This window comes from Phaseolus vulgaris, chromosome 2 (assembly GCF_000499845.2).
Source record: "Phaseolus vulgaris cultivar G19833 chromosome 2, P. vulgaris v2.0, whole genome shotgun sequence".
NCBI classification, from domain to species: domain Eukaryota; kingdom Viridiplantae; phylum Streptophyta; class Magnoliopsida; order Fabales; family Fabaceae; genus Phaseolus; species Phaseolus vulgaris.
Genome location: NC_023758.2, coordinates 37,568,208 through 37,625,388, shown reverse-complemented (window position 1 = coordinate 37,625,388; position 57,181 = coordinate 37,568,208). Strand labels below are relative to the sequence as shown.

The 57,181-nt window shown below is 32.1% G+C and overlaps 6 protein-coding genes and 2 long non-coding RNA genes across 14 annotated transcripts; 5 read left to right on the top strand and 3 right to left on the bottom strand.

Annotated features, from left to right (window-relative positions):
• The first annotated feature begins 2,325 nt into the window (after positions 1-2,325).
• LOC137811856 (uncharacterized) lies at positions 2,326-6,033 on the top strand. Of its 4 annotated transcripts, none has more exons than XR_011081181.1 (4): positions 2,326-2,771; positions 3,009-3,121; positions 3,264-3,690; positions 3,798-6,033. It is a non-coding gene; the product is annotated as an uncharacterized lncRNA (long non-coding RNA). The 4 variants fall into 4 exon arrangements; XR_011081179.1 differs by having other exon boundaries at positions 3,009-3,690; positions 3,798-3,997; positions 4,108-6,033; XR_011081180.1 differs by having other exon boundaries at positions 3,009-3,690; positions 3,798-3,997; positions 4,087-6,033.
• A 358-nt stretch (positions 6,034-6,391) lies between these two features.
• LOC137811855 (tobamovirus multiplication protein 1-like) lies at positions 6,392-11,744 on the top strand. 3 transcript variants are annotated; one of them, XM_068613710.1, is made up of 12 exons: positions 6,710-6,977; positions 7,118-7,148; positions 7,322-7,412; positions 7,502-7,554; positions 8,221-8,313; positions 8,402-8,473; positions 8,583-8,655; positions 10,706-10,751; positions 10,835-10,898; positions 11,039-11,092; positions 11,177-11,254; positions 11,503-11,744. In XM_068613710.1, exons 3-12 carry the CDS (start codon positions 7,343-7,345, stop codon positions 11,593-11,595), a joined length of 696 nt encoding a protein of 231 aa, XP_068469811.1. In that variant the 5' UTR covers positions 6,710-6,977; positions 7,118-7,148; positions 7,322-7,342; the 3' UTR covers positions 11,596-11,744. The 3 variants fall into 3 exon arrangements, with proteins under 3 accessions (XP_068469809.1, XP_068469811.1, XP_068469810.1); XM_068613709.1 differs by lacking the exon at positions 7,118-7,148 and adding an exon at positions 7,198-7,249 and having other exon boundaries at positions 6,808-6,977; XM_068613708.1 differs by lacking the exon at positions 7,118-7,148 and having other exon boundaries at positions 6,392-6,977.
• Positions 11,745-15,798: 4,054 nt separating this feature from the next.
• LOC137811853 (pathogenesis-related protein 2) lies at positions 15,799-16,853 on the bottom strand. The gene is made up of 2 exons (XM_068613707.1): positions 16,395-16,853; positions 15,799-16,289 (listed from the first exon to the last, which is right to left on the bottom strand). Exons 1-2 carry the CDS (start codon positions 16,573-16,575, stop codon positions 16,003-16,005), a joined length of 468 nt encoding a protein of 155 aa, XP_068469808.1. The 5' UTR covers positions 16,576-16,853; the 3' UTR covers positions 15,799-16,002.
• Positions 16,854-18,279: 1,426 nt separating this feature from the next.
• Positions 18,280-19,238, top strand: LOC137811852 (pathogenesis-related protein 2). The gene is made up of 2 exons (XM_068613706.1): positions 18,280-18,660; positions 18,766-19,238. Exons 1-2 carry the CDS (start codon positions 18,480-18,482, stop codon positions 19,050-19,052), a joined length of 468 nt encoding a protein of 155 aa, XP_068469807.1. The 5' UTR covers positions 18,280-18,479; the 3' UTR covers positions 19,053-19,238.
• A 10,371-nt stretch (positions 19,239-29,609) lies between these two features.
• On the bottom strand, positions 29,610-40,355 carry LOC137811857 (calmodulin-binding transcription activator 2-like). Of its 2 annotated transcripts, none has more exons than XM_068613712.1 (13): positions 40,091-40,355; positions 38,328-38,447; positions 37,726-37,841; positions 37,462-37,550; positions 37,101-37,143; positions 36,274-36,451; positions 36,009-36,125; positions 35,352-35,662; positions 34,033-34,566; positions 32,959-33,650; positions 31,967-32,546; positions 30,121-30,447; positions 29,610-30,035 (listed from the first exon to the last, which is right to left on the bottom strand). In XM_068613712.1, exons 1-13 carry the CDS (start codon positions 40,128-40,130, stop codon positions 29,922-29,924), a joined length of 3,261 nt encoding a protein of 1,086 aa, XP_068469813.1. In that variant the 5' UTR covers positions 40,131-40,355; the 3' UTR covers positions 29,610-29,921. The 2 variants fall into 2 exon arrangements, with proteins under 2 accessions (XP_068469813.1, XP_068469812.1); XM_068613711.1 differs by having other exon boundaries at positions 29,610-30,038; positions 40,091-40,309.
• Positions 40,356-46,379: 6,024 nt separating this feature from the next.
• On the top strand, positions 46,380-48,266 carry LOC137811851 (alternative oxidase 3, mitochondrial). The gene is made up of 5 exons (XM_068613705.1): positions 46,380-46,597; positions 46,692-47,037; positions 47,228-47,356; positions 47,494-47,982; positions 48,068-48,266. Exons 2-5 carry the CDS (start codon positions 46,717-46,719, stop codon positions 48,125-48,127), a joined length of 999 nt encoding a protein of 332 aa, XP_068469806.1. The 5' UTR covers positions 46,380-46,597; positions 46,692-46,716; the 3' UTR covers positions 48,128-48,266.
• A 1,278-nt stretch (positions 48,267-49,544) lies between these two features.
• Positions 49,545-52,904, top strand: LOC137811849 (ubiquinol oxidase 2, mitochondrial). The gene is made up of 4 exons (XM_068613703.1): positions 49,545-50,240; positions 50,775-50,903; positions 51,323-51,811; positions 52,555-52,904. The coding sequence occupies exons 1-4, from the start codon at positions 49,929-49,931 to the stop codon at positions 52,612-52,614; spliced, it is 990 nt and encodes a 329-aa protein (XP_068469804.1). The 5' UTR covers positions 49,545-49,928; the 3' UTR covers positions 52,615-52,904.
• Positions 52,905-54,696: 1,792 nt separating this feature from the next.
• On the bottom strand, positions 54,697-56,477 carry LOC137811850 (uncharacterized). Its single transcript, XR_011081176.1, has 2 exons — positions 56,397-56,477; positions 54,697-55,100 (listed from the first exon to the last, which is right to left on the bottom strand). It is a non-coding gene; the product is annotated as an uncharacterized lncRNA (long non-coding RNA).
• Positions 56,478-57,181: the final 704 nt, after the last annotated feature.

Here is a 57,181-nt window from a genome sequence, read left to right as displayed (position 1 = left end):
ACCTTGAAGGTGGAGGTGGCCCAACCTAGAGGAATATGCGGGAACCTTGGACCCCGAGGCTCATGTTAAGGCCTACATGACACAAGCCCATTTGTTCTCAGAGAATATGGTTGTGCACTACAGGTTGTTCCCTACCACTCTAGCGGGAGTAGCCCTAAAATGGTACTACTCTCTATCTCGAAACTCGATCAACTCTTTCGACACATTATGTGGCCGATTCCTGGCCAGGTTTGCCGACTACAAGCCTATAGTCGCGACCTCCGCATCTTTGCACAACGTAAAACAAAGGGAAAGGGAAAAGATATGACCCATCTTTACAAGAAGTTGACCACGAGCCCAAAGGACTATTCAAGGTTAGCTCAAACATCTCAGGCGGAGACATAGGGCCCCACCATCCATCACAAGATCCTCAGGAGAAGAACAATCAGGCATAAGGCAGAGTATCAATTATTTTTCCTTTTAGTCTTTTTAAGACAAGTTTAATTTGTAATCAATTGGGCCCACATTGACCCAATTAGAAGAAGAATAAGCTAGCTTAGACTTCTAAAAACCCTAGTTTCTAGAAGATCACCACTGTGCCACCGATGTGCTCACTTTTGATCTAGATTCTAGAAGATTTCCCCATGTGCTCACGTTTGACCTAGTTTCTAAAAGCTTGTAGTCATTTATGTCCCTACCCTTCCTCTCTTCCTGTCCAAGGCACTCATATCTATAAGTAGGGTGTCTCCCCTCTTGTAAATCACATTGAATTTTGACTAAAGAAATTCTATCAAAGTATTTTTTGAGTGTTTTCCAAATTATCTCAGTCTTATCTTGAGCAGAGATTGCTTCAAGTGGCGACTCCTCCCTCACTCATCTTGGACTTTCCTCCCCCAAGTGGCGTGATGGACTACCATTCTCTCCACTCCATAAGCTTATTCTCCTCTAACTTTATTCCTTCTTTCCTTTCACATTTTCGCCAATTCCCTTTCACTTTAATTGCTTAAGTTCTCTTCCTTTAATTCGGTCATTACTTTCGCATTTATCTTGTATTGTTTTCATTCCACAATCATCACCCTGATCATCTTATTATATTGTGTTTTTCCTTCTGCCTCTTTTTGAAGAGAACCTTTACAATTACTTAACCACTTGGTTAAGTTTGTGTCTAGTGGCAATCTTCATTGAGTTTCACCATATGTTGTTAATTCAAAATCATAATCTAATTTAAAACCTATAAAAATGTGCAATCCTAAAATCCCACGCTGAACATACCTGACCTGTACTTAGTAGTGTCCATGCACGCCTTACTAGTAGGTTTACATCCAGGAAAAATCCTGAACACCCAGTATGCCGAGCCACCAGAAGACATGAACCAACTACAAGCTAGAGCAACAAGCTACATAAGCATTGAAGAGAACACAAACACATGAAGAAGGGCAATAAAGACACCAACCTCGATGGCCTTCTCAAATATCAAAAGAAAAAGGTCAAGAAAGTTTGAAAACTACACCCCCCTCTAAACGCCTAAAGTACTACAAGAGGCCTACAACTTGGAGTTGGTTCACCTACCGCCGCCAACTCCTAACAATCCTCTAGATGATCAAGCTAAACATTGTAGCTATCATCATAACCAAGGTCACAATATAGAGGAGTTTTTCAAGGTAAAAGAACCCCTGAAAAAGCTTATCAGATCGGGGGCCTTGAACTGTTTCAGGCTGACAACAACCATGACAGGAGGTAAATTCGAGGTCGTGGTAGTGGAAGGAGAGGCAAACACAGTAGCAAAACAAGAGGCTCGCACCGAGTTGTCACACTAGAGAGGAGCAGGGCTAGAACTGCCCAATCAGAGATGGAAAAGTCCCATCGAGAGTTGGATAACCAAGGTAGACCCAAGGTAAGCATTGGTTGAGGGGATATCAACACTATTGTTGGAGGTGGCTCTACAAGCTTGGCAAGAAAGAGACACCTCGGAAGTGTTAACTTTGTCAGCCTCCTTCCACCGGGTCTGCTGCCCAACATCCTCTTCACGAATTAAGATCAGCCAGGGGAGCTCAGCCAACGAATTATTTTGGTCAGTGTTCAAAAAACTAAATATCTTCGAGACCCAAATACAAACCTATCTCGGTTCCCTGCTCGATTTCGTAGGGGAAAGGGTCCACATGAGGGGATATATCACTAGTGCAAAATACGTAATTGACGACTTCTTATAAAGACGGTTTGTAAAAAACAGTCGTCATAAGTGAGGCGGTGGCAATTTCGTTATTTTTTTCAAATTTTCGACACTTATCAAGACGGTTCTCTTTAAAACCGTCTTTATATGCATGGTGTGTATGTTTACAAAGACGGTCCACCTTGGAATCGTCCTTATACGTTAGGTTTAGTATCAAATTCTGGCGTCCTAGCTTGCACCCTCTCTTTCCCTCACTCACATTTCACTCTCTTATTTTCTATTTTCACTCACTCATCACCGCTGCACTTTCCCTCTCACTATTTCCCTCACCCACAACCGCGCCTCTTCACCCACAACCATCGACTTTGCGCTGCCCTCTTCACTCACCGCCGCCACAGATCTCGCCTCCATCCAACACGATGCCGTACCAGCTTCTTCTCCGTGAACTAACCCTACCGCGACGCTGCGACACTGCGTCGGGAGCCACCGCGAGCTGCGTCACGGCGTCGTGCACCATCGCGTCCAACGCCACTGCGACGACCCTCCTCGTGCGCCATCCTGCATATACGTTGGCCCTCTTCACACCGCCACCAAAGAAACCCTAGAATCTCTTTACTCTTAGGTCACACGTCTTTTCAATTCTCCATTTTTCATTCTCAATTTCACTTATCCTTTGATATTTTCCTAAAATTATACTAATTGGGAAGCCTTGTGTTGTATAATATGTTGTACCTTCTGTCTTTTGAAGCATGTTCTAGCGGTCCCTATAATTGAAAATCACAATTCTTGCTCTGAACCTATAAAACAGAAAGCACATACTTAATCTCTTTATTGTTTTATGGCTGCAACTTCTTTTCAGGAAAGAGCAATAGTGTAACTGGTATTGCGAAAGCAATCAATGCTCACTTTCGAAAATACCCTCTTGCCTTAGTTAATGTAAAAGGAAGGGCAAATGGGATCTGAATTCAGGAGGTGGTGTCCAAGCTAGAGTTGCACATGCTGAAAAAATTCCTTCATTTTTTCTCATCTCTTCCTTGTTGAATTTTTATTTCATGTCTTAGGCTAATATCATTCTCTAAATACCTGAATTTTGTTTTCTCTACTATTCTTGCAGCAAGCAACAAGTGTCGTTCTGGTTTCTCATCAACACAATACCAGGATTTATAGAGATAGAGCTTCTAAGTCAAAAAAATTTGGAAATTGTTGATTATTAATATTGAAAATTTTAAGGTGTTGGAAATATTTGATTGTATATTTGTACTGGGATGGAGAACACCACCAAACAAGAACTAAAAAAAAATAGGAAATAAACAAAAGGAAGAGCTTAATTGCCTAAACTTCTGTTTGTTTTTAAACTCATGTAATGGCTCCCTGATCAATTCAACCAGGAATAGGTAAATGTAGAAGTTCGTGATCAACCATCAAATTGAATTATGGCGATGTGGCAAGTCACGTTGGATAGTTGATGTGGGCAGAGTGTTGAATGTTAGTAATGTGGTAGGTGACTTGGCAAAGCAGGTGCTGTCTGTTTTAGATGATTGGTAAGAGTCCTTAGTAAAAATAAGGAGGCACTTTCTTTTTAAACTCTCAAAATCTTGAATAACACCTTTTTCATTCTGAAATAGATATTTCGTAATGTCTTTTTCAGGATTTAGGGTTGGACTCAGTACTCATTTCTGGAGTTAAAGTGTTGGACTCAACGATTTCTCCTTTTCAAAATTCTCCTAAAAGGTATCATTTCTATCATATGTTAGTCAAGCATTAGGAGTAGGGTTTCTTTTTGTGGTCAACAACATTATCCTCACGGCACTCGGTTTGGTTATTGGCTACCTGTTGCTTCAACTTCAGGTAAAAATAATTTCCAAATTTGAACTCCAAACACTAGTTCAAATTAAATGTCAAACCCTTTAATTTAGTTAAATAATTGTAAATGACAGGTGATGTTATTATTTATGCAGCAATCAGATTTAAGTGAGTTTATGGGCGTATTTACCTTGTTCGAAGATCCGAAGCCAAAGAGAGCTGTAAATTTTCTTCCCATCAGGGCTTGTATGATTGTGAATATGAATTAGCTAGTAAGGAATGGATAAAACCAAAATCTGTTCAATTCTTCTTAGTCTATAACAGTTTTGTTAGAACTCAAAAGCCATCTTGTAACACTTTCATATAGGAAATAATTGACATGTCAATGGGTGATTAGAGCCTTTACTTATTATGAGAGGAGTTCTTTCGAGAGGAGGTTTATTGGAAAATATTCTTCAATGTTCAAGCAAGAACATTATAGAATAAAAATGTAAATGAGTTAATGAGTTGAACATGAAACTCTGTATACTTAGGACTATCTTTTTAATTATTTATGACTAATATAACATTAATAATTGAACACATATATTTGATAAAATTTCACATATTTAAATTATGATTTTAAATGTTTAGATTTTTTAAAAATTAGATATTTTATGCAGATTTTAGGTGTATTAAAAATAACACATATAACGACGATTCCACAACCGTTTTTAAAAATCATACATAGTTATAACGATGGTTTCTTGGGAACCGTCTTTAAAAATATATTTTTTTAAAATAAATTATTTATTAGTTGCTATTTATAACGTCAGTTAAATGGACCGTCGTTATAACACATTTATAACGTCGGTTGATAGATCGTCATTAAAAATGCCTGATTTATAACGACACCTGCAATAACGACGGTTTAAAAACCGTCCTTATATGTCCATTTTAACCGTCGTTAATGTATTTTTTTGCACTAGTGTATAGATCTCCTCACACAACCTTTGGTACGAGAGTAACACACAGGTCCCTAACGGTTCGGTACATACTGGTTAACGCAGACTCATCTTACAACGTTATCAAAGGTAGGAGGACTTGAACCAATTGGTAGCGGTAATGTCAACACCCCATATGACCCTGAAGTTCCTAGATGAGCAAGGGAACATAGTCACTGTTAAGGTTGAGCCAAAAGTGGCCCGAGAATACTACGCCCAAAGCTTGAGGGTCACCTTGTACTCTGTCTCAAGATTGGGCAAAGCGGGGACAAACGAAGACCTAACCTGTTCCGAAAGGAGCTAAGGAACCTGCTAACTAAGACAAGGTTAAGGCCTCCAAGGTTTGCAACATAGAAACTTTGGAGGATCTGGGCTTCCTCGGCAAGGTGATATAGGTAGTTCTCCTTTACATGAAGATCGGTGATGTCAACCCTTGACTTAGGGGCAAAGTTTGATGAAAACTTCCCAACTTTTGACGAACCCATGGTCGAATTGCAGCTGGTGGGGTCAATACAAACCAATGCACCAAGTTTGAGCGTCTAACAAACCCTTCCTTAAGGAAGGAGGTCGAGGAGGTGCTAAAAGACAACGCAAACTTATTAGTTTGGAGGACCTCTGATATACCCGAAATAGACCTCTAATTCATTTGTCACAATTTTTCCATCCTGCCTCAAGCAAAGCCTATCTCGCAGAGAAGAGGAATCTGGGTAACGAGAGAAGGGTAGTAGCAGATCACGAGGTGAATTACTTGTTGCACGTCAAGTTCATTAGAATGGTCAATTATACTATATGGTTGGCCAATGTGGTGATGGTAAAATAGGCCAATGACAAATGACAGATGTGTGTGGACTATTCTAACATCAACAAGGCATTCCCCAAAGACATGTATCCCCTCCCATATAACACAACCAGTTATGAACTATTGGGTTTCCTAGACGCATACTCAAAATAAACTAATTACGGATGTACCCACCTGAAGAAAAGAAAACGACATTCATAACAAATAGAAGTAACAACTCTTATAGAGTTATACCTTTAGCCTAAAAAACGAGAAGACTATGTACCATTGTCTCATAGAACGAGTCTTTAAACAAAATAATTTTGACACACAATAATATATATATATATATATATATATATATATATATATAAACATACGTAATTTAAGGGCGTTGCAAAACAATTTTATCATATATATATAATTTATTATTAGATGATAGTGTATAAACAAATTCTATAATTAATAAAAAATTTAATTCGGGAAACAAAACAGTTTTTCTTAGCGGTGAAATCATGTATTAAGAGAGTCGTATAAATTTGGTCACGAAAAGTGTACAAAAATTGACCTTGTGTTGGAGAAAAGAGGCAGGAAAAAAACAATAATAAATAGTAATGATAAAATGTCGGGCACGTAAGGAATATTACTAAAGTAAAAAATGAATTGCACGAAAGGGTCAACCCAAGGCATGTATCCATGCACTGATTGATCGGAGGAATATGATAAAGTCAAGTCAAAAGATAAACCCTTTTGATGACAAACAAAAAAGTTGTTGTTACCAATCTCGCATCAAATCAATCATCATCACCATCTCTAATCTCTTTTAACAAAGAAAAGCATTAGCATGTCCTTTGCATAATCAACGAATATGCCACCACGCCACACGTGTAACACCAATCACCTACCTGTGCAATTCCGACACAGCCACGTCACATTCGATTTACTTCCCCTGTAGTACACCCAAAACAACTTCCCCTTTGCTTCCTCTTTCTCTTTCTCTTTCTTTCTTTTTCTTTCTTCTTCTTCTTCTTCTTCTTCTTCTTCCTCTTCCTCCACCTTCTTCCTTGTTATTAATTCCTTCGTCATTTCAAATCCAATTATGGCATTTGGACTCAGGACAAAGACCTTTGGGTTCACAGAAGGAGAGGCTGAGTTTGTGAGTGCACTCCTATGGTGGAACAAGATTGATGCCACGGATCAATGGCAGAGAGGCACTTACTATGCCCTTTGTGTCGCTTATTCCTTTGTCTCCTTTATTGCCCTGGTAAGTCATTTTCTTTTTATTTCATGGGGAAATCATCAACCTTCAGAAAAACGGTCAAGTTTAGTCATTTATTGTTTTTTTTTTTCATTTTGAATCACTTTTTCCTTTTTGGTTTTGGTCTCAACTTATTTACTACACAGCTGACACCGCGTCTCATCAAATCTCATTAAGGTTTAAACTTTAACCCCTGACCAGATTTTTATGATCCAACATCATGCAGAATGTGAACGCTTGTCTTTTGCAGCTTGAGATGTGAATTGTGTGGGAATTTGGTAAAATATGGGCTTGGAAGCCAGATTTTTTCAAAGGAAGCCATAATGGGTAACCTCTTTATTCATTCTCAGGTACAACTGGTGCGAATTCAAATGAGGGTACCTGAATATGGGTGGACAACGCAGAAGGTTTTCCACTTGATGAACTTTGTTGTCAATGGATGTATGTAAGAGTTGTGAATACTCTATAAACAGCTCTTTTAGCTTATTTCTTTTTATTTTATGCTTGATGAATCCATATTACACTTGCAGTGAGGGCTGTCCTTTTCGGTTTATACAAAAATGTTTTTGCAATAAAACCAAAGGTATTTTTCTGTTCTTAAATCTCTACTACTGGAATTTAAGCATTAATCCCACTTCTTCGTTTCTTGCTTTGGTTGGTAGGTTAAGGAAGTAGGATCAAAATAGAGCACATCATGTCTTTTTGCTAAGCTTGGATTTTGAATGATTAAGTTTACAATGGAAGATATGAAAATAATTTAGTTTCATCAAGATTTTTTAATTTTGTCTCTTTATAAAGATCATGACCAAGAGTTTTCAGTCAATTGTATTTTCTACCCCGTTTAAAGAAGTCCATTACACATTTTCAGCTTCTACTATAACTTATAAAACAAGTTCCAAACACCCCCCAATTAGTGCATAGTCCAAGATACAAGCTATGGTCCTGGCCATTCCCAATCTGTATCCTGCTTTTATTTACTCTTTATTGTAAATTGAAAACTTAGTTACTAGTTACATGGAGGTAGTTCATGACCTTAAACACATGATGATCCATGACATAGGATAATCTAATAATTTTTTCCTCCCAAATAGAATAAACAACGAACCAGTTACAGGAAAATTAGCTGAATTACAAATTGACTGCCCTTATGCTTGGCCTTCATCTTTCTTTCTCCCTTTGTCCATTCAGCTTATATCCTCCTTAATTGTTTCTGTTCATGTTCTGACCTATTATCACATTATGTTTGCAGGCACTAGAGCTGGTGTTGATGGAGCTTCCTGGTCTTCTGTTTTTTTCTACTTATACCTTGCTTGTCTTGTTCTGGGCTGAGATATATCACCAGGTATGTTTACTTTCTTTGGGAGAATTACATTAACAGTCATTATTTTATGGTAAATTATATTACATTCTTCTTCCTCAAATGTATTCAGGCAAGAAGTGAACCGGCACACAAACTTAGGCCTGCTTATTTTATCATCAATGGTTTTATTTACATGATACAGGCAAGTGCACAATCTTGTTTTCCTTGTCCACCATTATAGCCCTTAAAATTAGAATTCTTACTAGTTAATGTAATCATTTTATTTTAATCTTCGCGCCTGATTATAATAGATCTGCCTTTGGATTTACATGAGTGCAAGTAAAAATGCGACAGGCTTGGAAGCTGCAGAACTCTTCCTTTCAGGTTATTTCTATCAACATGATTTAGTTGATGACTTTTGTGTCAATATTTAATTTCCATCTTGCCCTCAATTAATGTTGCTGGAATTAACATTTCTCATAATAATCCACATCTCTTTATGTATCTTTGCATAAAGAGTTAAGAATCACATCTCTTTGTGTATCTTTGCATAAAGAGTTTTTTCTTGAATAAATACTTTGGATTCAAGTTATGGGATCAAACAAGAAATTGTTCGAAGCAAATATATGGTATGTTTGAGGATCAAACAATTCAAGATATCTGAGAAGCCAAATTTTAAGGTGGTTTGTTATAAAATCCTACTGATTATGGGAGAGAATTTTAATATGGAATAATAGACAGAAAAACCTAACCAAACAGAGCAACTTAATCAGATGCTAGAAACTTGAAGAAACAAATGAAACTCTTGATTAGATAAATGAAGATCAAGAGGTAGATAACCTTCAAATAGGACAAGATCCAAGCTTTTGATTAGATAAACAACCATAAAAGAGATATTTCTCAAAAGAATATGCCAACCTTAATCATGAAGGGGAACTTCACAGCTTTGAAGAAGCCAAGATCAATGACAAATGGTTGCATCCCACATGAATGAAGAAATTCAATCCTTGAAGGAGAGCCAGACCCATGCTTTGGGGGATTTCCAAAAGAAAGAACGACATTTATATTGCAAAACAAGTGGGTTGGATTGCCAAAAGAAAGCAGACATTGACATTAAAATTGTTGTGAATATAGAGCACAAATTGTCGTGAAGAGTTACGAAGACATATTTTGAAGAGATTTTTTTTACCAATAGTGAGGATGACATCTATCGGTGCTAAACTAAACTTGGAGATTGAAGGACTTATGTTAAAACTAATTTCCTACAAGGAAACTTAGAAGATTGGAAGAAGAAATATATAGCTAGCAAGTTAACCATCTATTAGTGCTGAACTAAACTTGGAAGTTAAAACTAATTTCCTACATGAAAATTTGGAAGAAGAAATATATATTGGGAGAAACAAGACAAAAATAGTTCATCTCAAGAAGGATTTGAACAGGTCTTTTGCCATGAAAGATAGGTACAAAGGCATATATTGCATATGTTCTATGAGAATAGATTCTTATCAAATCCTGGAAGCTTAGAAATGGATACTAAGGTAGTAAGGTATCTAAGAGGAACTACCAGGAGTTTGTTTTGGCAATGGATATTCCATGCACATTGGATATTAAGATTTAGATATGGCCAAAGATGTTGATTCCAAAAAATCTATATTACGTTATTTGATTACTTTTGAAGCGAAATACATTTCTATAATTGAAGAATTTCCTAAGTGAGTTTGGACTAATCAATATGATTATGTGTTGAATTGTGATAACTAAAGTACCATCTATCTAGCCCAGAACCCCTATTCCATTCGCGCTCAAAACATATCATACCATTGGATATGATAAGCTATGAAGATAGAAAAAATCCATACAAAAGTTAATTCATTTGAGACAATGATTAAGACTGTGCCAATCAAGAAGGATTTGATATTGGATATGGGAAGCTATGGATGCGAAGAAATTACACTGACACACTGGTACTTTTTAATTAACATTTTTGGAAGGGGAATTTGTTGGAATTTTTCCCTATTTCTTCTCATGAAAAATTTCTTCTCTTCACAGTCATATTTTTGCATGAAAAATCACAATTCTTCTCGTGAGAATTCTTGAGAGAAAGAGAGAAGAGAAAAAGTGAGAGAACTCCAGGAATCTGTTTTTCAAGAAAGGTAGTTCCTTTTTCATATCTGGTGAGAATTGAGAGTTGCTCATCCAAGAGGGGAGATTCTTCAAGAGATTCTTTGAGAAAGAGAAAATATTTGTATTCTTACTCATAATTTTTGCTTCTGCATGTTGCTTATTTTGCATTTACAAACAGGAATTTGTTCTGTTAATCCCAACAAACATTCTTAAAATAAAACTAGAGAATATATAATCGATTATTGCTACTAAGAAACTTCATATATAGTTGTTTGGTATTTTTGACCTTTGTTTTAATGTTGTTTTGCAGTTATATCATTCTTCGCATCTCTTGGATTTTTGTTGTACGGTGGAAGGTAAGCTCACTACACTGTTGTCTTTCAGATGCCACAATCCTTGTTTTTGGCCATTGAACACTAACCTTCTGAGAATGATGTAGGTTGTTTTTCTTGTTGAGGCGCTTCCCCATTGAATCTAGAGGCCGTCAAAAGAAACTTTACGAGGTTTGTTTCTAAAGTATGTGTTGCTTCATGCTTTATATATCCTTAAATTCAGACCATGCTCCATGTGTGAGGTAAAAATTGCAGCTTCAAAACTCTGGCACATGCTGTTGTGTGATGTGACTAACTTTTCACCTTGGCAGGTTGGGTCTGTTACAAGTATTTGTTGCACTTGTTTCCTGATAAGATGTGCCATGGTGAGTTCCTTCCCATTTAAAGCTACTGTATGCATTTGAAGTTATTGTTTTCTGACATGATATTTGTTTTCACCTTTAATGTAGCTTGCAGTTTCTGCATTTGATAAGAATACAGATCTTGATGTCTTGGACCGTCCCATTCTTAACCTGGTTTACTATTTGGTAAGTCAATTTCTTAAAAATCCTATTTAATTGTTGCAATAAATTGCTTTACTAAACGGATAAATAGTATTTTTTTTATTTTATTGAAATAACTGATGTGCTTATTTATAATGATGATCTCCACCAACCAACAAAAGTGGTAATTCCTAACCAGTGGGCAGCAGCTAAGGAGTAAAAATTAGAAACTTTTGATAAAATTCCCTTCTATTCTGATTCTGTTCCTGAATGTTGATTGTTGTGAGGTGCAGATGGTAGAGATTGCTCCGTCAGCATTGGTGCTCTTCATACTGCGAAAGCTGCCCCCAAGACGAGTTTCTGATCAGTACCACCCAATTAGATGAGTTGTGCATTTAAATCCTCTCACCACAACCCAATATCTGTTCCTCTACTGTTTCCTTTTCCACTTATCTTCACTCTGAGTTGGGCCATAAATGTTCTGTATATTCGTAATTTCATTTTATTCAATTAATGCACTTTATTCTCTAAACTACATCACTTTTCTTCAACAAATATCATTTCTGTTTTTCTAAAGTGAAAACTACCATTAAAAAAAAAACATGCCCACTTTAGCTTATGTTTTACTATTACCATTAATTTGAAAACTATAAAAATTTTCAGTATAAGTAAAAATAAAGTTTATGTTAATAATAAATAGGGGTGGTAATGGGGTATGCATAGTACTATAATACATGTCTCAATTTAAAAAAAAATACCCATACCTATACTTGTGCTTGTAATTTATTTATTAAGTCACTAAATTATTAGATAAACATAAATTTTAAAGTACTACACAATTTACTCTTACAAAATTTATTCTTTGGATGGAGGTATAATATACCTGTATATTTACTGGTTTGTCTTTCTTCCCTAAGATTAAATGCACAAATATTTTTTTTTATTTAATATGTTTATATTTATATTGACATTTTTTAATTATGGTGAAATTAATTTTAATGTTGAGATACAATTTAAATTAAATATAATTTCTTATATGTTAATTTATTTATAATAGTGTCTTTGTAAAGAACAAATAAAAATATTAAAAAAAGTATAAATAATCAAATGTGAATTTTAAAAATTTATTTCATTCAATGAAACCGATGTGTTTATTAAAATGTGGTACACCATTTTAAACAAAATTACGCAAATGTGTAATAAAGGTTTTGATAAAAGCGAAAGTATTTTGGAGATTTAAGTGGAATAATTGAAAGAGAATGAAAAACTGTGAAAACAAAGAAAGAAAGAGAGGTTTTTCCAAATGAAACGAAATTAAGGAGCAAAGATAGTGATTAAGTTTTAACTCTGAGTATTTTAGTAATGAAATATTAGTAATTTAGGATATTAGTAATTTAAGACGAAATGGGATATGAGGATAGAGATATGTATAAATTATGAATATTTTAGTAATTGAAGACGAAATGGAATATTAGTAATTTAGGATAGGTATAAACTATAAGTATTTTAGTAATTTAAGACACGAAATGAAATATTAGTAATTTAAAATATTAGTAATTTAAGACGAAATGAGATATGAGGACAGAGATAGGTATAAGGACAAATATCCATCTATATCTTATACTTAATTAAAAAAATTAAATATTATACATACTTATACTTGTAACAAGTAACTACTGAATATGCAATTTTTTTGTCAAAATCCAGCTGAGTTTGGACAATATACATAGTGATATGTGTATTTTTCTTCATAGGATTACACAATGACTTGGTTTTAAAAAAAATTATATTAATAATTGTTGTTTAACAGATAAATTAAACTTAGTGAAAACATAGATAAGATTAGTTCACTTAATTTTTCAATAATTTCAATACAAACGGTTTAAGTTGACACCTTATTTAAATAAGAAAATCTGAGAATTTTGCGTCTCAGATTTTCTTATCAATTTTATCGCATACTTTATTTTTTTTATTCTTCACAAAATTTGCTTCTAATTTTATTTTTAAGATATTATAAAATTTATTCCATAATTATTTAACTTATATTAAATTATTTATTACATGTAATAATCACACCATCTATTCTAACTAAAATAAAAAATTAAGATAAATAACAACTAAAGTCAAAATAAATAATTAGATAAATTTTTATAAAATAATAAATTTATTCATGACTATAATCTAATTATTTATAATTAAAAATTTAAAATGTAAAAAAAAAAATATGTTCGTCATATATGTTTGTTTGGTGAGGGTAAGACTATTTGATGTGGTTAGTGGATATAAGTGAAAACGTGAGATAGAGGAGTAGATGGTTAACTCATTAGAAGATTGACTTACGAAAAGTACTCTTTAAAAGTCCAAATCCTTTTCATCTAGCATGTGACATTTTTCTATTTTGAGTAGTTGAAAAACTATGATTCACATGAATGAAAACTAACCTTACTTAGTAAGAGATCTCACATCTAGTATATAAGTGTGCAAATTTCATTCCATAAATGGCCATAAAATTTATCTAGTTCAATTAGACTTAAAGTTAATATTATTTGACATAAATAAAAAAAATTAAAAAAAAATTATTGTTGTTAAAAAAATATTATTTGACATTTATTTGAAAATAACTTTGAACTGTATCAATAATAAATTAATCTTGATGATGTCAGCAAAAAGGTAAATACGATCAATTTTATTAGTATGAAGGGAAAATTTCATGATATTTAAAAAATAATAATGTTGATATCATGCACTCGAAACCTGTGTCAAAAATTAACATATCGATTTTAGTCAAATTAACCATATTTAGACCAAAATAAAGTTTAATAAAGAATATAATGAAAAAACATAAATTTAAGGAAGAGAATTTTTTTTCCAAATATTACCTTTTCGATGAAATTTAAAATTTGAAATTTTAATATGTATTTACTTTTATAAAATTTTAGTCTAAAATTCCTCAAATAATATATATTTTTGGTAAATACTTCAAATCTTAAATAAGACTTAATTAAGTTTTAAATTTTCATAAATTTATGTATTTTTAATTGAGTTTTTATTAAATATATATATATATATATATATATATATATATATATTTATTTTTTATTTTTTTTTATCAGCAATAAAAAATCAATAAATGGGAACCACTTCAGGGGTGGTCCAACCCTTTTACAAACCCACATACAATTTAACTCCTAACTCGACACCCAAAACCGTCGGTCAAAAGACCAACCAAACCAAGCGCTAACTAGCTTTACCGAATCAGCCGTATACAGGCCAAAGGATCCAGAACCCAACAGGGATAGGAAAAATAAACTTCGCGGGACTTTGTAGCAATCCAAGACTACACCTTTACTTGTGTTGAGGCAAAAACTTCTAACACATCTGTCACTCCTCCATTAAAGACGACTGAGTTCCTATGTTTTCCAAATTTCACTCACAATTCCAACCCAAATTGCCCTCCAAACATCATTAACCGAGACAGAAGCCTGGCTCAACCTGAATTGAATAAAATTTTGCATTAGTGAGTACTTAAAAATTTTATATTTTTTAATTAAATTTTTATTGTCTATTTTTTTTTTGTTTTTTGATAAGTAAGATAATAATCACATCAACCGATTAATAAAAAATTAAACAGAACTTAATTGAAAAATAATATTACTTACTTAATAGAACAATTTTTTTTAATAAAAACTCAGTAAAAAAAATAAAAAACTTAAAACTTAATTGAGCTTTAAATAATATCTCTTAAACTTCTCTATCCAAATTTTTTATAAATCAACACATGAAATGCATTAATTTTTTTAAGAAGTTTTTCTGACACTATCTTTTTTTTTTATATATACATTCACTTTAACAATTGTTTTTCATAAAAAATATGCTGTTATAATAATAATAATAATAATAATAATAAATATAAATATAATATTATAATAAAATAATAATTTATGAAATTGTAAGTTGAATGTAAATGAAGGATGAGAATGTCATGGTATCATTAGTCAATTATTTTAAGCCATATGTTGAAAGCTAGATTTTGAATGGTAAAATGGTGGTATTTACGTTTTTTCTAGTTTTGAAAAATCTCATAAAGATGAATAGTTGTTTCTCCTAAAAAGCTCTGCAAAAGAGGTTGCATCAGACATGTGGTTCCAACAAGTGCTGTTTATAACGGATTGCAAAGTTGTTTAGTTTGCCTGAAGTGAAGGAAAAGAAAAGAAGGAGAACTTGCTGTTCAAATTAGAGAAGATTAGAGTATTTCATTATGAATGTACATGAATGAATGCAAATCTCAATATCATGAGTCCACCGATTTTATGGGTTCAATTAGGCTTAAATCCACCTCTTAAAATCTTCTCTCGTTTAAACATTCTGCTGTCTCATGTCAAACTAACTTTTACTTTACAAAAATGCACTTTCTCATTTACTAAGAAATGAAATGCACTAACTGTCTTCTCTCATTTATGCTGATATAAGGCCTTTAAACAGTTCCATCCAATTCATTCTTAAAACAAACAAAAAATCCAAATTTATACTCAATACATTACATGCCTACCCTCAACACCTTGCCACATCCCAAAGAAATCTGGGTAAAATTTTATTCAAATTTTCATTCCTTTATTATAATTTATGGATGAAGTGAGATACAAAGATACCAGCTCTCACAATTCTGAGGCCAAAGGAAACAAGGAAACACTCTTACATGATAATCAAACTTAACTTAACTGAGGTATACACTCCACACAAGAAGACTCTGTATATAATATCAGAAAGTGGTTGCTATAATAATTTAGTTGAATTCAAGGATTGGCCAAAAGGTAAGCCTCAATGACCTTGAAAAGAGCATCACTCTTGGCTTTACCAGCTTTGAGCTCATCTTCATTGGGTGGAGCATCTCCTTTGCTGTGATATTTTATGCTCAACTTCACAACTGAACCTCCATTGGGACCATCACTGAGTTTGGAGTCGATGCTGATCTTCTCTGCAGTGTCTGGCAAGGCAGCACCTCCAACGATGCTGTAGCTGTATCCCAAGTTAGCTTCATCGATTTCTTCTATTTTGTGCAACACAAACTTTGTCTCCCCATCTGTTCATTCGTTCACAATTCAGTGAGTTAATCTTTTATATATGCTATACTGTTACTACTTCATATACAGAAAATATATAGAAAATGAAGGAAGATATATAGTACCCTCAACGAAAGAGATCTTCTTGATGGTTCCGGGGCCACCGTTGCCCTCAACGATTTCAACACTCTTGAAGGAATCAACAGCCTTTGGGACGATGGTGTCGGCGTCTTTGACAAGAGCTTTGTAAAGGGTAGCAGGAGCCACTGGAGAAGTGGTTTGGTCCTCGAATGTGAAAACAGCCATGATCAAAGGATTTCAAATGAGATGAAATGGAAGAATGTGAAATAGAAGATGTTTGTGTTGTGTGTTCATAGGCAGAGGAATGGCATGTATTTATAAGCACAAGCTTTGGTGTCACTATGTTTATTTCTATGAATAACTCATAACACAGCAAAGTGTGAATCTGATTCCTGATACAAGGTTGGTGGGCAATTCATTGGGTCTTTGTTTACCAACAATATTTTTTCTCTGTAAATAAACAATGTTCTTAAGAGAGAGTATGTGATCATGCATCATTCTTTCTTATTTTCCTATCATCAATTTTATCTTTATGTGTTCGTCAAAAACTGCGATTGGGAAGCTTTCAAATTCAAAGATACACGTCAATTTCCACGATCAACGATAGCGACTAGTTGCTGTATTTGCGGGAATGAATAATTTCAGAGGAAACTATGTTAATACTCTCTCATTTTTTTAAAAAAATTATAGAAATTTCGATCTTTCTTAAAAAAAATAATTTTAAAAATTACATTATTATCTAATTTTATATATATTTACACACAAAAAAAAAGTTATACTTTTAATAAACCTCGATAAGATAAAAGATGCTAACAAAATAGAGGTGGGAAGTGTAAGTACAATTAAAAAAAATCTATAGGATATATTTGTAACTTACTCTTAATTTTATATTATATTACATTATTATAATTCTTATTTTATTTTATTAGACGCCTTCTAGATGCTTTTTCTTTTGAAAAAAAAAGTGTCTTGTAGATGTTGGAGAAATTGGACTTGGAGTTTTTAATAACGACCCATTACAGAAAAGTAGTGTTAAATATATTTATATTAAATATTTTAATAGTTTGAAAACACATATTTTTTTTTATAATTTTATACAGTATATATTTTTAATAAATATTTTTATTTTAACTTAATATTGTAAATGATTAATATTTTTAAAATGTATTCCTCATATTTATTTATAAAATAGTTTTTACCATCAATTTCTCTGTCACGTTTTTAATTTAATTTTTATTATGCATTTCAAAATGATGTAATGATTTTTTTTAATTACAGTCAAATATGATCTTTTATGGTTTGATAGAATTTTGATTATTTAAAAATGACTCTATAGTTAATATTTATATATTTTTTTCATTTAATGACCACTTGTATTTCATTAAATATATAAAAAATTAATAAGTGGATCAAATTATAATAAAGATTAAGATTATTATATTAAAAAAATTAGAGAAAAAAATCAATTTAGTTTTTTTTTTATAAAAACAGAAACCAAGATCAATACCAATCGGAAATGAAGTTTATGATTTAAAATAACTTATTAAACATTTCTTTATTTTGAAGAGCAAATTAAAATAAGATTTATTTAATATTAAATTATCATTCCTGCAAATACAATAGTACACATGCAGTCGCCAGGGTTGAACGTGATGTGTCTGCGGATTAATTTTGTTTTTGGAGGAAACTTCTTGTTTGAATTTGAATGATTCAAAATCACAGTATTTGCCAAACAAATAAAACTAATAGTATTTAATATTAAATAATGAAAAATTGATTGAAATATTACACAGGTTATACAAGTGAAAAAAAATGTTAAAAAATTTAAAATTACTGAAATAGGGGAAAGAAAGACAGCATGAAAAATGAAAAAAAAGGTCATAACTTTTCTTACTGCTAGCAGGAGTATATGCAAACATATAGATTTAGGATGTTTAAAAGAAATATCATCTCATGACTTACTATTGAACTACTTCGTATCAAAGTTGTTTAAAAGAAAATTTTCATTGAAGAGTGTAAAGTCAAGCTTGTGCTTATAAATACATGCCATTCCTCTGCCTATGAACACACAACACAAACATCTTCTATTTCACATTCTTCCATTTCATCTCATTTGAAATCCTTTGATCATGGCTGTTTTCACATTCGAGGACCAAACCACTTCTCCAGTGGCTCCTGCTACCCTTTACAAAGCTCTTGTCAAAGACGCCGACACCATCGTCCCAAAGGCTGTTGATTCCTTCAAGAGTGTTGAAATCGTTGAGGGCAACGGTGGCCCCGGAACCATCAAGAAGATCTCTTTCGTTGAGGGTACTATATATCTTCCTTCATTTTCTATATATTTTCTGTATATGAAGTAGTAACAGTATAGCATATATAAAAGATTAACTCACTGAATTGTGAACGAATGAACAGATGGGGAGACAAAGTTTGTGTTGCACAAAATAGAAGAAATCGATGAAGCTAACTTGGGATACAGCTACAGCATCGTTGGAGGTGCTGCCTTGCCAGACACTGCAGAGAAGATCAGCATCGACTCCAAACTCAGTGATGGTCCCAATGGAGGTTCAGTTGTGAAGTTGAGCATAAAATATCACAGCAAAGGAGATGCTCCACCCAATGAAGATGAGCTCAAAGCTGGTAAAGCCAAGAGTGATGCTCTTTTCAAGGTCATTGAAGCTTACCTTTTGGCCAATCCTTGAATTATTATCAACGTCTTCAATACCAGAGTTTTCCTTGTGTGTTTATCTTAAAAGTTGGCTTTCAGTGTTTCCTTTCTTATTTTTCTTTTGTCCTATTTGGAAAGACTTCCAATATACTTGTATCCTAGTTCATAATAAATGATAATAAATCAAAGCAAAATTTAAACCTTTTTTTTTTATGTGAAACCATGAGTAAATTCAATAACATTGTTCAGTACCTCAGTTCATAATAAATGATAATAAATCAAAGCAAACTTTAAAACTTTTTTTTTTATGTGAAACCATGAGTAAATTCAATAATATTGTTCAGTACCTCAAATCCTGACAGTGTAGCAACAATTTGATTTCTAATAACATGTATATGAGTGGTGATATGTTAACACCACAAATAATAAAAAAATATTTTTTCACAAACTAATAAAATAATAAGTTAATTATATATAATTTATTTGTGTCAAGTATATATTTTTAGGTATTAAAGAAAGCTTTTCTAAAAGTTATATTAGACGAACAATAATCATAAATTATCTTAGTTTCTAACCCAAAATTATAGCAAAAATATTATATGGAAATTGTACAAATTAAATTCTCTTATCCAAATTTAGACTAGCTAAATTCATGATTAATTAAATTTTAGGCAGGATTGTATTTTATTTACATCGTTTTATAAAGAAAAATTATACTTTCATACATATAAAATAAAATACATTCATTTTACAACTTATGTTAATAATATAATAATATACATTAATAATTTTTATTAAAATATAAAAGAAATATAATTAAAATATTAGTATATTGAGTTGTGAAATTGTATTTTTCTAAGTGGTGTCAGCTTATCATCTTCATTTATAAAATTTATTTGAGTTGTAAGAAGTGGTTGATGGAGTTTTAAAAAGCTTATACGACAACTCTCTGCTCCCTCCACCTCTTTGCCGTGTTCCCAATCATCTCACTTTGTGTTTCTCATCTTCTTCACTCTCTAATCCCAATCCAAAAACAAACATCACATTTTCCCTTTTAGCTATGTTCATAGTCATTCAATGAGTTTAATTTTCATTTTTTTCATCAAGCAAATTATTTTTTTACATAGACTTTGATAAGAGAAACTTCAATAAAAATTGTGAAAGAGTCAATTCATATATTAAAAATAATAAAAATCACATTTCTACTTTTAAATCATGTTGTATAGATCTATCTAGTCCTACAAGAATTATTTATGTCAATGATAAAAAAATATGGTCATGTTACTAAGGATGACCATTAGATAAACATGGTTCTTCATTGACAAGGTAGATATTTTAAGGCCTTTTATAAATTATGTAAAATGATTCAAAATGAAAAGGACTTGTTTATCATTCATAAAATAATCATAAGAAAAAATTTATAAAGTAATGATTTCAATAATTCTTTGAAAATAAAAATAGTGGTATTTATTACAATTTTTCACCCTACGAACACCTCAATAAAATGATGTCGTGAAAAGATAATTTTTTGTCATTGCAAGAAATGACTAAAACTATGTTTGTAATTCAACTACAAAACACTTTTGGATAAAAAGAGTAAACACAACCTACTGTTTAAGAAAAATTAAATAAAATTTATCCTAAATAATTTTATGAACTTTGGAGAGGTAGGAGATCCAACATATTATATTTTCAACATTTTGAATATCAATGTTTCATCTTAAATAAAAAGAAAAATCTTGAACCAATATTTACTCTAAAAAGTGATAAAACAACCATGTTTGATTATACTAAAAAAAGTCTACGAAGTTTATAATTCTAAGAAAATGATAGTTGAAGAAGTAATCCATGTGATGATTAATGACTATAAGTGTAGTAATAAATTATTAGAGTTAGATGATTCCTTTTAAAACTTGTAAATGATGTCAAATGAAGAAGGAAGATGTGTCTAGTCGACAATCAAACATAGTTAAAGATGTTTACTAGGTGATCAAATAACGTTGAAGGTGTGTTTAATTCTTCATCAGACGACCAAGCTAAAATTTGTGAGTTAATTAACATGAATGCTCATACAAAAAATATCACATCCCTAAAACTATTCTTAATTAGTGATTCAAGTGAGAGAGTTGAACAAGATCAATCTTTCAAGAAAAGTTATGAAGCATTAAATAATTAAGACTAGATCCGAGCAATGAAAGAATAGTTTGATCAATTACAAAAGAATGATGTTTGGAAGCTTGTAGAGTTGCCAAAGAACGAGAAAATTGTTGGAGTTAACTAAGTCTTTTGCAACAAACTAGATAAACAAGATAATATTGTGAGAAATAAGGTTAGAATATTATCATAAATGTACTAGATTATTATAATAAATGTACTCATAAAAAGAAGACGTAAACTGCATAAAAATTTAAGCACCTATCAAAAGACTCGAGGTTATATATGCATCTTATTGTCATTTATTGCTCACAATAATATGAATTTCTATCAAATGGATGTTTAGATGCATTCCTCAAATGGTGACACTAAGGAAGAACTCTATGTGGAACATCCCACTAGATTGAGATTACAAATTATCTTAAACGTATTTTCAAATTAAACAAAGTTTTATACGATCTAAAACAAGTTTATAGAGCATGATACGAAAAAAAACTTGGTTCCTTCTTACTAGAAATGGGTTTTCAAGAGGAAAAGTTGATACCCCTTTATTATGCAAAAAAAATCGAGTTTAACTTCTTAATTTTACAAAATTTATGTTTATGATACAATTTTCAATGCTAGTAACAACCTCTTTATGAGAATTTTGCTAAAATGCAAAAAAAATAATCAAAATGAGCATAATGGATTAACTTAAGTGTTTTCAGGACTGCAGATCAAACAAATACAAAGTTGTATATGCATCCATTAAAACAAAGTATAGGAAGGAACTTCTAAGGAACTTCAAGTTGGATGATGCCAAAAAAATAAAAAATAAAAAACATATCCATACAACCACTTCACTAGGACTAGATGAGGAATCAAGAAAAGTGGACAACACCATATATAGACAAATATTTGGTTCATTTCTTTACTTCAATGTATCAACTTAAGAGATCTTTATATAGAAATTTCAATGATACTTTTAAAAGATGTTTTAACCTATATTTATTTTATACATGTATCATAAAAAAGATTGTCTTTGAATGATATTACTGAAAAACCCCTTACTAATATGTTGATACAATTTTTATATTAACCACAACCTTGCATAACCAAACTTTTTGCATAGGTTTATCTTTCTTAATAATCATGAGACATGAGAATTTTCGAGATAACAACTCAATCATGTTGATCTTGTATAAATTATCTTATCTATTAGCAATAAATAGTTAAGTCTCATAACATTTTTTTATTACACAGTGATTTTTTGAACACAACATGACAACCACTATCACACAATGCTAAGTAAATTATGTTTAAGATCATTTACTAAAAGAACTTTCTCATAGAAGATAAAGGTTTTATACCCATCTGACCAACTTTAAATTATTTTTCCTTACTAGTTACCGCTAAATATAAATTATCCTCCATTCTTGCTTTTTGATGTCTTGGAACATAAATTTTCCTCCCGATATATGTCATGAACAACCATTTCCTAGATACCATGATTGAGGTTGTCTTGTTGTCATTGAGCACACCTGCAAAAGGAATTATATTTTTTTCAGGTACCCATATATCATTAAATCTTTTACCATCAATATATCTTTATAGTTCTTCTTAAGAATACCGCTAAATAATACAATATAAGATGACGATGGTGATGCATTGATGAGCATATATTTATTCACACTCACTAGCCTTATTCATAGATTATTGGACTATAATAATAAATAAATTCATTTTTTAATTAATATTCTTATAATTGGGTTTATTTGGGCCTTAATTATTATTATTGTTAATTTTGTGTTTTTAAAGTAAATTATCCAAAGGAAACATCTACCTTTGTGAATAGGCCAAATATGCAAAAGTCCAAGTTGCTTCTTGAACCAAAACAGAAAACAAATTCAGAGGAGAAGAAAGAGAAAATAAAATCTACAATATCTCAGAAACAGAATTGGAAGCAAATCTTCTGCAAAATACAAGAATTCTGGAAAGATAGAAACTTGGAAACAGTTAACAAAATATAAACTACAATATTCTCTCAAGATCCTTGGAGCAGAAAAGCCTATAAAAGGACACAAGCATCAAGGAGAAAAGAGAGAGTTTCATAGGGTTTTCTTAGTTTCTTTTCTTCTTTATAATTCTTTTGTTTTGCCTCTGCATGGAAGGCTAAACCTCTGCATGAGGTTTTGTTCTATAAAAGTTTCGATTTTTAAGTCTCTATAGCAGTTGTTTTTATTGTCTAATCTCCTGGAAAACTAGTTTTTGTGAGAGGTTGTACTTGAACGCATGATTGAGAGTCTTTTTTGTCTTAAACTTTGGTTTCTTAGTTAGTTCGCATCGTTCTAATTAATTTATTGGGCGCATGATTCAAGAGAGAGGAGGTAAGCATTCCCATGGAGTATACGCATGGAACAAAGTGGGTATTGATTAAACTAGTAGACGCATGCTTTACTGGTGAGTTTCAGTTGAATCAGATCGGCGCATGTTCAATCTGGTTTAGCTCTGTTGGAGGATTGAGAAAAGATTAATCTTTAGAGAACCTGTGAAGAATTCAATGGTGGAAGAACTTGGGATCAACCGCTTTTTATTTGCTATTTTAATCTCTTTTATATTTTTTGCACAACTATCTCAAACCCCTTTTTTATCTTTATTGTTATTGCTAACTTTTATTGCTTACAGATAGATTTTAAACCCTGATCAACTGATCTTACTATTGGATTCGTTGGGAGACGACTTGGGGTCATCTGACCACAGTTATACTATCATCTCTCTAGTGTTAGACAAGTCTACGCTAGAATCATATTAATTTGACAGTAAAACGACAGCTATCATGCATGCTTTGTGTTATGAATGTTTTTGTTTATATTCAATCTCGATTTTAGTATGAGGTCATTTTGGTTTTCTTATAAGAAGATTAAAAGACTTCTCACCTATAAAAGATTGGGATTGGACTTTCCTTAAGGAAGTAGTTTAGTTTGTAGATCATTTACTATCATACTAACATCTTCTATTTTAGAACCTTTTCCAAAACTTTTAGATTCCATAATCACTTCCTTCTTTAGTTCTTTAAAATTTGGGTTTTTAGTCTCAAGTCTTTGCTTCAAATGTGTCCTTTTCACATAGTTTCTCATTTTTGTACTTGGGCTTAATGTTTTATTTGATAATAACATCTCCTTCTCATACTTAGTTTTAAAAGTCTGAAAGTATTTAAAATAACTTTGTAATATGGTACAATGTATATCAATAGAGTCTACCTCAGGTTGATCATACTTTTTGTTCACAATGAGAGCAACATGAGATTCTTCCTCTTTATTATCATTCAATTCAAAGAGATTAAGATTTTTTTTTTCATGTTGACATGAATTATTTTTCTTGTAATAGGAATTTTAACCTATAATGACCAAGCTTCTCAATCACACTAAATGCCCTTTTTCCTTTCATTCTTTAGATTTCTTTTTTGGATTGAATATTTCCTCTTTTATGAACCCTACGTGTTTTCTAAACACCTTTTCAAACTTGTGTGTTCGGAAAGAGAAGTCATCTCAATTGTCTAGCTCAACAATGTCTGATAAGTCCTCAACAATGTCTTATAGGCATTGAGAAAAAAAAATCTTATGAGCATCACATCACATCACACTAGAGCACTTCTTCATGAACTTCTAAGATACCAATAAGCTTTTCTAGGATAAGTTTCTTAGTATCCTCATGTTGAGAACTCCTTTGAGTAGATATCGTTCTTAAGATTTTGTCAATCAAATCACAACTTTTAAAAACTCTTCCAAATGATTGATTTTTATTGCCAATTATCTTAAATCTGCAAATATACTCTCATTTTCTTCAACATTGAAAAATTTGTATTAATGAGTTAGAAAACTGAGTTTGTTCTTCTGAACTTTCTTTGATCTTTCATATGTGATAGTAAGTGTGTTTTATATTTGTTTGACACAATTTGAATGATTGTACCTTAGCATACTTATTTTACAATATAGTCCACATAACAATACTGTGAGCTTTGGAATTCACTTGATATCAATATTTTTGTTCTTCATTCTAAAGATACCATAGTATCTAGTAGTGATTTCCATCTAGTGGAATGTGGTGATCTTTTTCCACCATATCTAACATGTTAATGTGACATGACTCAAAGAAAACAAGCATCATTTGTTTATAGTAGTCATACTTTATTCCTTTGAACATAAATGGTTGACCACATGGCCTTCTAACTTTACAAGTCTTGATTATAAGATTCTGCCTCTCGTTCTATAAAAAACTAACCATGCTAACTAACGTAGTAGACAGACTCTAAAAGGAAGTTGAGTAAAAGCACAAAGCTTTTTTCATAATATTGTTAGATCATCTAATATATAAATGTTTATAAGAGAAGGAGAGTATATGAATTTATTTATAAGAAAGTAAATTTGACCTATATGGTCACATGTTCCCACTAGGTTACGCAAGTTATGGAATGTTACCTAAGGGGAAGAAAACATTCACATGGAACTTGCAACGACCAATGTTCCTATGTAACATCCAACGATGAGAGATGGAGGACAAAGATCCCTCAAATGTGGGAACCACAATAAACTCAACGTCAATATTAGAAAATGACCTAAACCTCCTTGTTACATTCACAAAGGCAAAAATCAGCACCAAATTAATTTGAAACGTGCATAGAAAGCCCAAATGAAAACCACAACTTCATGTGCATGAGGTCCACAACCCTTACCACCCACTTTAAAGGTATATGGAGAGTGTTGGTATATAAAATCTTGGAAAGAAAGGAAACAAAGTTATTGTTGAAGATGGTTGCTGCCCCTTCAAGATTGTGTTTGATGAAGACTTGTATGCTGTGTTTGATGAAGACATTTATGTTCTTTCCATGTATTTGTGCTTTGCTTTAAGTGTGTCTTAGTTAGTGCTTAGAGGTTGTCTAAGAGTGGCTTTTTGCTGAGTAACTCACCTCATAACCACTGGCCATGTGTTAAGAACAAGCATAAGTTTTCTAAAACTGTTTTTCACATGTTTCACACAAAAACACGTTTTACTGCATAAAAATAAATCTGTTCTTTTCTAAATAAACAGATTCATTTTCTTCACTGATGCCTTGGCTAAAGTCTTGTAAAAATTGGATTTTGTGCATCAGGTATTTTGACTAAGTCTTCTTCTTTTCAAAACGACTGAGTTTCAAATAGGTAAACTTCCTCTGTTTTCGTTTTGAAAAATAAATCTGTTCATCTGTAAATGAATAGATTCTTTTTGCCTCTGGTGCCATGTCATGCTTAAACGGTTTTCTGTTTTATCTCAGCACCAGAATGGTTGACTAAGTCTCCTCACTTAACAGATTCTCTAACTGCTTTTGAAAATAAATCAGTTTATTTTATTTTCAATCTGTTCATTTTATAACAGCTTTAACTGTTTTTCAAAATTCTGTTATAAGCTGGCTTTCTATAAAATGCAAACTTGTTTCTGAGTTTAACAACGATTCAAAGAGTTTATACTTTTGCAAAAAACAAGTTTTAACAGCAGAGAATTAAGTGTTTTCAAGGATTAGCATTTGTTCTTCAAAGATTTCAAAAATCAAAAAGTGCTTGTTCTTGGTTTGGTTCCAAAAGCTTGGTGTGAGGTGCAGCTACTGTTCTAGCAATCTTGCCTACTGGTTTAAGGCTGATCTTTGTTACCTCAATCAGGTGTAGTCGTTTCACTTCTTATTACTTGTAAAAGTTTGGTTGAATCCTCTTCTTGATAGGTGTTCTTGAAGAGTGGATGGGTGTGTATGAGTGCTGAAATAGGTTTTTTCAGCAAGAGTACCTAAGTTCTTGTAGGTTTCAAGAACAGTGGGAAGTGTACTTGATTGTACTGTGTGTTAGTGAATTGCACCTGTTGTTGGTGAAGACTGGATGTAGCTCAGGTTGAGTGAACCAGTATAATTGTTTGTGTTCATTCTCTCCCTCACTCTGCAATTTCGTTTCTGCATAATTGATAAAACAACAAAGAAATAAATCTGTTCAATTGTAAATAAATTTGTTCTTTCTGGGCACTGTGCATACTGTTCTTGATTTCTGAAAAAGCTGTTGTAATCTGATAAGAACATACACAATCTGCTAAAACCATTGGAACAGATTGACTGTGATAGGCTGATCAAGAAACTGTCAATATCATTAATTGAACCTTAATCACTTGCTTGAAATTGAAGCTTGCAGTTTCTGTGTTTCACTGTTTTTCAAATCTGATATTTGAGTGTGTGCTGTTGGAAATTCTCACTGCATAATCTTGTGATTAATCTTGCTGAATTAAAAGCTTTTCAAACAAAAACAGTGCTGAAATAAATCTGTTCATTCTTACATAAATCGATTTATTTTCTGTAAAACTGGGTTAAACACTGTTTCTGCGAAGAAGTTTTAAAAGGTCAATTCACCCCCCTCTTGAACTTTGGCACTATTAAACCCAACAGTTATGTGGGACTTAATTCCTTTTGGAATAATAAAAACATAATAAACTCCCACGTATTGGAAAAAGATGATAGAAGAAAAGAAAGAAAAAAATATTAAATCTCATTCAAAGCTCGTAGCAAGCTATATGAATCAATCTTAGATTGAGAAACTTAACACACAATGTAGTTCTTGTAGCAAACTATATAAACAAAAAAACACTAGTGTGTGCTAATGGTTAATCAATCACAATAAACTCATAATTCATGTTGTTATCGTTATGTTGTGCTTATTAAGTCATGTGTGTGTCTGGTATTCATGAATGTTCTAAAGACCTTGTCATGATCACATACAAGTGGTCACACTTGACATTCATATGGGTAATTTCATCATGTGTATATTGCAATTCATACACCACACTTTAAGGGATATGGATATCATTAAATAATTTGTCAAAATTTAAAATCCCTCGTACCACATACAATTTAACTACAAAGTTTATCCTCTCAATGATCCAATATCTAGTACTTTACACACCACCGGAAGGGGCAAAATTGATTCTAATCAATTTTAGTGTTAGCATAATTGACAAGTGACTTATTTTACCCATATGAACCTTGTTCATTAGATCTCCAATCACAAAGGTTTGGTAGGTTTCCAACACTTGTTTGTTTTCAATTGGCTTGAGTCTCATTTCCATTGATGTTTCTTAAATCATTTTTCTCCTTGAGGATTTTGTTAGAGGATCTACTAGATTTCCTGTTGACTTATTCTCCTTGAGGATTTTGTTAGAGGATCTACTAGATTTCCTGTTGACTTAACATAATCAATAAAAATTGTTTCACTCTCTAGCAGCTGCTTTATTAAATTATGTCTCAATTATATGTGTTTTTCTCCTTCATAATTATTTTTAGTTATAGTTATTGTCAACTTGCAATCACAATACATTGACACTAATAAGATTGGTTTCATTTCTAGTGGAATGATTGTTAAGTTTTTCAACCACACATCTTCACTTTCTAACATTTCAAGAGTAGTAAACTCTTATTCAATTGTTGATCTTATAATAATTATTTGTTTAGTTGATATTCATGTAACCACATCATCTCTAAATTTAAACAAATAATCACTTATGGATTTTTCTTATCAAATCAGTAATTCAATTAGCATCATTGTACCTTTTAGTATAATAAAAAATCTACTATATATAGTATCTCTTAAATATTTCACTAGTCTTGCAAGAGCATCCTTATGATCTTGATTCAAACATCGAGTATACCTACTCAATTTAGCTACTGCTTAATCAATACCTGGTCTAAAACTATTAAATGCTATAAACTTCTAATAATTTAGACATACTTAGGTTTGAAAAATTGGTTCTCCTTTGTTTTTCTTTAATTTAATATTAACATCATGATAGGTGTTTGCTGACTTAAAGTTATAATAATTAAATTTTCTACAAATTTCTTAATATATTATTCTTGAGATAATAATATGACTCATTTCCTTACTATTCTGACCCATAATTAAACTTGTTTTACCAACATCTTTTATTTCAAACTTAGTTTGTTTATAAAACTATCAATAGTATTACAATAAAAATAATCTAAATGTTTTCTAAGACTATTTTAATCTCTAATGTATATTTATAATTTTCTATTTAGAATTGTAGCATTACAATAAAATTCTAAAATTCTTCTAAAGAAAAATAGTTATTTTTCACTAATAATCATTTTTATCAGTATTTCAAACAAAACATCATTTTATCATGATAATCAGTATATAATCAAGTATTATAATAAATTATATGAATTAAAACAAAATTTAAATGACAAGTAAACCAAAAACAACTAACATGTTGGTTTGAAGTAGTATTAGACTCGAACGTTCTAAATAAGATCTCGGATTCGAAACTTGATGAAAAAAATTGTTAGGAAACAATGATTGATACTCTAAACCAATAACATGGTTATCCAAAATTGCAAATGACTAAACTACTAAATTATTAAAATATAATGATACAATTTTAAGAATTAAAAACATTTCAATATAAATAAAATCATCATGTCATATACAAATCACCATATATAAAATTAAATCATGTCTATTATGTTATTTGAAGTGTCAAACCTTAACGCGTTCAAGGTTTCATAATCTATTTATAATCCAACCTTGGATACTAGTGTTTTGCTATAAAACAGGAAGACCTATGATCCAATATATATTATATCTACAGCAGCACGCGATGTTAGGAAGTTTCCAATGGCAAACAAAACCAACTGAGCATCATGTATTTACCGGGTGGGAGGGTGAGTGGGTAGAGCCACAGCAGAGAATCAATCGAAAGCTATAGGTAAGAAATTTTCATCATCTAAAAGCATGTCAATATCAATCAAATCCTCCACACCGTCAACTGCCTCTTCAGAATTCATCGAATTCATATTATCTCCCTGCTACATATAAAAACCACGTATAATTAAACCAAATATTCGTCATGAGTTTATAAGTAGGACAAGACAAGCTGATAGAAAATACCTTGGTTTGACGGAAGTCCTCAACTACATTTAGCACCCGCCGGTATTGAGCCCGTGCCTCTGGATACTGAACCATGGACTTCACCCGTGAAAGGGCCTTTTTGAACCTTGCTTCACTCTGTTTCCTTCCTTCCTTGAGAAAATCATAATCATCCTCTTTCAGAGATTCGCTTGGTTGGTCAGGGACGACCTTGTTCACGGTATCTGATCGAAATCCACGTAAACCACTACCCTTGCGCCTCCAGCGTAATATGACCTTTTCCAGGATTCCCACGGACCATATGATTGGTTTATACTGCTTTCTGACCTGGTGACCTCTTACATGAGCCTTCAACACCATGGAATTCAAGTCAGTTGAAGAATATATCAAATGTACAAGGGCACATAACAAAAAACAGACAAAAAAAGAGAGTTCTATGGGTGCTCAATCTCCAGGCTTCTTCAGCAACCAGATTGTAAATACTTTAGGAAAACGAGATAGAAGACAACAACAACAAATGAAGGGAAGGATAACATTATTTCTTAAACCTGGTTTCCTTACAACGAGAGTGGAAACCATTACCAACATTGACACCCAACGTGATATCTATGAGCATGCAAGTTATATAAATACCAAAAAGAGGTTGGGAAGTATTGTAGACTAAAAAGCATTTTAGCACTCCCTCCTAACCCAGGGGGACTAAATACTTAAATACCCCACCAAACATTTCATACCACTTAATGAGATCAAGGCACCAAATACTCAAGTCCCCATCATAACACCTTTCCTAAGAGCTGACTTCTTGACAGCTCACATTCTACAACACCTCACTTCTTCGATAGCTAGAAGCCTTTGTGGCTAGCTTTTTCCAAGATACCAAGAACCACCTCTAAAACCAATTGATAAAATAAAACGCCCAAACACTTGGGGAATCAACCCATAAAAGTTAGTTGTTAATGGAGATAATCAAATACTTAAATACTTCACCAAACATGTGAGTATTAGGCACCCCATAATACTCAAGTCCCTATGTGTAGATTCCAGTTTGAACATTTAAACCAACTTTCAGTTTCCATTGAACATTGTGTCAACATGTTTGACATTTTTTTCTAAATCCAGTTAGAAACAAAATTCACTTCAAACTCTAGTTGACTTTAAAATAATGAGTTTATTTCTTCACTTAATTTACAAACTAAAATCTAAACACAATACTGTCAACTTTCACCTAAATTGTAGAATAGTTGATGATAGGATGTTCAATGTGGTAAATCCAACAGCCATAATATTAAAAAAGCAAATTAAAAAATTAGTTTCTACACTTCACATAATTTTCATTTTAGTCCCTATATTCATAAATTCTACATTTTTGTTCCTATTTGAAAAAAATAACATTAAGGATTTGATCCTTCCATTGGACAACGTCACAACCATATTAGATTTAGTCCCTTTCTAGTTAACACAACAACACCGTTTTTCCACTTTAGAAGTAAAAAATTTATATTTGATTTTAGTCCCAACATTTACATTTTGGTTCCTACAACCGACACACTAGTCCCTCTCTACTTAACAGAGTTTTCCATTTTAGTCATAAGTGGAAATTTTATACTTCATTTTGGTCTCAATTGTTACATTTTGGTTTCTACACCTAGTCACGTGCCTTTTAGTTTTGGTCCCATATGGGAAAAATAATCTAAGACCGTTAGAACTAAATTAAACGATAGGGACTAAGTTTTAATCAACTTTTCACGCAGGGGCAAAAATGTAGAGTTTTTTCATTTAGAAACTAAAATAAAAATAAAGCCACTAAATGTATAGTTTAACTTACGAAAAATAGGAAGACAGGAAAATAAAGAGTAGAACAACGAACCTGGATTTTAACAATTCTTTGACGAATGATCAAGAATTCTTTTCTCTTCTTCCAACCCCGAAACTTTTTCTGTATTTGTATTGCAGCAGCACTGGCTAAACCCTCTCCTTGTCCAGATTTGTTCGTCCTAGAAGCTAAAAGGGAAAGAGCTTGTTGATCTGACAATCCAAATTCATCATCATCATGCTGAGCTAACTGTTTCCTCTGAAATGACTGCATTCTGTATACTTGATGTATTCGATCAGCAGCTTGTGTAGCATTCCGGACAGCATTGAGGGAATCCTTAAGGCAGATAGCATCTGGTACTTCACCATAAAGCACAGGTAAAGCAGTTCGCTCTGAAACTGTTTGTACTGCTTTCATTCCTGAAGTTTCTTTCCTACCATCTTTATTTTCCTCCATCGTGAGTAATTCAAGCTGGCTAGTTAATAATGACTCAGCAAGAAAACCGGAAAGTCCTTTGTGCCCATTGCTAGAAGCAAGATCCGCAGGTGATCTACCTTCACGAGCTTCTGAACATGGATCTGTCACTGCTTTAGTGTCTGCACCCATGGACACAAGGACTGCAACTGTTCGCTCCCTGAGCAAATGGACAGATAATAACTAAGGAACAAGTTCATATTAAGTGAAGATAATACATCTGAGGACACTTTTGAAAAGGAATACTCTAATCTGGAAGTATGACAGAATATATCTTTTAAAGTTTCCTTTAACTGACCAAAGCAATTGTTCTAAAATAATTTGCAACTAGTTTACATGTATAAACAGTCCACCAACATTGGGATTATAACAGAATAAATTTTAGAAATGTTAAAAAACACAGATTTAGGTAAGGAGCTAAAATATTCATATTACCTAATGGTTTCATGTTCAATCAAATCCAAAATTCAGGAAAGTTGGAAATGATCAGGGTAACAAAAGAGGTTTAACACACATAAAGTAGTTGTAACATGCACAAAATCAAATCAAAACAATTAAAAAAAAGTCTTTACCGGCCACAGTATGCAGCCCAATGTAAAGCTGTCCATCCACTCGCATCACGGAAGTTGATATTGACTCCAGCAGTTATGATTGGTTTTATGGCCCAATCGTAACCAAGAGCAGCAACTAAATGTAACACGCCCTGCCCTTCTTCACTTAATACACGAGGCCCTTTACCAGTTTCAGTTACTTTGCGAAGAAGCCATGAGTACAAGGTCTCTTTAACCTGCTTGTGAAACATATGCTCCTTCAACTTGTGTTTTGTTGTATCCATCTCCACAGTTGTCTCTTCTCTACATGAATATTCTTCTTCCTCTTTCAATGAAATAAGCTTGAAAATTAAGTTTCTTTTCTCCATATCATCCTCAAACACTTGATTTGAAGTGTGCGCTGAATTTAAAGAAAGTAACCCCACCAGTCGCAAATGAAGGACCATTTCAGTTGCACTGTTAAAAAAATCTGCAAAATCGACATTTCTGTCGACACCTTCTCTGTACTCAAATTCCCGAACTTCACTACAAGCAAACCTATTGGCACGTGTTACATAGAAGGGAACCCGTCCAATCTTATGAGGTGGAGCTTGACAGCATAGAATTCCGTTTGCTAAAACCTCAGCAGGAACCTCCACTTCCCCAAACATACAGGACCAATTACATGCTGTCACCATAGGTTGACTCTTCAAAAATGTTCCAACAATCAACACCTGTATGGTTTTGAATAGTATATGAGTCAAATTAAAGCCAGTCTTGTCATTTCATTTGTGGTAGAACTCAAAGAAAAATTATTAAACCATTAGTGGTGCATAAAACTCCAAAGCAGATAAAGAATATTAACAGGATACATCAAGAAATACAAGAAATTTCTGTAAGAAAGAAATAGACACAAGTTGGGAAATATCCATATAAATAAGGAACAAAACTATAAGCATCTGACCTGAAAAAGAGCAGTCAACATCCAAGAGGCAAAATATGAAAAAATATTAATCTAAAGTAAATTCCAAGTGCCAAACATATTTAATTACTTATCCCACCACACACAAGAAAAACATAGCAAAATTATAATTGTGTGAATCTAGATTAAAGTACCTCAATTTCTGATTCAGCATAAGCCCATTTAGGTGAAAAATCATTTATGCTAAACAGCTGATCTTGAGAAAGGGACAGGTTTAATGATGTATCATCTATCACATCTCCACAATCATCTGTGCTCCATGAAATGCCAGGGGAGGACTGCATATGCAGATCATCCACACCTGCAAATTCTTTAGTAATCCACCTAGAGAAACTATCAACCTTCTTTAAGCTCTCCTCTCCATCCAATAATCCACGCTTCATGGTCAAGGCATAATTAATACTGGCTTCACCAGGCACTTCATACTCAGAATTGGATTTCGTTGCAGGTTGAGATTGTGTATTTGTATACTGCTTTGAGATGTTTTGGTGCACAGACTTCTCTTTTAACTCACCATTAAAAGTGAACATCTCAGCAACAATTTCTGGGCCTACAGTATCAGTTACATCCCCCAGTAAACTAGTGCCATAATCAGATCCAAATTCCAAGCCCAATGATTGGGTAAGGCTCCACTTAGGTAATTCTATTGTATCGTCTTCAAAAGGAATCTGAATAAACATTAAAATAAAAAAACCAAAAATAGTTATATATCATTGCTAAATCTCAGAAACTGGTGCAGATTTTAAGATTTTGATAAGAGATATACAAATACATTTAAAAAAAATTAAAAGGGATACAGTAGGACAAACATTAAGTAAAAAAAAAGTTTGTAGAAAACTGTGATAAAACACTTTTTCTAGCATTTCTACAAGTTCAGAAGCAATTCAAAACATTCAATGCTACACAAGTACATCAGTAACATGACGTAATGAATACATCCCCTCCCAATTCCTCGTTCCAGGCATTGTAACTTTCTAAAACACATGTGACTAATTCCATAGAAAGAAAGTAACTGTATTTTCCCCGGTTACTTTTTCCACAAATGAATCTTCTAGAATCTCTTAATATTCTTTTGATAAATAGCAACTTCCACCAATCCTTACCCTCCCAAGCTTCCCTGTCCTATTCTTCCTTTTTCAAAGATAAAACAATAGGTGAACATATAGCCCATCAAACAATCAAGTCCATTAGAAACCACATAGAATAATAGAACTTTAATCATCAGAGTAATGTTTCGAGCATAGTAGTCAACAACGCTGCTCCACCATGATTGCAATAACTTTGATTTCTGGAACCAGACAGAAAATTGAAGACATCATCCTTTACAATAAGATAGCACAACTTCTCCGAATGGAACCTCAAATAAAACTCATTTGTGCTGAGAAATCAGAAGCCTGCATATGCAAGCAAGAGTACACTACTAGAAGATGTAGCCAGAAAAAACAGTATGTACCTGCCAATTTGAGTGGATAGGCTGTGAGGCCCTTTCCTCTTCAGTGAGGGCATTTTTACGCCCTAAAAGGTTGCCTGGAACAGTATTGTTTTCTTCAAGGATGTTTCCCGATGCACTTGTTGGAATAGATGTAGATGATACAAGAGAAGTAGCAGTATGCTTTCCTGAAGACTGCTCCATGGCATTGTTCCATGATGCAATGTCATGTGCTCTATGACCCTCGGTGTAAGCAGTATCACTAGCTCTAGACTTATGACCCTGAACAAATGGGATATATTCAGCTCCAGGAACTGGAAACTGTGCAGGATCACCTGAAAACATCTCAAAACAAACCACAAAAATTCAAATGTCGAATCCCAGAAAAAGCTGATAAATTTAGACTTTATTTAAGACATTAAATATGTTAGAATATACCAAAAAAATGTTCAATATCTTGATTGTATCTTAATTTAAGACTAGTGTCCACATTTCCTTATTTTCTTGAAATTTGTTTCCTTGTGGAGATTAGTATTATATCAAATAGAGTAAATAATATCAGTATCAGTGTATTCGGTCTCCTTAATTTCTTTTCCTCTCTCTATTCATAAAACCCTTTGAACAAAATAGAAGTTACAAAATGATCATCAAAAGCAAATAAGAAAAGGAAGATAAGATAACCTGAAAATGGATGTGTAAGATATGAACTACTTGAACAAGCATCAATCTTATCCATCGGCCCCAAACTTTTTGATTCATGATAGGATTGTAATCCTGAACTTGCTTGATGAATATCCTCTAGGAAGAAGTTTGATTAAACCATTTAGACCAAATGAACCGAACACTTATGTAAATATATGGTGTAACAGTAAACCAACTTAAAGCCTGGGCATGTTAATTAAAGGAATTAAGTGTGACAACCATAACATAAACATGACAGATTTACCTGAATCAGCATCTTCACATAAAGACGTCAAAGTGCTGGTTGGGCTCATGGAATCTGTACTTCCTGAAGGCACACTACCATAATTTCTGGGAAAGCCAGATGACAAAGAACTTCCATTCTGGGAATCTGATGTAGCCTCACCAGAATATGTTTTTCCACCAACATTGGTTTTGTTAACCTGAAATACAAACCCACAAAACACCTATTAATAAATCATTAATGATAAAAAAAAGTGAGTCAATATTAGATTCAAAAGTTTTCTGCCAGATTTCAAGAATATTATAGAAAGAGTTTGGGATCTTTTCAAAAGGATTATGCAACTTCCTCTATGTCATCAATTGGGATTTATAATGGTTAAAAATCAATGTCTTCTCATGTAAGAAAAAGAAAAATATAAATTTTAGCAGCGGAAGAGTAAATACTGAATGTTAGTATGCTACCATTTTGTAGACCTCATAAAGCTTAAATATAGCTACCCAGGCTAACAATTACTGAAGAAGCATATTCTCTAATGCATGATGGCAAGAATTTAAGAAGGAAATCAAATGGAAGATAGATTTTTGTTGACATTATAATCAATGTTTAAGGGAAAGTAAATAGTACTTGTACAGTAGTACACTAGTACTGTTTTCCCCCGTCAAGTCTAGAGGAAAGTCCTCGTGATAAGAAAAAAACAGAACAGACTACGCTTGAGCTACTAGATATCATACATACTCAGGTCAAAATTGCACCAACAACAAAATCATGCAATGATACATTCTTGCTCTAGTAAGGAAGCAAAATACCTGAATAAAAAAAGTGTGAAATAAAGAAAACAAGTCAAATACCTTAACATCCAAGTAGTGGACAAATACTATATGCATCATATCCCTGCATAAAAACAAAATCATTTTCTAATTAATTGTATTAAACGTAAATAATTTTAGTAGAATATTGGAAACTTAAAAATTTGCTGAGAAATGCAAAAAGAATTCAGTCTAGTAACGTGCGTTTATTATAAATACTATTAACTGACTCCAAAAATACAAATATAAGTACACTAATGCTAGTAAGTAATAATGTAGTACTTAAAGTAATAATGTAGTACTTAGGAAGAAATTCAGACAGCAACTTCCGTGAAAAATATAGTACTTCAAGTTTAAAGACAGCGGCAAGCTAATAAAATGTAAACTAGTTCATCACACTCACGGTTCAAGCATCCAATAGCTTCGCCTCTGAAAACTTTCATTTTCTTCTCCATGGGCATAGTAGCAGTGCAACACATCAACACTTCCCACCTAATTTTGCACAAAGGAGGTATTTTTTAGTGTATAAAGACTAGTTTTCAATTAGAGAAAAATAAGCTGAAATAATTTGTATTATCTTATATATATATATATATATATATATGCATGCTTGTCTTTCAAAGATTCTATCAACCACAAACTGAAAAAGGAAACTTTCATGGCTTGCCTTCAACTTTTCATGAGCTTCCTTCACAGTCTTTCCATCCTTTTTCTTTCTCCAAATATGTCCATCTTTTCTGAAGTACCTTAAAACCTTCCGATCAAATAGAAAAAGGGAGCCACCTGCAATCACCAAATACATGACATGAGGCAATGGTTTTATGAACATGAAGCTATAATCAGAGATAAAAGATGAAATAAACTTAGAAATGCAGTCAAGTTTTAGCATGAACAACAAAACTATTAATAGCATCCTAGAAACTACATACATGATCATGCGAGAATAAAATATCAGGTTCCCTTTTATTAAATCAGATATCTTTTGGAATCTAAAAGGTTGGCATGTATAAGGTTGTAAAACAGCTTAAGAAAGACAATTTGTGACGTTTAATAAGCAAGCCTTTTGCTGCAAAAGAAAGACAGATATGCCCAACCTCCATAATTGGCATTGATAAGGTTGTCGAACAACCTCAGGAATACCTAGATGCAACAAACCATTCATGATGGATTAGTAATTTTAAGCATTTAAGCAATTCAATCCACCCATATGCACAAGACTGACATAGGAGGCAGTAATAAATTGATCAGTAACATATACAGAAACCATACTTGGTGGCCTGTTAGGTGGTTCTGGTGTGATTTGAAACATCCGATAATTGCAAAGAATTTCACATATTTCTGCAGGGCGCAACCACCTATTCTGGGCTTCAAGTTGTAATTGCTGAAGATCTGCAGAGTAATAAAAAATAGAACATGGCATTCACTTAAACATTTGATTGCTAAATTATCACATTCACAATTTAGCAAACTTTAAAAATCAAACTGCAGCCACACTAATCACATCAACAATATTAATAATTTTAATTATTACAACCCCACATGCATAAGAAAATTGATTTATTACTTGTAACTAGGATTATTAGCTTTAAGAGATGCCACATAGATTACTGCTGCTGCCGCTGGTTTAAATATTTGATGATTTATGTATTGACCTATTCATTTCCCATGATGCAATGACAAATAGAGGATCTAGCAACCATAGTATCAGCATGCTAAAACAACAACTACCAAAATATTTTGCTATTAAGAAATTTGCAGCTACAAAGCAAATTCTTGGGATGAAAACTGTTTAGAAGAAAGTGGCAAGTAGTTCGAGTTTGAACCTTTTACAAGCTGGGTTATATTGAAAAGGTGCTGAGAAAATTAACAATGTAAGATTCAAAGCATGTTAGCGCTTCTGTGGCAAGACACTTCAGGATAGGGACAGTACCCAAGATTTAAGAACAGTATGATTTCATGTCTCAAGTTTCAATGCTTCAGCTTGGTAGTCTAAAGCATGCAATTGATTTTACTTGAGCTACTATAGTACAGGAGTTTTAAGCAGGATCACAGCTAATGAGGGAAGCAACATCAAGAGACTTTTGGTAATTGAGAGGTACCAACTAACATGATGTAGTCATTTTGTTTTAAAAGGGGCACTGGACAATATTATATAGAAACATATTCTGATAACAGAGGAGGCACTGTTGGCTATGCGGATACCTTGGATGCAAAGGCTTTGCTTGAACATATCAACTACAAGTATTGCTGGCTCTTCCGAGCAGAAGAGGATGTTGCTCTCAGTAAATCCAAAGCAAACAGAGTTGACAAAATGGGTAAAAAAAATTAAGTAGCTTATTCTTCTCTTAAATAGTTGAAGGGCAATTATTATGTAAAGTCAACTTGTCTCTTGCTCGACATATCTCTTCTCACATAATGAAAATCCAGCTAGCACATGGCCTAGGAGAATTTCTTTGAACCACATAAATTTGTTACCACAGAGAAAGCAGAGAAATGTACAGTGTTCTTTTACCCTTTGAAATACACAAGCAAACTGCTACAACAATAGAACCCATTTAGCAGCAGACAATAGCTCTTCGGCGCCAATTAGCAGAGAGCACCATATTTTTTTACAGCAACAACAGCATTATAATTTTTCCTCAGAGTAACATGCATTATATCTATTTAATGAAGAACCAATACCAATCCCTAGGCCAAGCATTCACACCAGACACAGTCACAATTAAGTAAACGCCATAAAAAACACTCTATTCTTTTCACACAAAATCTCAAATTGAACAAAAAGAGGACATTTCCAAAAAAAATATACACAGAATTTCAGACATACAAAAGGAGAGATTTGAAACCCCCTAACAATTAACTCATTTCCAGAATCCTAAAACAAACAATCGAAATTTGAGGAAGTCAGGCTACTCGAAATCATTCCGAGACAAATGAAACAACATGATCGGGCATTGATTATCCAAGTCTCAATTGAACATTAACTTAATCGAAGCATAAGTAATAGAAAATGAATTAAAATAAATGATGACCTAATCGAGGTCCCAAACCGTAAGAAGCAGGCTCCGCCATGGCGAAGACCGAGGAATCAGAGATAGATCGACGCGGAAACGTTGAAGCAGTGTGTGAGTATCTCTATCAATCAAATACACTTTTTAGCTTTCGTTCCTTCTTTCTTTCTTCGCTTTTCGCTCTTTCCAGTCAGCTTCTTCTCACACAGTAACGTGACCAAGTGAATAACCAGAACAGGCGGGACATGGGGACAGCTACAACCTTTATTTTTTTTTTCTTCTTCTTCCGTTTTTTCATTTACTTTTTTATTTTTATTTTTCTAATTTTTTCTATTTCTTCAGTTTTTTTAATATTTTTATAGTATATATAGTCTGAAAATAAATATACCATCAGGAAACTGATGTTGACTACAATGATAGAAGTAAGTTGCTTTTAATTCATTATTTGGATTTAGTAATTTTCTGTTGAGACACTTTTAAATGATGATAAGTTTTTATTTACCCATAGAAATTTAATACAAGTAAAAAAAATATTACAATAATTCCATACATCATGTAACTAATTTTAGTTAAATTTCTTGACAAGGTATTTGCATTTTTATTCAATATTAATTATTTGAATTCTAATGTGATTTTGATATTTGATACGTGTTGGAAATATTTATGTGAATGATGTATATCATATATTAGAAGGTAGTTTCGTACACCCAAAAATATTAAACTCAAATTTAAAAAATTAAATGAGGTCGTAGAAAAGAATAATGTTAAAATCATCCAATAATTAAAATATCTTTTTATTTTCATTTAAATATTCTTCAGATTAATTTATGTTGTTTTGTGTACCTATTATTTCTATCTTTTTGTTTTCGGTTCATTTTTTTTTTTTCTTTAATTTTTTCCAACTCATGGATCAAGCTCATTTTATTTTCAAATAAAAGTTGACTGATAAAATTAAAAATATTAAAAAAATATGGAAGTTAATTAACAGATTAAAGATAAAAAAGACGAAAATAATAATTATTTAATTTCATTCATAATAAAATCAAACAATTCATTATTTAAAAATCTAATAAAACACATTTTTTTAATAAAAAATAATTATATTTATAAAATAGTTAAAATTTAATTAAGTCTAATCAGTAATGAGGATGTTTATAATAAGTTTACTGAATTTTTCATGTGTTGCGTCAAACAAACTACTCCTTAAATTTGGGCATAGTTTGACATGTACAACCAATATTTTAGTAGTGGTAGTTGATATTTTTGGCTAAAATTGGTCTTGATTTGAGATTCAATGGTCAAATTTCTTCTAATTTTTGTTTTGTCTTTTTCTTTAAACCCTTCATGGGTGATCTAACTTGAACATGTGTTATCATGTACTAGTTCTTAAATTTTATTTTATTTTGTTTTGGAATTGTTGTCTCCTTCCTTTCAAAAACAAAAACCATCCATTACACAAAATAATATTTTGATATATAAATTATATGTTATTATTAAAAATTATGATAATTAAATGTATTAAAATACATAAATTATGTTTTCAATTCACACTGAATAATTTTAATTATGATAAGGATACAAAATTTATTAAGAAAAATATCAACTAATTAATTTAAAAGCACAGAAAAAGTTATTAACAAAGTAATAAATAGAGATGAAATGAGTTATTTATGATGATTGACAACTGTGAAAGCAGTGTCTTCGTTAACAATCTTAAGAAATTGTATCTCCTTTGTTGTTTTCAGTTATAAGTAAAAATAATTAATTTTATACTATTTATGAAATTCAATTAATATTATTTGATTTTACTAACCTTAATAATAAACCAGTCATTAAAAAAGTAAATGTTTTAGGAATTAATATATCGTTAAATGATGTTTTGTCTATAATTAAATCTATTGTACATGACAAAAGTAATTTGTTTATTAAAAAAATATAAAATCGAGTTTACTTATTAAAATAAATAAAACTTACTGGAATCTATAATCTCTAAAAATATTTAATAATTAAACATTAATTAAATTATATCAGAGTGTAGTTTTAATATATTTTTTTGTTTCTGATATTCTAGTGGGGTCGAAAGAAAGGGTTAAAAAATTACTCCTTTGATTATTATTTATGTATGATAACGTATAACGAGTTTTTATTTTGTATACATAACTTTTTTTTTTAAATTATCTTTAAATATAACTTTTTTTTAATATAAACTGTGCAACTGTTTCATTCAAATTTTAGTTTTTAACATTATCAAACAAACATTATAAAATATATTTTAACATTTTATAATATTTTAATTACAATATTTAATAATATGTTATTTTTTAAATTTAAAAATTGAAAACACGCTGTCTTTTAGATAAAACATAAGAAAATTGGAATTATTTTATTTGATTATATATTCTCCAAAATATTTTAACTTTTTTGATGAAAAAATGATTTTTTTTGTTATACTAGTTTTAAAAAATATTAGAAGATTAAAGAAATGTAATGCAGCAAGACAATATTTTTTTTTTAATTTGAAGTTAGCTAAGTAATAATGAATTATGTGGATTTTAATTTATTGTGTTGAAAATTGAAATACTGTGATTTGTTCTGAAAATGTTTTTGAAAGCCCTTCATTCTTAGACACGTGCGAGAGCGGGTAGGTGATTAAACTTTGATGAAATGCACGCACGTGTGTCTCTGCGCCCTTTCTTTTAAATAAAAAATAGTAAAAATAATTAAAAGATGCCCAATTTGCACCCTACCGTCCTAATCTCCATACCGCACCCATTCCGCTGTCTCCCCAGTTTTCTACTCCCTCCCTTCCGTCCATCATAAGGGCATCCACAATGGATTCTATTTTACAAATAATTTTATTTTTTTTAATAAAAAAATTTCATATTAGGTATTACTATGATATTTAACATCTCAACTATACTAACAATTTAAACTAACAACAATCATTTTTCATTACATGAATCAAATAATTTATTTTTATTCTTCTTGATTTTGTTGATATGAAAATTACTAATAAGGTGTTGCTTCCTTTTTCAAAGAAGCTAACTTTCTTAAAGATAATGAGTGTTATTTATCTCATTACTCTCTCAACAATTTTATATTCTGAATTTTTCTTCTAAATCATTTAAAATTTGAATTGTGTATTGAAACACTTTTATATCCTTAATTTCAATATCTCTAAATTAATTTTTATGATTTTAATATATTTATAATTTAATCATCATATTAGATACTCTTACTTGTATCATGTGATGGCTTGAAACAAAATTAAAAAGTGTTAGGTCAGCCCGCCAATATACCCTATGACAGATGGGTTACCAATTTCAACCTGTATAACCTTAACGAACCAATGGTGAGTCGGGTCAAAACAGGTCAAACTGATCCATTTTGTCACTCGTAATTATCGTCACTCTTGCAATAGCTTGGATAACATATGTGAGGTTCCTCTCACGTGGAATTAGACCATTTATGTCATACATTCCTTCAAGCCAAGAGTTTGTCTCTTTATGGAATTTAACAATATATGTCACTCAAATTTGAGCTTATCTACACAAAGAACCATGATAATTTAATAAGAAGTAAACTTAATGGGAATACAATTCCATTAAGTTTCTCCTATTGATACTTCATTATAGTAGGGATACGATTCATTTTTTTTTCAAAAACAAATTAGAGATTAGTGTGAGATCATATTCAAATTGAAGATGTAAAATTAGTATTAATTTTTTTACCATCTCATGTAGTATAATCATAGAGATATATAGTCTAATAATCCAAGAGTACTACTTATTATATTCAGTTTGATGGACACTCTTTATGGACACAAATTATGATTAAGACATCTAGATTGTGTTAGGTGAACTTCCTAAGTTGTCAATGTTCAAATGTACTTTAATAACATGGATTTATATGGTTAGTCAATTGCAAGATAACATTAACAGAGATAAAAAAAAAAGTTTACAAGCTTGGATATTGCAAAAAATTCCCTTCTATTTCATTTACTAAGGCAAATTAAATAGATTTCTTAATTACCATACTAATGTATGATATGAGGGAATAAATAATCAACTATTCAAAATAAGAAATTGTCCTTAATTGTATAATTCAGAGTAGACGGTTGGTTGTTGTTACGTAAGTTTATGATAGTCAAAAGTTTATATTCGACACTTTAATTTTTTTTGCAAGATATGATAAGGTGTATAGTAGGTTGAGACTAAGTCATAGAAAGTGATATTGACAAGCAATGGACAAGAATATTATTCTTATTGTGGTTATACTCAATGGTAGAGTCACATCCCAAGTGTTTATGCAACCAATTTTGTTGATCATGAGTTTGAAGGGTACGATTAGTTAACCTCCTCAAAATTTTATTCATTTGTTATAATGACAAACTAACAAGACAAGATGGAATCTTACCAATAGACTTAGTTATAACATATAATTCTTGAGTATAAGTAATCTTATTATGCATATGAGATTTCATCTTTTTATAAAAATAAGCAATCGAGTGGTATTCTTATTCTAAATAACATTGACTCTCATACCTAATGTATCAGTATCTAATAAGATTGAAGATTGACTGAAGTTATGAAGGGTAAAAAGTGCATCTTGCATGATAGTTGTATGTAAACTCTCAAATATTGCAATGGTATGATGTTGCTAGTGAAAATTGTTTTTCTTTAGCACATTTGTTAAAGGGGTTGCTATGGAATCAAAATCCTTAATAATTTTTTTTAATGGTCTTTCGGGTCCAAGAATCAATTGTTTCAAGTTATAAGAGGTATAATGACAAAAATGTTTAGACTTTTGTCTTTATATAAAACTACACATATATCCAAAATAATATGTCGTAAGTAGTCCATTCATAATTGAGAATAACTTTTCCAAATTAGTAAATATAGATTCTTATAACATTAGTACAAATTTTCATAAAATACTCATAAAGATATCATGAGATTATGAAAAGTAGAAGGGGCATGACATTATTATCCTTTCATGATGTTGTCATACGAAAAAGAATCTTATGTTACTCCTCTTCTTTTATCAATATCAAGTTACTCCCCTTCTTTGATCGATATCAAGATAATTTGATTTGAGATGCAACTAGTAAACATTCACCTTTTTTCTTGAAAGATGTGCAAGACAAAATTATATACATTATGTTATTATATCCCAATATTGATGATAAAAAAACACATTAATATGGTGATTGCTACATTTAAGTTAACTCATCAATAATGTGATACAAAATCTTTTAATGTGATAAGCTAAACTTTAATCTTAAAAGTGGATTTTTTTACCACAGAGGGGCTCTTTTTTTCTTTTTTTCTTTTTTTTTTACCAAAATGGGGTCGTTTTTAAAAAAAATACAAATTTGGACAAGTCATGCCAAGTTGGCACGACTTTACCACGTCAACCTGAAGTCATGTCAAGTTGGCACAACTTTGTCCACATCATATTTTTTTTAAAAATAATTTCTTGTTTTTAAATATATATATATATATATATATTATAATTATTTAATTATAATTAAAATTATAAGTTATGTAATATTTGAAATTAATTTGATAAATAATTTTTTTATGAAGGAATAAATACATAAGTAAAGAGAATGGGGAAATTAATAATCAAACTTGAAATTGAATTTTATTATCAAGCTTATCTTTGCGAACAATTACTTCTATTGTGACCTTCGATTCTACCATATGAACATTTTTTTGGTTTATTTGAAATTGAATAATCCATTTCATTACAAATATGTTGTGTGCTAGGTATTCTTGATTGATGTCAGCGCATCATGGGATTAGGTAAGAAATTTGGTCATGTATAAGTAGAACAATAATTTTGATTTTAAACTAGATTAAATTGGACCTCATAATTATTGTACCGTCTCCACAACATTTTTCTTTAAATTTATTTTATTATTATTTTAATGTAATATGTTATCATAAAAGGGGTAAAAAAAAGTTAGAGTCAAGAGAATACTTTTCCTCTAAAATATACAAAGTTTTTGAAGTGGGAAAGTTGGTCATCTCTGACTTGGCTTCTCCTTTCTTTGATTTCTTCTCACAGAACATGTTTCTTAGACCAGGTGCAATTGGTCCTAAAGGAAGTCACCCTTCAACAAAATAATAGTCAACAATGGAGAAACGTCCAATATGCTTGGTTTGTTTTTTTTTTAAAAAAACTAACAGTAAACATTCAATAATAATGAACATAAACGATTCATATAAAAAAAATCATAATACAAAACTTTAAGTTAATAAATTTACGAGTTTTAACTTTCTGGTTTTCTATGAGATTTAATCTCACCTTTGTAATGTAGCTGTAAGAATTACTTAAATGGCACTTCATGAACCCCACCTTTCCAACATAATGGCAGGTAACAGTTGCTGTCAAAAAAATGTAATTAATCAAACGGTTCATAACCATCTTAAACTAAAATATCAAAACTTTATCACTATGTTGTCGTGGTTGTGACCTTCCCCAACCCTTCTCTTTCTTTTCCCGGTCTCCTCAATCATCAAGGTGGCCAACACAAAATTGAATACCAAAATGAAATATTTAATATTCAGTGTGTATATAAACCTTCAGATCTCAGCCACTTTCTTTTCATTCACAGATCAAGGTTCAAATAAAAGCATTACATGCTGTCAAGATCCACCATGAAGCATACTTTAGTAAAGTCAGCGGCACAAGCTCTGATTGGCGGTGGTCGTAGCTACTACCGCCACCTCCCAACAGCGAAGATCTTGGAGCCGACACACCAGCATGGCGGCGGCGCGTTTGGAAGCTTCTATTTGCGGAGGATGTCCACTCTTCCAGACACCAAGGATCACAACTCAGAGGAGAATAAAAACGAGGTCAAAGAGAACAACACCAACGCCGTCACGTCGAGTTACTGGGGGATATCAAGGCCCAAGGTTCATAGGGAGGACGGAACTGAGTGGCCATGGAACTGTTTCATGGTAAGAATGTCTGAACTCTTTGTAAGCTGAAAAGTTGACCTTTGTTTTACGGGGTGAAATATATTAATAAGGGAGTTTAATTCTACCTATATATTCTTATAAAATCAAATTGAACATGTTTTTATGTATTTTTTTATGATGTCTGAAGTTTGAGCTCTGATAATTTTTGCTTCTGTGATGTCTCTCGCAGCCATGGGACACTTACCACTCAGATGTGTCAATAGACGTGACCAAGCATCACACACCGAAGTCGTTAACGGACAAGGTTGCTTTTAAGTCTGTCAAGTTTCTAAGGGTTCTCTCTGATTTATACTTCAAGGTATGTGTTACTGCTATGCACTTATTATAGAATTGAATCTAAGTTGTGTCATATAGAAGAATCTGGTTCGACATGAACCAACTTGGTACAAAATATGGAAGAAATTGAGTTGATGATTTGATTTGAAATATTTATAGGAACGGTATGGGTGCCATGCCATGATGCTGGAAACAATTGCAGCTGTTCCAGGAATGGTGGGAGGGATGTTGCTGCACCTGAAGTCTCTGAGGAAGTTTCAGCACAGTGGGGGTTGGATCAAGGCATTGCTTGAGGAAGCAGAGAACGAGAGGATGCACCTGATGACCATGGTGGAGCTGGTGAATCCCAAATGGCACGAGAGGCTGCTGATTTTCGCTGCACAGGGCGTTTTCTTCAACGGTTTCTTCGTGTTTTACCTCCTCTCACCAAAAGCAGCACACAGGTTTGTTGGGTATTTAGAGGAAGAGGCTGTGATTTCATACACACAGCATTTGGAAGCAATTGAGAGTGGCAAAGTTGAAAACGTCCCTGCCCCTGCCATTGCTATTGACTACTGGAGGCTCCCCAAGGATGCAACTCTCAAGGACGTTGTCACTGTTATTCGTGCAGATGAGGCTCACCACAGGGATGTCAACCACTTTGCTTCTGTGAGTGCCATTTTTGTCACCTCTTCATTGGGTTTGTTTGTTTCCCTTTGTTCTTCTTCTGAATGTTGTGTTCTTCTTCCTGCAGGATATTCATCACCAAGGAAAGGAATTAAGAGACGCTCCAGCTCCTGTTGGTTATCATTGAGTCATTGTTGTAAATTTTTAACAAAACCATTTCTAGCCTTTCTCATCTAAAACTTTCTATTTGTGCCTCAAGCTTCAATAAAATGTATTTTCAATCACTTTAAAACAGAAGTTTTATGGAGATCAGTAGTTCTATGATACAGTGGAGATCTTTATAATTTAAGATCACAGAAGAGAACAGGAAAAAAACCGAAAATATACGTGCCTCCGTATAGTTAAATAGGTGTAGTATTAGGGAAAATATACTATAAAGTGATGCAGATTTGTTTTCATAAGAAGAGATCTTTAGACTCTCAAATATGATCTCTCAAATAGAATCTAATTTCATTAATATTTAAGGGTGAGTTTATAATAGGGTTGTCACACAAAAAAGAATAGGATGTTTTTTATTCAATATATTAAGAAAGCTATGACATTAATCCATAAAAGGATTGAGCCTCATAATACTTTGAAAGAAATCAATTTCTGTATACAAAACGATAAAAAGGCCGCATATATTAAGTTATTGAAGAAGGACTCAAGAAAAGTTGATTAAATTACTTCATGAATATAACGACTTGTTTGCTTGGGTCTATGAAGAAATAATTTATTTAATAGAAATTTTGTTAAGCATCAATTGCACATTGCAGAGGGTAAAAAGCCACTGAAGTTTAAAATAACAGGTTATCTCAAAGAGTTGAATAGAACTGTAAAAGGTTAAAAAGAATTTTGCATAATGTTAATGAATATACCAGATTTTTAAAAACATGGTTTTTACAAGAATTCCTTAAAAGTAATAAAAGTTTTTACAAGTATGATAACCAAAGTAAAAATATACTTGATTTTTATACCAATTCACTAAATTATTCTTTAAAAGAATATATAAAATAATATTAAGTTAACATAATTTAATGATATAATATATAAATTTTAATACCATTTATAAAAAAATATGAATTAAAAATGTATACTTAAAATTATATTTTAAGATAAAAAATATTAAAATAATTATTGTGTCACTACATAAAGCATTATCCGTTAATTTAAGAAAATAAATTTAATAATATTATTCATGAAATAATATTTTTTGGACAAACTTAAACAATAAAAATAATATTTTTTATGAAGTAAAATTAGTTTATATATAAATTAAAAATAATAATTAAAAAATTATGAAAGAATTTACACCAAGAAAATTATTTTTAAACTGATTTAATTTATAAAAAACTTATTTTTATCCTTATAATATTTGTAAAAACACGTTTACAAATAAATCCCTATGAATGCGATGCTTAACAACAAACCAAAAAGTTGTTTGCTGTCCAGGTAGTGTTTAAATGGTTTATAAAAAAGAGTTAAATAAAATAAATAAATTGATTTTTTTTAAAATATAAGCATATTTGCTAATATTTAGCGTATTTTGTGATTATTTTTTAACCATACATAGTGAATGGTCAAAGTCAGACATGAGTGGAGTTATTATTGGTCGAATCGGAGCACAACGTGTTCTGCGTTACTGACTCTTACCGCCTTACTGACTCCGAGTAGATGATCATTTTAGTGACGGTTAATGCCCATTAAACATCCTCCACTTCTTTCCCATCATCATCACAGCCGTCGATTACGTCACCGTCTTTAATCAACGGTCGAGAGCGTTTCCAACATGCCTCACGAGAGACGCATGGAACCGTAACTAACTTCTCTTGGTGATTCTTTTCCCTGCAAATGCGAGCTACGTTTCTTCTTCATTAACCGCAATAATACACTTCATATAATGTCAATATAAACGAAGTATCTGGAAAACGCGATTCTTCTCTCGAGAGATGAAGTTCATTGCATTCAGTTATACGGTTCGGCGAGCTTTGCTCAATGGCCGCAACTGCAACCACCTCGGTTCGACGGCGGTGATGGCGTGTGCGGCTCCGGAAACGAGGCTTCTCTGTGCCGGCGCCGCCAACGGAGGGCTCTTCTACTGGAGGAGGTCGATGGCTTCACCGGCGGAAGCAAAGTTGCCTGAGAAGGACAAGGAAAAGGAGAAGGCCGAGAAGAGTGTGGTGGAGTCCAGTTATTGGGGGATTTCGAGGCCGAGGATTATGAGAGAGGACGGAACGGAGTGGCCTTGGAACTGCTTCATGGTGAGGATTCTGTTTCTGATCACGAATGCAAGTTTAATTGAATATCTTTGCGTTGATTAGTGTTTATGATAAATTGATTATCATTGAGAAGTTCTCTCAGCGGATTTTGTTGTTGATTTCTGACTTCTGGGAGTAGATTTTCGTTGATTGTTGTTTCATATTTATGAATTAATTGTTAGAATATTTTATTAAACTTATAGGTAAACCGTCTCTAAAGAGAATTCACTGTCATGAATTAAAATTAAAAAACCAGTGTAATTTATATATCAGGTTAGTCTTGCTGTTAAAAATTATACGACGTGGCATATTTTTGTTATTTTGGTTCTTTAAACTTAACTGTTTGCTATAGTTTTGTCTCAAAACTAATCATATTTAATCTGTCAACTTAATTAATGTGCCAGAGAAATTACATTTTCATGGACTCTTTTTAATTTTAAGCTTTTGAGAGATCTACGTAATCTACTTATTATTAAATGATGTGGCTATGATTTTCTCTGAATTCTTACTGGCTTGCGATTTCATTTGCCTATGTAGCCTTGGGAGACTTATCAATCAAACCTGTCGATAGATCTTACTAAACATCATGTGCCAAAGAATTTTCCGGACAAAGTTGCTTACAGGACCGTGAAACTCCTCAGAATTCCCACAGATTTATTTTTTCAGGTGTGTGAATTGCAATATTTCACTCAATCTTGAAATTTCCTATAGTTCGATACAAAACAAAAGGAAAAAGGAAGTATTTAAGGGTTGCTAAAACTATAAGTTCGTAAGTCATGTGGATCTGTTAAGTTTATTTAGAACTGCTTGGCTCCCACTTGAGTAGATGATAAAAATTGCATCATTTGTACATGAGAAAGGTGTTTAGTGTTACTTGTATACTTTTATTTTGGTTGTGAATTAGATGTTTATTGATAGCTTCATTTTTTACTTATTCATGGAAGTCATGAATGATTTATGTTATCTATATTTCTTAATTTATGTTTTTATAAGGACTACATGCTGCAGCTTCATAATATCTTTACAAGATATTCTTATTCTTCAAGGTGATAGTGTCGTTCATAATTTTCTATACATATTTTCAGAGACGGTATGGTTGCCGTGCAATGATGCTAGAAACGGTTGCAGCTGTTCCTGGCATGGTAGGAGGGATGTTGTTGCACCTTAGGTCACTGCGTAAGTTTCAGCAAAGTGGTGGTTGGATCAAAGCATTGATGGAGGAAGCAGAGAATGAGAGAATGCACCTAATGACTATGGTGGAACTTGTGAAGCCTAAATGGTACGAAAGGCTGCTGGTTCTTGCTGTACAGGGAGTTTTCTTCAATGCGTTTTTTGCACTTTACATACTCTCCCCCAAGGTGGCTCATAGAATAGTTGGGTATCTTGAGGAGGAGGCTATACATTCTTACACGGAGTATTTGAAGGATATTGAAAGAGGTGCAATCGAAAATGTTCCTGCTCCTGCCATTGCAATAGACTATTGGAGGCTTCCCAAGGATGCCAAGTTGAAAGATGTTATAACAGTCATTCGTGCTGACGAGGCTCATCATCGAGATGTGAATCATTTTGCTTCTGTGAGTGTTCTTTATTACTTGCATAACCATCCTTTTCCCTGTGTTAAAACAAGGATGCTTCTTCAACTTCGAGAACTTATCCACTAAAACTGTTTTCACGATATATTTGCTTTATACTTTTATTTTATATATTTCCTTTGACTAATTATAATGAAATTTTTTCATGATGCACAAATCATGAAAATTGTACATTTTGGTAAAGATGAGAATGCTATAAGATAAAATCCACTAAGAATAATAATCTGGCAGACAAACTAGATGGACATTCTTCCCCAAATTTTCTCAGTCCCTGCCTAGAATTTAAATACGAATTCAAGTTATCGAACTGACGAGTGTATAAGTAGCTTTTGCTGCAGAGGGAACATATATACATTTATTGTCGTACCTAGTTGAATAGGTTTAACACAGACCAACAGAAGGTATAAATTTCATTAATGAAAGTTCACTTATATTCTGCGGAGTTGTTTGTTATTTCCTTTGAGAGGATTGAGAGGGGGTAGAGACATACAAATTGTAACCAACTAGTTAGACAGCATATTATGTGTAGGTCTGATATGTTCCTTTGTCGATCTAGTTATGTAGAACTTAGGAGGAAGTGAGGTGAGCATAGCTTGTTTAAAAACAAACGTTGATTAAATTTACCGTATTTATTTATGATATCTAATGTGTCTCCATGTGGACATTGCTTAAGCATTGCTGATCCAGGTTGATTTTTATGTAATACCATAATGTTTTTCATGCAGGATATCCACTTTCAAGGTAAAGAACTGCGGGAAGCACCAGCTCCTCTTGGTTATCACTAAGTCTTTACTGACACGAAAATGAAATGGCCCGTGCTCTTAGAAACCTAGAAGTTGCTTATAGTACAGAACTCCTCTACAATTGCACTGTTCAATAAATATTTCAATGATTATATTGCAATATCATCTGAGAACATATCCACAATTGGAAAGTTAGAGGACAATAAGATAGAATGATGGGTTAATATGCATTTATTATCTTTGATGACAAGTATCGAAACTTCACACCAGTAAACATTATGACTGATAAAATGTAATTAGAAATTCAGAAATTAAATTTCAATTTGAAGATAGATTACATTGTAGGCATTTTCTTTATAGGCTCTTTTGTGTAGACTTGCCTATTATCTTTATACGGATTGAAATACTGAAGAGGGATGACTTGATTATGTCTGTGTGATATCTGGGCTTGTTTGTTGGCTTGTACTTATTGCACCACAGTGGCAGGGGCAACAGGGCTATTTTGTCGTTCGTTTGTCTTGGTCGGTCGCAATTGGGTTGGGATGGAGTCTTTTCTAGGTGCATGAAGTGCAGTTTCCCTCAAATCGTTGAAGCTGTGGTCATGGGGGCGTAGGAGAGAGATGATTTCAACTTTGGAGTTTGTTGGAAGAGGGATGTGGTCCGTCATCTGCTCCCTAATTTCCTGAGGTAGTTTTGAGGATGGAAGATTGTTAGCAAGCAACAGACATACTCTGGTTGAAGGCTGGTCTTGATGGGAATCGATTTTCCCCACGTGGTCATTAGGGGTCATCCAATAGTGAAGGAGGAGATTGTTTCACCATGGGTGGAACGGAATGAATTTACCCTTTCCGACAGATGGCACCAGAGGATTTGGGTGAAGATCTTGAAATTTAAGCTAGCTCCACTATGGGATGGTGGACTTCTGATGATATTTGGTGCGGGGAAGACTAACTAAGTTTTAACAAAATAACAAGAATTGGATAACTGACCTACAAACAGGTTAGTTTTATGGGCATTAGATAAAAAAAATATTGAAAACTTGTTACACTTTACTGATATAAAAAAAATGTATTTTTGTCATTTTATATAAAATTTTAAATTTTAAGTAAAAAAAGAGAATTATATACTGAATCAGGCTCTCAATGTATTTTTTTTCAAAAAAAACATTTTATAAAAGGTTTGAGTAGATTTTATAAAAACATTTTTAGAAAAACTATTCCCAATAAGATCATTAGATGGCATGAGGATTATCATCAAATGCTTGAAAAACGTTTGAAAATATTTTCTCAAAAGGCCAATCACATCGTACAAGAGCAAAAGATGAGAAGGTTAAAACACTTGTAAAGGAATTTTTTCATGCATCTTTATACTTTTAAAAATGTTGAAAATATTCATGATGGATTCTAAATATAAAAATTTCTATTATGGATTTACAATCTGATATATAAAATTTATATTTTAAAATATACAATTTTCTCTCCTTAGATTACGTTTTAAGAGAGGTATATTTAATTTTGCTTTAATACTAAAAATATAAAAAAAAGAGTCTTGGAAATAAATGAATAACATGATGTATTGAACAAGAACCATAAGATTGTCTTGTAAGATGAAATGTAGTCGGAAGAAAGAAAAAACTTAATTATTTTGTCTCTCGAAAAATTCTTTACTCAAAGCTAATCACGAGTCAGCTTCAGCTTATACCAATCAGCTTTAATCTGTTTAAAGCACTTATTTGTTTTCTCCATCATTGCTATACATTTTGTTATTATCTCATCCCTTTCTTGAAGTTGCTGTATCATCTCATTTTTTTCTGTCACCAATTTTGTTATTATCTCATCTTTTTCTTGAAGTTGTTGGATGGCCTCATCTTTTTCTTTGATCAATTTTGTTATTATCTCATTTGATTCCTTCATTGTTGCTATAGATTTCCTTGGGTAACTGAAACAACCCAGCATGCAAGCATTTGGCATTTATCAGCTTTGGTTTCCAACGTACCCATGTCATTCTCATGGCTTGAGAATCTCAATTTTCTTACTTTTAGTTTCACTATATTGTCTTTTTTTCAGAAGAATACTATCATGTATCATTATAATAAAAACAATAGTGTACCTATAGGACACTCACATATAGAAGAGTACTATCATATATCATTATAATCAAAACAATGGTATAAATATAGAGCACTCAAATCATAATCAGCAAAACATACTGAACACACCAAAGTCAGAGCAGATATAGAGGGGTCGAGAAGAAGAGTTTGAGAGTGAGAAAAAGTTCTCCGTTCGGTTTCGTCTGTGTCTTCGCGACAGTGAGAGGCAATGTTCGTGTAATAACTCTTTTAACATAATTGGGGTTCGTGTAATAACTCTTGACTCAATCAAGATGTCTTCAAAAGACAAGCGCGATAACAACCAAACAAAAAAAAAGAGAAAAATACCACCGCAACGCAACCAAAGCAACGAAGACCAATTGATATGCAGATTGCAGAGAGAGAAGACGTACTCTGTCTGCGTTAGGAAGGTAAAACCCTGAAATGGTGAGAGGGATGGGAAATAAAGAAGATCAATAAACCCTAGTTTGATTTTGGTTGCAGAAATAAGAGAAATAGAAAGGGCGCTTTCAGAGTTAGTAACAACAAAAATATATTTTCTATCTTTTGTAATGTTTTTCTCTCTCTCTTCTCAATTTCAAAACAGAAAAACCTCACCCATATTTAAAGCAAACACGAAGAAAGGAAGATAGAAAATCAAATAGCCGAAAACAGTAAACAATTCTTCAGTTCAAATGCAGATAAATATACTGTGATACCAAACTGGATTGGATTATGAACACAAGTTGAGTCCATCAATGCTGAAAATTCTATTATACTACTACCCTAACACATCCACTCCTAACACATCCACTCTAAAATGGTTAGCCTAGTCAATTCAGACCATCCCGAAAAAAGTGGAAGGACTATTAGTCAGAAAATTTATTTACGGATAAATTTATGCTGTATATGCATAAATGCTCAAAATTTTAAAAAACTAAATTAATGACATTTACATAATTAACAAAGGGTGGCCAAAAAACACTGATCATGACCATAAACAGAAATGCAGTTCGGTAGATGAGATGACAGAAGATAAGGTCCGAGTTGCCCACGAGAGTAACAATAGCTGTGAAACTGCCATAGAAGATAAGGTATTCAGGTATGGAGGGTGGGCGTACTACAAAATTCAGAAGAGGGTGCTGTGCTTCAAAACAGAGATGGCTCAATGTTGGAAAACTGAATAAGGGTGGTAAAAGAGAGTTTTTCGCTAAACTAAACCGTTCGAATGTTTTATTTGATAATAAGAGAAACATGGTAATCATTGCTAATAACAAACCCACAATTTTATAAAATTCATATCACCAAAACAAACACCATGTTTATCAGCATCACCTAGCATTCGAATATAGCTGTCAAGAGCAACTGCGATTTATCAATAGTCACCAGATCACACAATTACGATTTCAGTGTGATATGCTTATTCTTCAATTTAAATTTTGTTTGATAAATAATTGATTTTAAGAAATAGCGTTTTTTATCTCAAATTCTATCGGCAAAACAAGCCATTATATCTCTAAATTAAGCTGAATCAAAGACACAAAACATGTTCACAAGGAAAAAAAAAAAAAAAAAAATTCTGAACCCTAAAGAGACAGCCTCACTCAGTACAAAAACAATAAAATCCACATAAATAGGGTTCCATTTCATTTAATTTGGCGAATCGGATGGCAAAGGGAGAAAAACGATTGCGTGGATAGTTTCTGAAGAATACAGAGTAGAGTGAGTGAGTTACCGGAAACGGCGCAGTTGCAGGTTCGCCGTCAAACGGAGAATGAAGAGGCACAGACAATGAAAGAGGCTCCTTCAACATTTACTAAGTAAAATGGTTTTTATATGTTCCACTTTACGTCAATAAATATTAATATTTTAATTATTTTTAATTTTAAAAATTATACATCAATAAATATTAATATTTTAATTTTAAAAATTATTTTAACATTTTACATTTTATTTATATTTTTATTAAAAATATTTTTTTTTAAATAAAATTATTTTAAATATTAATATTTTATTACGGAGGTAAAATGGAATAAGGATCAAAATATATCTCTATTTAATAATTTAAAATAGATCAAAAAGTAATTTGGGGTTTTTCATTACATATTTTTTATATAAAAAAGCATTCTACCAAATATGTTATTAAATATGAATAAATAAAACTGGTTTTATTTTTAATTCAGTTTCATATATTTTTAATATAAAATTGTGTTGAAACAAGTTTAGGACTGGTCCATGTACTATTTTAGGGTTTAATTTCTTGCATTTGATAATTTTTTTTGGACTATCCTTTTATTTTAAAATGAAATTTTAAATATAATTTGATACTAAATAACATTTAAATATAAAAAAAAATTAAAATATATATATATATATATATTTTCTAACAAATTAATTAAAAAATAATAATAATATATATACTATATTTATGTAACAATTTATAATAATGAATGAGTGTTTTACATACTCACCCATAGAATAGTTGGGTATCTTGATACATTCTTTTACGGAGTATTTGAA

Coding starts and splice junctions, on each gene's coding strand:
- LOC137811849 (XM_068613703.1), top strand. CDS start 49,929: ATGAAGTTCATTGCATTCAGTTATACGGTTCGGCGAGCTTTGCTCAAT. Junction 50,241..50,774: donor GGCCTTGGAACTGCTTCATG/GTGAGGATTCTG, acceptor TTGCCTATGTAG/CCTTGGGAGACTTATCAATC. Junction 51,812..52,554: donor ATGTGAATCATTTTGCTTCT/GTGAGTGTTCTT, acceptor TTTTTCATGCAG/GATATCCACTTTCAAGGTAA.
- LOC137811852 (XM_068613706.1), top strand. CDS start 18,480: ATGGCTGTTTTCACATTCGAGGACCAAACCACTTCTCCAGTGGCTCCT. Junction 18,661..18,765: donor GAAGATCTCTTTCGTTGAGG/GTACTATATATC, acceptor ACGAATGAACAG/ATGGGGAGACAAAGTTTGTG.
- LOC137811853 (XM_068613707.1), bottom strand. CDS start 16,575: ATGGCTGTTTTCACATTCGAGGACCAAACCACTTCTCCAGTGGCTCCT. Junction 16,290..16,394: donor GAAGATCTCTTTCGTTGAGG/GTACTATATATC, acceptor ACGAATGAACAG/ATGGGGAGACAAAGTTTGTG.
- LOC137811857 (XM_068613711.1), bottom strand. CDS start 40,130: ATGGCGGAGCCTGCTTCTTACGGTTTGGGACCTCGATTAG. Junction 35,663..36,008: donor TCTTACACATCCATTTTCAG/GTTATCTTATCT, acceptor AGATGTTTTCAG/GTGATCCTGCACAGTTTCCA. Junction 33,651..34,032: donor ATGCTGAATCAGAAATTGAG/GTACTTTAATCT, acceptor AAAACCATACAG/GTGTTGATTGTTGGAACATT.
- LOC137811851 (XM_068613705.1), top strand. CDS start 46,717: ATGCTGTCAAGATCCACCATGAAGCATACTTTAGTAAAGTCAGCGGCA. Junction 47,357..47,493: donor TCTCTGATTTATACTTCAAG/GTATGTGTTACT, acceptor AAATATTTATAG/GAACGGTATGGGTGCCATGC. Junction 47,983..48,067: donor ATGTCAACCACTTTGCTTCT/GTGAGTGCCATT, acceptor TTCTTCCTGCAG/GATATTCATCACCAAGGAAA.
- LOC137811855 (XM_068613708.1), top strand. CDS start 6,813: ATGGCATTTGGACTCAGGACAAAGACCTTTGGGTTCACAGAAGGAGAG. Junction 7,555..8,220: donor TTTTTGCAATAAAACCAAAG/GTATTTTTCTGT, acceptor TTATGTTTGCAG/GCACTAGAGCTGGTGTTGAT. Junction 8,656..10,705: donor TGCAGAACTCTTCCTTTCAG/GTTATTTCTATC, acceptor GTTGTTTTGCAG/TTATATCATTCTTCGCATCT.